Source organism: Rutidosis leptorrhynchoides, chromosome 4, assembly GCF_046630445.1.
Source record: "Rutidosis leptorrhynchoides isolate AG116_Rl617_1_P2 chromosome 4, CSIRO_AGI_Rlap_v1, whole genome shotgun sequence".
NCBI classification, from domain to species: domain Eukaryota; kingdom Viridiplantae; phylum Streptophyta; class Magnoliopsida; order Asterales; family Asteraceae; genus Rutidosis; species Rutidosis leptorrhynchoides.
In genome coordinates this window covers 567,997,399-568,069,487 of record NC_092336.1, presented here as the reverse complement: position 1 = coordinate 568,069,487, position 72,089 = coordinate 567,997,399, and the positions used below count along the sequence as shown (strand labels likewise).

Below are 72,089 nucleotides of genomic sequence, written 5' to 3'. Positions count from 1 at the left end.
TTTTTTTTTATCTATTATTGTTTAAACATATAATATTTTGATATTTTTATGAAATTTTCAACATTTTTTATTATTATGTTACTAATATTTCATTTTTATAAATTGAAAGTGGGATATTAAGTCTCATTTCAAATTACCATGCATGTGTATATTTGTATTGTATGTATATTGTCAATTGTACAAAACAGGGTAAAACAACGCATTTTTAAAGACTGCCATTAAGTTCAGCAAAAGCTATTAATTTTGACGACAAGATGCAAAATATATGTGAAATAACAACTGCAGGTATGAACAAATGATGTGCACCATTTATCATTCAGACAAACAACAATATGTTAGAAACTTTGGTAAAACTTAATCATTTTTCTACGCTAATCACCCTCAATAATTTAAATTGTTACTGATTTCTTGCAAATGAGGGCATTGCAAGATCTTAAGTGTGGGAAGGGATTAAATTCTTTCGGATTTAAACATTTGACTTATACACTTGGTTTAATAGCCACCGTTAAAATACTAGTGAAGTAGTAGTTGTATTAGAATATAGTGCTCTCTGATAATAAAGAACAGCCCTAGTCTTATATACCGACTACCCACTTCTAGTAAAAAATTTAAATTTTTTTAACTAAATGAACTCAAAATCATGTTTATACATATTTATGAACGATAAAACTAGGTGTTAATACCGAAATTATTGTTACCTCGAAAAGGACATAAATGGAGAAACAACCCAAAACGCTTGAATTCATTTAAAATGGAATAGAAGAGAATAAAAAGGCAAAGAAAGAAAAATAAAAGCCAAGTGTGGGAAAAATTTACCAAGTTATTTAGAACATGTATCACATAATTTTGTACAAATAATTGAAGATACTTTTATTTTGGACGATATTAATCAGTTTTACCCAGTTTATTGTAATATAAATGGAATTTAAAAGGAAGTAAAGTCTTCCGAGAAAGACACGCGCTTCTTGATTTAGGTCAGGAAGTTGTCGTCCAGACCAGTTGTAGAGTCTACGAAAATCCTTGAAAAGTTTTCTTGAAAATCAGCTGGAAATCCACGGACCTCAGCATCAAACAGGATCGCCAAATGGTCAGACCTATCCTAACCATAAGAGGGTCTATCTCGTACAATAGGGGGCACTGTGAAAATTAGCTTATAATACTAATGAATCAGATCCCCATAAAGGATAATTTCCTTAAAAGATCAAAAATCAACATTTAAGCCTGATATTACTCAATCCTTGAGATTGACTTTACAGATTGAGAATTACAAACTCATGGAATTCAATGATATCTAAACTCGAGCTTGAACGAGAAAATATTTTGATAAAAATTACAAACCGATTTGTTTTCTGAATACCCATTTTCAATGCGTTCATTACCATTGAATGTAAAATCCTAGGAATTCACTTGGAATTCATTAGGTCACCTGAACCAAATCGGGTGTCAACCGTAAGAACGGTGGTTTCATAGCATGGTCGAAGACAGGACCTTGTGCCAGACCTAAAAACTATAGGGTGATCTTTACTATTGCTCCTACAAAGGATAGTAATTGCATCCGACACGTTTTTGGACCATAATCAAAAGCATGTCATTAGACAGTGCCTTAACAGTTGCTTGTTCAACGCTTTTCTTTACAACCGGACGGTAGTTTACCGAAAGGTAATATACGGAGCAAGTAAACAGGACGTGTTGCTTTCCTAATACAAGGTTAGCAAGTGGGTGACACAAAACCATAAGTTTTGAGCTAAAATTTTAAAATTTGAAACCCACAAAACCCACAAAAACATTTTGCAAACACCGGTGAAGGATTATTCCGGAAAACTTGTCTAGGGTAAAATCTAGCTTGAATTTTCAAAAGATCAAATGTTTTCATAAAGATCCAATTTTCTTAAAGGATCTAAATTTTCATAGTCATGTGGGACTGTAAACCACAACGTTACTATCATCTTTCATACCGCTGTATCAAAATCACTGATGTACAAAATGTGAAGAATAAAGAAGTGATTCTAGTAAAGTTATATTCAAGTTCTATATTGTTTGAGGACAAGCAACGCTCAAGTGTGGGAATATTTGATAATGCTAAAAACGAACATATATTTCATAGCATTATCCTTTCAGAAAGACAAGCTTTTAGTTACAATTGTTCTATTTACAAGTGATATTCGTTTAAATAATAAAAGGTGAAGACAAAAGACAGATTTGACGATTTGAAGACACAAATGACCAAAAAGCTAAAAAGTACAAAGTACAATCAAGTGGTTCAATTTATTGATAAGAAACGTCTAAAAATTACAAGAGTACAAGCCGCGAAACGCAAAGTACAAGATATTAAATCGTACGAAAGGACGTTCGAAAATCCAGAACCGGGACATGAACCAACTATCAACGCGTGACTCAACGGAACTGAAAGTACAAGTCAACTATGCACATGAATATAATATAATATATATAATTATATAAAATTATATATATTATATTATATTATTAAAAACCGTCGGCAAACTAGAAAACAAAGTGAAATGAGCTGTCCCAGGTGGCCATGCGATCGCATGGCCTGGAGGAGTAAAATCCATGCGATCGCATGGGATGAAAATGTTGGCCAGGTCCTATAAATAGCCAGCTTATTCGACGAGTTGTAGACACCATATCAACTGATCTCTTACTCTCTCTAAATATATTTATATTTATATTTTAATTATAATTTTAATATTAAGTTAATAATAATAATAAGGTTATAGTAGCGAATGTTTTAAGTATGTAAGTCGAAATTTTGTCCGCGTAACACTACGCGATTAATACTCATTGTAAGTTATGTTCAACCTTTTTAAATTAATGTCTCGTAGCTAAGTTATTATTATGTTTATTTAATCTGAAGTAATCGTGATGTTAGAGTAAATATTAAAGACGGGGTTATTGGGCTTTGGACCATAATTGGAGTTTGGACAAAAGACCGACACTTGTGGAAATTGGACTATGGGCTATTAATGGGCTTTATATTAATTAAATGATATCTCGTTGATTTAATATAGAGATTTATAATTTGACATATTTATATATAACCATGTATGCTTGACTGGGTACGGTGGACGGGATATTTATAAATACTAATAATTATTCATTTGACCGGACATGGGATGGATTAATAGTCACTGGACTCATTAAAACATGGGTAGATTACATTCAAGGGTAATTGGTGTAATTGTTAACAAAGTATTAAAACCTTGGATTACACGCAGTCGATAACCTGGTGCAAAGTATTAAGACCTTGTTACAGTTTAAGTCCCCAATTAGTTGGAATATTTGACTTCGGGTATAAGGTTAATTTGGCGAAGACTCTCGCACTTTATAATTATGATCGATGGACTATTATGGACAAAACCAGATGGACATATCGAATAATCCAGGACAAAGGACAGTTAACCCATAGTAATAAATTAAAATCAAAACGTCAAACATCATGATTACGGAAGTTTAAATAAGCATAATTCCTTTATTTTATATCCCATCGTACTTTTATTTATTGTCATTTTATTTATCGTATTTTAAATTATCGTACTTTTATTTTTACGCTTTACTTGTATTTTTAATTATCACATTTTTATTTATCGCCATTTACTTCACGCTTTAAATTAAGTTGTATTTATATTTAATCTTTTACATTAGGTTTTAATTGTGACTTAAGACGTAAAATTAACAAACCGGTCATTAAACGGTAAAACCCCCCTTTTATAATAATAATAATACTACTATATTACTTATATATATATATATATATATATATATATATATATATATATATATATATATATATATATATATATATATATATATTTACACAAATATAGTTTAAAATAAATATAGCGTTTAACTTAGCTGTATCCCTGTGGAACGAACCAGACTTGTTAAAAACTACACTACTCTATGATTAGGTACACTGCCTATAAGTGTTGTAGCAAGGTTTAGGTATATCCCATTCAATAAAATAAATAACTTGTGTAAAATTGTATCGTATTTAATAGTATTTCGTAATAAAATATAATCTATTTCGTACTACACCTCGCACACATCACATATATTATGTATATTAATGTTTCTTATGTATATTTAATAAATAATAATAACTAAAATAATGTAAAAAAAAAGCGATGTAACCCGTTTGACCCATTTGACCCAATTAAATTGTGACCCGTTTTTACCCCTTACTCAAACCGACCCAACCTGACCCATTTTGGACCGTTTAAAAAATTGACCTGTTTGACCTATGACCCATTTCAACCCAAAACCATTTTGACCTGTTACCCAACCTGGCCCGTTTGTCAGGTATAGTTTTTTTTCATCATCTTTTTCAATTTTTAGATCTAACTAGTGGAGGAGCCCTCGCTTAGCGTCAGGACTCCGGGGCTCCGTTTTCGGATATAATTTGATGTGTTTTGTTCGTAATTTTTTTTTGTTTAACGGGTTATGTCAGTTAAACCTATACCGAGTCATACGAAAATTTAAAGGCGGTTAAAAATTTAGGTAGATTTGTTGGGGGGTTTTATGGAAAATAAAGAGGTTATGATTTGCGTTTAGTTCGTAAAATTATTTAGTATTTAACGGTTTTAATGGTTAAGTTATAAAATGCGAAAAGTTTGTGGTAAGTTTATAAAAGGTATAAAGTTAACTATTGTGAAGAGTGTGTTTGAGTTATTAAAAAATAAAAACTTTGGGGTGAGTTTGTGAAGCTTAGAAACTTCACTATTTAAGCGACCCGTCCTAATCCATAAGGACAAATACAATAACATATGATTACATCGCGAGGTACTTGACCTCTATATGATACATTTTACAAATATTGCATTCGTTTTTAAAAGACAAACTTTCATTACATTGAAAGTTGACGACATGCATACCATTTCATAATACATCCAACTATAATTGACTTAATAATAATCTTCATGAACTCAACGACTCGAATGCAACGTCTTTTGAAATATGTCATGAATGACTTCAAATAATATCTCTAGAATGAGCGAATGCACAGCCAAAGGTTTCTTTATTACCTGAGAATAAACATGCTTTCAAGTGTCAACCAAAAGGTTGATGAGTTCATTAGTTTATCGTAAACATTCATTTCCATCATTTTAATAGACCACAAGATTTCATATATTGTCACGCGTAACTCGCGAATTAAAATTTATTCATATGGTGAATATCACACTCCCAGTTAGGGCCTGGGCGAAATGTGACTTAATATAAAAATATACCAACATATTATAATAACGAGAACAATACTAAATGAGAAAGTTAAACTTTATGGAGTACGCAGAGGAAAATGAAATGTCGTTACAAAGGAGTAAAGTAAAGTTTTAAATGCAATAGTAATAAATGCGATAATCTCTTGATCATATGTCCAAGTAGCATCACATAAGCAGTAGATAAGTAAGCTTGAATCAAACAGCACCTGAGACAAAATATGCTAAAGTGTCAACCAAAAGGTTGAGTGAAGTTCATAGGTTTAACAAAAGTTTGACCGTTGTTTTAGACCACAAGATTTAGTTTGTAAAGTTGATCTCCCGCAGGATCAAAAAGTTATGTCAAAGCGTGATATTTAGACTAAACGTTCAAGTTTGCCCCATGACAAGTTGTGTCTGTCCTTATCGGTTTAATTTCATTATCAAGTAATACAAAGACTTAGTCAAATGTATCGGGGACGTTACTCCCGATAGGCCTACCCCCAATAATTAAGCATGCAGCAGCAATTAAAAATATCACTGTAGGGACTTAGTCGGACATAGCCGGGTATAGCATAGTTTAACAGTTTGGTACTTGTGTCTAAATTGTAAAAAGTAAAAACAGCATGTGTCTCACCCCAAGTAAAGTAAGTTTGCTAGCAATAAAGAGGGGCTATGAATTCACCTTAAATAGCAGTTGAAGTATTCCACGCAAGAAGGAAAGTAAATCAAGTAAGTGATCTGGATATCAACCTAGAGGTATAACGTTTGATTAGTTAATGTCTAACTGACATAAAGTATGTTTATTAATATAGCAACTATATTGACAGTGACTTTTTTCGAGAAAAGTTCCTATTTCTCAAAAGTTTCTATTTTTGGAAACTTACTATTTATGGAAAGCTTCCACTTATAGTAAGCTTCTAGTTTAAGAATGTTCGGGTTATAATTCTTAACAAAGATGTTGTACAATCTTGCCCAAACTTCGTTGCTAACATGCAAGTTACTCGAATGATCTATTGTTACCGAGTGGCCCAGGATCTCTTGACCAGAATCTAAGTCTTGGCATTCGAGATCCACAAGCGTCCCATAATGGTAACAAGGATCACCCTAGGCCATAAGTAGCGGTGATGTTTGTAGTCTTTGTACGCTATCTTTAAAAATAACCTTCACGTTAGGTGCGTATATACATATATATTCATTAATTCGATTTTAATTATAATTTTTAGTAATATATATTACTAATTATAACATGTTATTTATTTTATTTTTAATTGTATATAATTTATAACATTATTTACATGTTTTGGTAAAAAAAATAATAATAAACTGAAGTAAAAAGTAAAAAGTAAAAAAAAAGAATACTTACTAGTAGTAATTCTTCAAAGAGAGAATGAGAGAAATTTTGGTGTGAGTTTGAGTGAGAAATGAGGGGTATTTATACTTGAAAAAATTAGGTAAAAAGAATAAAATAATTAAAAGAAAAAGAAATATTTTAATTTTTAATGGGATTTTAAAATTCAAAAGTATTAAATGTTAGGTCATGGGATAATGCACAAAATAAAATAATAAAAGTAGTTTTTCCATTATAATTTTTAACTAAAAAGTATTTTATTTATTTATTTATTTATTTATTTTTTTAAATTCATTTATTTTAAGAATTTTTTTTATATAAATAAACAAATTGATTTAGTGCTTTTCCAAGAATATTTGTCAATATTTTTTTTATTTAATTAATAAATACAAATTTTGCATAAAAATAATAAATAATTCGATAATTTGTATTTTTAATAATAATTATGATTTTAATTATTAAACTATAGTTTTAGTAAGTTTGTAAATATTATTACATTTATATATAATTGGATTTATTATATAGTTAAATATATAATACATTAACTAAATAATAAAAGTGATACAAAGTTTATATACTTAGTTAAATTATGTCAAATTATATAAATTAATAATATATTATTTATTTAAGCGTACATTGTTGACTAAAAATTACTATTCGGTCAATATTTAATTGTATATAACAACCCTTAATACATATAGTCAGGCAGATAACCCTAGGGTTAATTCAGTAAATTTAGAAGTTGAAAAGTGAGGGTTGTTAAAGTACCTCCCCGTTAATAAAAACTTCGTACCGAAGTTTTAGGTAGACTTCTCGGATGCATCAGCGGTTGAGATGAGATGGGGATATTTCTGTTTCATTTGGTCTTCACGTTCCCAGGTATACTCGGGGTCACATCGTGAATTCCAACGGATCTTAACAATAGGTATGGTGCTTTGTTTTAAGCGTTTACCAGATCGGTCCATGACTTCTACGGGTTCCTTTATGAAGTGCATTTTATCATCAATGCGAATGTCATCCAAAGGAATAACGAGAGTGTCATCAGCAATACACCGTTTAAGATTTGAGACATGAAACACATCATGTACTTGACTGAGTTCGGTTGGTAGTTCTAATCGATATGCCATGGGACCAATTCTTTCAGTGATTGTGAAAGGTCCAACATATCGTGGACTGAGTTTACTTCGTTTACCGAAACGGACAACACCTTTCCAAGGGGATACTTTCAACATGACTTTATCTCCAACTTGGTATTCGATGTCCTTTCGTTTCTTATCGGCATAACTCTTCTGTCGGCTACAGGCAGTTTCTAAATGTTGCTTGATTTGAACGATCTTTTCGGTAGTTTCGTGAATAATTTCAGGACCAGTTAAATGTTTGTTCTCAAGTTCATCCCAACACAGAGGGGATCTACACTTCTGTTCATATAGAGCTTCAAAAGGTGCAGCTTTAATGCTAGAGTGATAACTGTTGTTATAAGAAAATTCAACCAAAGGCGGATGTCTATCCCAGCCTTTGCCGAAGTCGATAACACAAGCGCGAAGCATATCTTCTAATGTTTGAATGGTTCGTTCACTTTGACCATCGGTTTGCGGATGATAAGCAGTACTCATGTCGAGTTGAGTTCCAAGAGCAGTTTGTAAGGATTTCCAGAATCTGGAAGTGAATCTACTGTCGCGATCGGATATGATTGATATAGGAACACCATGACGAGAGACAATTTCTTTGATATACCGTTGTGACAATCTCTCCATCTTGTCGGTCTCCTTGATCGGTAAGAAATGAGCAGATTTAGTAAGACGATCTACTATGACCCATATAGTATCATTTCCACTAGAAGTCTTGAGCAATTTAGTAATAAAGTCTATAGCGATGCATTCCCACTTCCACTGCGGAATATCGGGTTGTGTCAACAGACCAGAAGGCTTTTGATGTTCAGCCTTGACTTTCAAACAAGTGAGACACTTACTAACATAAGTAGCAATGTCAGTTTTCATGTTAGGCCACCAGTAGAATTCCTTCACATCGTGGTACATCTTACTGGAACCCGGATGAATAGAATACCTAGTCTTATGCGCTTCATCCAAGACTAATTCACGGAGATTACCGAAGCGAGGAACCCAAATTCTGTTACCAAAGTACTGTGTACCATTAGCTTTCACTTGGAGTTGGTTCTCGAAACCGATAGGTCCTTCACCTTCGATAAGTGTTGGTTTAATAGCTTCTAGTTGAGCTTCGTAAATTCGTGATATAAGATTCGATTTGATTTTTAGGTTTAAGGCACGAACACGTTTAACATCGTCTTTTCGACTAAGGGCATCGGCAACTACATTCGCCTTGCCAGGATGATATTTCAGTTCACATTGATAATCGTTCAATAACTCGAACCATTGGCTTTGCCTCATATTCAGCTGTTTTTGATCAAAGATGTGTCGAAGACTTTTATGGTCAGTGTACACCGTAAACTGGGTACCATATAGATAATGTCTCCATATCTTTAATGCAAATACCACTGCACCTAACTCAAGGTCGTGTGTGGTATAGTTCTCCTCGTGTTTCTTCAACTATCTAGATGCGTAGGCAATAACCTTTTCACGTTGCATTAAAACGCAACCAAAGCCTTGCTTTGAGGCATCGCAGTAAACAACAAAATCGTCAGTACCTTCAGGTAAAGATAGAATCGGGGCTGTGGTCAACTTCTCCTTTAGAATCTTGAAAGCAGATTCCTGTTCTTCGGACCACTCGAATTTCTTCCCTTTTTGTGTTAGCTTCGTAAGAGGTTTAGCAAGAAGTGAAAAATCCTTCATAAATCTTCGATAGTAACCGACAAGTCTCAAAAATTGGCGAATATGCTTCGCAGTCTTTGGTATCTCCCAGTTCTGAATAGCAGTGATTTTAGCAGGATCAACATGTATTCCTCTTCTATCAACAACATGTCCAAGGAATTATACAGTTTTGAGCCAAAACTTGCACTTAGAGAATTTAGCATAAAGTTGTTCCTTTCGTAAGAGTTCAAGAATCATACGCAAATGTTGCTCATGTTCTTTCTCACTCTTGGAATAGATCAAGATGTCATCAATGAATACAATGATGAATTTATCGAGATAGGGTTTGCAAACACGGTTCATAAGATCCATGAACATAGCAGAAGCATTGGTCAAACCAAAAGGCATGACACAGAATTCATAGTGCCCATAACAAGTGCGAAAAGCAGTCTTAGGAATATCGGATTCCTTGACTCTAAGTTGGTGATATCCGGACCTCAAATCAATCATTGAATAAACACTTGACCCTTGAAGCTGGTCGAATAGATCATTAATACGTGGCAATGGATAACGGTTCTTGAGAGTAAGCTTGTTAAGTTCGCGGTAATCAATGCACATCCTTAACGTACCATCCTTCTTTTTAACAAATAGAATAGGAGCTCCCCATGGGGACGAGCTTGGACGAATGAAACCTTTATCCAATAGTTCTTGGAGCTGGTTGGAAAGTTTCTTCATTTCGGAAGGTGCTAAACGATATGGCGCTTTAGCAATGGGAGCAGCACTGGGAGTTAAATCAATTTGAAATTTAACTTGTCGAGGAGGTGGAAGACCAGGAAGATCTTCGGGAAACACATCGGGAAAGTCTTTAACCACTAGTACATCTTCAATACGCTTCTCTTTTGATTCAATCATCTTAACGTGAGCTAGAATATCTGGATAACCTTTCTTAAGGTAATTGCGAGTTTTAATACAGGAGATGATGTTGAGATTGGAACCACTCTTTTCACCTTGGATGATGAAAGTCTCTCCATTTTCCAATGGAACATTAACAGTTTTATTGTAACACATGATATATATAAAACACTTTATATTATTAAGGAACGAGGCATTAAATAAGCCTTTTAGTACATGATTCGGAAATAGAAATAGTTTTAAGGCATAGCCTTTACATAGATAGAAAATGGAAAAATAACTAAAGAATATTAAGATTGAAGTAGTCTTCATGTCTCTTCTTCTCTTCCTCAAACTGCTTCATCACTTTTTCCATGTTATCCTTCACAAGTTTCTCTAGCCTTTCGGTTTGAGATTCGAGAGATTCTTTGATAAACTTATCATATCGCTCGTTCTTTCCTTTTTTCTTTTCGTAGAGGTACTCGAGATTTTCGTAAAGGTTGGTAACACGACTGTTAACGGCATTGATGTCGTATTCCCTTAAGGCAAGTTGTTTGTCGACTCGGCTTCTCTCCATTTTCATTCGGAAGTTAACATCCTCCTGGAGATGAGCAAGTGATTGCTTTCCCCAATGAGTGTTGCGTTCTTCCTCGTACTTTAGGAGCCTTAATTCTTTTCTTAGTTCAACATTTTCCTCCACCAACTTCTTAATTTCGCGGTCCTTCTCATCCATAAGGACCTCCACTATTGCCATGTGGCGAAGCAAACCCTCATACTTAGCAGCATCATTATAAGAAGGAGTCCGGGCTCTCTTCCTTGATGGACCGGCTTCTTTATGACGTTTTCCTTTATCTTCGATTCTCGGAGTTGGATAATATTTAGGAGACCTTTGTGAATTTCATAGAGTATTTGGACTATAGTTTGGTGAAGCAGGACTGTAAGAAGGACTTTGAACAGGTCTTAATGTTTCAGAGTGTCCAACACCTACTTCGGTAGTAGCGTTGTGAGTTGCCTTGTTAGGCTTGTTAACGCTTGGGCTTGACATCCTATCATTAGGAAAGAGACTTTGATTAGAATCTTTTAGTCAAGTTTTGGAAAGCATAAATGTTAAGATTATAGGGCAATCCTAAGTGCATTAAAGTCTATGGCCTGAAAGTTATAGTTTCCTAGATTGCTAAGGCACCCTAGCTAACACATAAGGCACACACAAAAATGCAATCCTGGTTCTCTATAACAGCCTGGTTATGCTCTGATACCAATCTATCACACCCCCAGTTAGGGTCTGGGCGAAATGTGACTTAATATAAAAATATACCAACATATTATAATAACGAGAATAATACTAAATGAGAAAGTTAAACTTTATGGAGTACGCAGCGGAAAATGAAATGTCGTTACAAAGGAGTAAAGTAAAGGTTTAAATGCAATAGTAATAAATGCGATAATCTCTTGATCCTATGTCCAAGTAGCATCACATAAGTAGTAGATAAGTAAGCTTGAATCAAACAGCACCTGAGACAAAACATGCTAAAGTGTCAACCAAAAGGTTGAGTGAAGTTCATAGGTTTAACAAAAGTTTGACCATTGTTTTAGACCACAAGATTTAATTTGTAAAGTTGATCTCCCGCAGGATCAAAAAGTTATGTCAAAGCGTGATATTTAGACTAGCCGTTCAAGTTTGCCCCATGACAAGTTGTGTCTGTCCTTGTCGATTTAATTTCATTATCAAGTAATACAAAGACTTAGTCAAATATATCGGGGACATTACTCCCGATAGGCCTACCCCCAATAATTAAGCATGCAGCAGCAATTAAAAATATCACTGTAGGGACTTAGTCGGACATAGCCAGGTATAACATAGTTTAACAGTTTGGTACTTGTGTCTAAATTGTAAAAAGTAAAAACAGCATGTGTCTTACCCCAAGTAGAGTAAGTAAGTTTGCTAGCAATAAAGAGGGGCTATGAATTCACCTTAAATAGCAGTTGAAGTATTCCACGCAAGAAGGAAAGTAAAGCAAGTAAGTGATCTGGATATCAACCTAGAGGTATAACGTTTGATTAGTTAATGTCTAACTGACATAAAGTATGTTTATTAATATAGCAACTATATTGACAGTGACGGTTTTCGAGAAAAGTTCCTATTTCTCAAAAGTTTCTATTTTTGGAAACTTACTATTTATGAAAAGCTTCCACTTATAGTAAGCTTCTAGTTTAAGAATGTTTGGTTTATAATTCTTAACAAATATGTTGTACAATCTCGCCCAAACTTCGTTGCTAACATGCAAGTTACTCGAATGATCTATTGTTACCGAGTGGCCCATGATCTCTTGACCAGAATCTAAGTCTTGGCATTCGAGATCCACAAGCGTCCCATAATGGTAACATGGATCACCCTAGGCCACAAGTAGCGGTGATGTTTGTAGTCTTTGTACGCTATCTTTAATTATAACCTTCACGTTAGGTGCGTATATACATATATATTCATTAATTCGATTTTAATTATAATTCCTATATATTAATTCATAAAAATACTTTTATAATTTTTAGTAACATATATTACTAATTATAACATGTTATTTATTTTATTTTTAATTGCATATAATTTATAACATTATTTACATGTTTTGGTAAAAATAATAATAAAGTGAAGTAAAAAGTAAAAAGTAAAAAGTAAAAAGTAAAAAAAAGAATACTTACTAGTAGTAATTCTTCAAAGAGAGAATGAGAGAAATTTTGGTTTGAGTTTGAATGAGAAATGAGGGGTATTTATACTTGAAAAAATTAGGTAAAAAGAATAAAATAATTAAAAGAAAAAGAAATATTTTAATTTTTAATGGGATTTTAAAATTCAAAAGTATTAAATGTTAGGTCATGGGATAATGCACAAAATAAAATAATAAAAGTAGTTTTTCCATTATAATTTTTAATTAAAAAGTATTTTATTTATTTATTTATTTATTTATTTTAAATTCATTTATTTTAAGGATTTTTTTATATAAATAAACAAATTGATTTAGTGCTTTTCCAAGAATATTTGTCAATATTTTTTTATTTAATTAATAAATACAAATTTGGCATAAAAATAATAAATAATTCGGTATTTTGTATTTTTAATAATAATTATGATTTTAATTATTAAACTATAGTTTTAGTAAGTTTGTAAATATTATTACATTTATATATAATTGGATTTATTACATAGTTAAATATATAATACATTAACTAAATAATAAAAGTGATACAAAGTTTATATACTTAGTTAAATTATGTCAAATTATTTAAATTAATAATATATTATTTATTTAAACGTACATTGTTGACTAAAAATTACTATTCGGTCAATATTTAATTGTATATAACAACTCTTAATACATATAGTCAGGCAGATAACCCTAGGGTTAATTCAGTAAATTTAGAAGTCGAAAAGTGAGGGTTGTTAAAGTGAACACCTGGTAACCGACCTTAACAGGATGCATATAGAATATCCCCATCATTCCGGGACTCACATCGGACATGATAAATCGAAGTACTAAAGAAGTTCAAATTCTCTGATTGGGGCTTGTTAGTGCCCATAGATCTATCTTTAGGATTCGCGTCAATTGGTGGCAATTATCATAAACACCAATTCTTAGGCTACCAAGCTAAAAAGGGGCATATTCGGTTCGATAATCCAACCATAGAATGTAGTTTCGATCACTTGTGTCTATTTCGTAAAGCATTTATAAAAGCAGCGCATGTATTCTCAGTCCCAAAAATATATATTGCAAAAGTATTTAAAAAGGGAGCAAATGAAACTCACGATACGATATTTTGTAGTAAAAATATGCATACGACGATACTGAACAATGCAGGGTTGGCTTCGGATTCACGAACCTATATAAATTGTATATCTATTAAAACATATAATGGAAATCACATAATTTTCTTTATTAATTATATATTATTTATGTGTTTGTAGTTTATATAATTTATATTAAATTCCATTTAAAAATATATACTTATATTATATCTTAAAGTATATGTTATATATATTTATTTTATATATATTTAAAATGATTAGAATCTATACATTTAGTTATATTAATATATCCATGTATATATTTAGTATTATATTAAAAATATCAAATTTGTTGTATGTCGGTATTTATATAAGAAATGTTAATATGTCTTGTATATAGTTATATAGATTATTAATATAGTTGTAGTATATATAATAAGTAGATTTTATGTACCAAATATCTATTTGTTAAAAATGATAGTTTTGATATTAATGATTTTACTAATAATATTCTACTAATAATAACTTTATTAATGATGATAATACTAATAATAAAAATGATAATGATAATAATGATAATACATATGTTAATAATGATTCTAATAATACTAATAAGTACCTAATGATACTAATACTAATAATAATAATAATAATAATAATAATAATAATAATAATAATAATAATAATAATAGTTTGTGTTATTTTGATAATAATTGTGACACCCCGTACAAAACCATCGTGTACGATTCGTCAACAACATGATCTTTACACGGTCAAATATTATATGCTGTTTGAAAACCAGTTTGCATTCATAAAAAGATAGCGTTTTACAAAAGATAACGTGACACAGAGGTCATTACAAAGCCATTATTCAAATAACATAAGTTGCGAATGCAAAATAAAAGTTTCATGATTGAGACATCTCTAAGTAATGCAGCAAAAATCTAACACAGCAGGTCCTTAACAGCAAATCAATAACACCAAGACATCAAGTCTAACAGCGGAAGCAACAACCTCTAAGCACCTGAGAAAATATGCTTAAAAACGTCAACAATAATGTTGGTGAGCTATTGTAACGACCCGGATTTTTCTGCTAATATATACAAGATTAATATTTACATAATTAATGTTTCCAACATGTTAAGCAATAAAACTCATTAAGACTTGGTTATTTGGAATGAATTTTATACAAACGTTTGGACACCCAGTCTGTCTGACGATTCACGAACGTCATATATCGTAATAATTAATTAAAGGAATATATATTTGGATATATATATTTATGATTTGATTAAATGATATTTAAGTATCTCATTAAGTATAATAACAATGAGTTATATATATAAGATGAGACTACTAACTTAAAGACTTCGAAACAATATACATATATGTAACGATTATCGTTGTAATAGTATTTCACACATATATATATGATATTAGATATGATAATACACCATGTTAACATATTAACATAACAATTTAACATATCATTTAAGTGTAATAACAATGGGTCAATTATATTTAATAAGATCGTTAACTTAAAGGTCTCAAAACAACACTTACATGTAACGACTAACGATGACTTAACGACTCCGTTAAAATGTATATACATGTAGTGTTTTAAGATGTATTAGCACACTTTTGAAAGACTTCAAGACATATATCAAAGTACTTCTACTTGACAAAAATGCTTACAATTACACCCTCGTTCAGTTTTATCAACAATTCTACTCGTATGCACCCGTATTCGTACTCGTACAATACACAGCTTCTAGATGTATTTACTATTGGTATATACACCTCAATAATCAGCTCCTTAGCAGTCCTAAATGATTAAGAAACATGTGGGAACCATTATTTGTAATCTAGTATCAATTATTTAGCAAGATTACAAAAGAACTTATTAATCATCCATTTTATCATGAATTATTACATAACATTACAAAAAATCATTAATCATCCTTTAGCCATAAAAGACCACGACTACTAGCATCATTTTTACTCATTTTCATTCAATCTTACTTACAATTCACTATCATAATTCACACACACAAGAGCTATAAGCAATCTCTCCATTTCTTACTCTTTAAACTCTTTTAAACACACATATTTCAAGTACTAGCAAGTCTTCATCAATTTGATCATAAACTAGCTTCAAGAATACCTTGTTAACTCATTAACTCTACTCCTTTTTATCAAGGTAATAATCATATTCAAACTTTGGTTCAATTTCTATAAATATAACTATCTTAAATCAAGTAGCAATCTTACTTGAACTTGTTTTCGTGTCATGATTCTGCTTCAAGAAATTCCAAGCCATCAAGGGTATCTTTGAACTCAAGATATTCTCCTTATTTCTCCAGAAACTTTATTCATTTGATTTGAGGTAGTAACCTTATTCATAATCTTATCCGATTCACATTCATATAGCTATCTTATTTTGAGTTTATAACTAATAACAACAAAAACATAGTTTAGATTATTTCTAAACTTGTTTGCAAATAAACTTAATCCTTCTAAATTGACTTTTTAAAATACTTCAACACATGTATCATGATTGTATGTCAAGCTAACATAATGATATAAAACTTGTAAACATGAAGAACACCTTAAAATCGAATATACGCCGTCTTAGTCGAACGGGGGCTGTTTTGGGTTTAATTTTAAAAACCTATCTTAAACTTTGAATTAAAATATTTCCTTTGGTGAAAAATCTTATTTTATATGGATATGAAATATATCCAAAATCCATGGTTAAACTCTAAGTGAAAGTATGTTTTTCAAAAGGGTCATCAAGATGTCGTTCTTACGTCGGATATGACTATCTTCTATTATTTGACACCTAACCTGTATTTTCGACTATAAACCTATACTTTTCTGTTAATATTAATAATGTTGAGTTCGATACGAAACCATGGCAACTCGAATCACTCAAAACGGATTTGTAACGAAGAAATTATGGGTAAAACAAAATTGGATATTTTTCTTAATTTTTAGCTACGGACTTGATTTATAAAAATGGATGCTAACCTTATCCTAGCTAACTTACCTTGTATCCTACATGTATTTATACATGTCTTATTCCCGAACTTATGGAAATACAATTTATAATAGTCGTGATTAAGTTCTACGACAATATATTATAGTCTTAATAAAGATCGTAAGGCACCATATATATATACATATGACTTGATCACCGTGGATTCGTATACAAAGTTTTGACATATCATTTTCACTTTTTCTATATATATTACTGGAACGAACTATTAGACACCATTGGCAGTAATCTCGAGTTAGTTGTGGGTCGAAGTGGATTCCAAAATATTATATACTTTGAGTTGTGATCCAGCTTGAGACATGTATACAATGGGTCGCGGACTGCTTCAGACAATATATATATTATGTGTCTTATTATATTAAGACAATATATTATAGTGTTAGTGAATTCTAACACAATATACGCATTTATATTTATATATATTTATACTGTTGGACTATTGGACTATTGGACTACGAACGTTGGACTACTAACAATGGACAATTAAAATTATCACAAGTATCATAAGTATGGAATATTTATTATATATATATATATATATATATATATCTTGACACAAGAATATTATTATTAGGTTCGTGAATTTGTCAAAAGGCCAAGTCTTATCACCATCTATTCGGAAATCATCACAAGTGAGTTATAGTCCCATTTTTACTATCTAAATTATTTTGGGATGAGAATACATGCAAATTTATAAATGTTATACAAAATAAGCACAAGTTCATGAAACTACATTCTACGATTGTTTTGTTATACCGGATATCTGTACTTATTATTATTATCATGCTTGGTAACCTAAGAATTAGTGAAAAACACTAATTGAAGCGAATCCTAAAGGTAGATCTACGGGCACCAACCACCCCCATTTTCGAATAGTGGAAATGCTTTAGTACTTCGAAGGGTTCTTGTCATACATTTGAATAGTGGAATGTATGATGCCAGATATCTTAAGCGCTCTATGTTAAGGTTGGTTACCAGGCAACTCATCGTATGAATGTTTTTTGCAGTTGTAATGATCCTGCGCATTTAATTAAATGCAATCTTGTGGCTTATTAAATGTTATGATTATTATATAGAAATTAAACCTATGACTCACCAACATTTTTGTTGATATTTTAAGCATGTTTATTCTCCGGTGAATATTAAAAACACTTCCGCTGTCGTATGCCAACCCAAGGTCAAGATTTGGAGTCGGCATAATTGTTTATATTGTTTAAACTTGCATTCAGAGTATTTGTTGTAATATATTTGATCATATTGTAATGGATTGTGTAAAAACTTATTTATTTGAGGAGATTATCTTTGATAGACAATCTAAATTATGTCATTAAGACTTTATTCAATAATAAAGGTTATGGTTGTTTTTAAAAACGAATGCAAGATTTGAAAAACGTCTCATATAGAGGTCAAAACCTCGCAAAGAAACCAATTAATATGAAACGTTTATAATTAATATGAACGGGGCATTTCAGTTATAGTTTAAGTTGTAACAGTAATGTAAGATTGACCACGAGATTTCAATGTTTCAAAGTAGTAAGAAAAGTATATGTTTAACCGTGGGCACATGGTAACTAGACTTAACGTAAATATAAATATCACCCCCTAAAAGTACACCTGGAGAGTGCGTATGTCCTCGAAGTATTAAACACCCGTTAAATCCTAGCGCGACTAGCCAGAGTGGGGATGTCAAACCCTATGGATCTATATCTAAGATTCGCGTCTACCGGTTCAAAAACCAATAGTTAAACGTTACCGTGCTAAGGGGAAAGTTTATGCCGTTATATAACCCACACATATGTAAAGTTTAAGTACTCGTGTCAAATAAGTAAAACATAAAAAGCGCATGTATTCTCAGTCCCAAAATAGTATAAGTAAAAAGGGAAGCTATAATTCACAGTGAATAAGCAATACAAGTTGATACGAAAGTGTGCAAGTAGTAAGTCGGTCCGAAAGGTCGTCAACCTAAATCAAAGGTTACTAGGTCTATAGGTTGTCTTTATAAGTTCTAATAGTGCATAAAATAAGTTTAAGTGTCATCATCATCATCATTCATCATCATAAAAACTAAGTAAGTTTGACAAGAATAGAGATCAAAACAACAGGCTGACTTCGGTCAGCTGTTACGACCTCTACGTAAATCGAAAAGACACGTAGTCAGTGGCTATGGCTCCGTATATGAGTCTCCTAACCTCTGACCAATTTTCAAAACCTAACAAATCTTCGTTTGACCATGGCGATGGTTTAAGTGCGAGTAGGTCAGAAATTTCAGCACAACGTTACAACGGCGTAGTGACTTTCGGAGGGCCATAAATCCTAAACCGTAGCTTGGATTAAGACGAGGCCTAAACGGAAAATCATATAATCGAACCGAAATATCTGAAAATTAAATTTCTAGTAGACCAGGTAGTCTGATCAGATACGAAAAACAGTACGTAAGGGGCTCCGGTGGGGTTCTTAGTACTTGATGCTCATCACGGTTCTCATCCTTGATGCTTGTAGCTTCAAGTGTACAACTCGTTGATGGGTTAGCATCACCTTGACCAAGATTCCACCATCAACACACAATAAGTTAAGACCAAGTAAGAACACAACTCATTTAAGAGTCTTAGATGGATGATGAACCAAGGTTACATCATATCCTTAGTCTTAACACAAATACAAGTCCTATTTACAAACAAAGTTACAAACTTTACTTCAATCAAACAAGCATTAACACAATCTAAATCAAATGAAGTGATGGGACCCTAAGCTAGAGAGCTTGGATCCCTTTCACACAAGTTATAAGGTCACAAAGCTAGAAAGCTTGAACCTTTAGTGTTCTTGAAGAACTTGAAGCATAAAGCTTAGATCTTTAAGTTATATGAAGACCATAAACACAAGTTTTGATCTTTATAACAAAATAATGAGATCATAAGTTAGAAAACTTAGATCCAACAAAAGATATGAAGATCCAAGCTAGAAAGCTTGCATCTTGGTTGTTCTTGAAGATCTTGAAGCATAAAGCTTGGATCTTTAAGTTACATGAAGATTACAAACAAAAGTTTGAATCTTTACAACAAAATAACAAGATTAAAGCTAAAAAGATGTAGATCTATAAAGTAGGTGAAGATTCAAAGCTAGAAAGCTTGAATCTTCCATGTTCTTGAAGGATTCATGCTTGAATCTACAAGATGTAATCAAGATCAAAGCGAAAAAGCTTGATCTTTTAAAGAATGATGATGATCACGAAAAGGAAAGGAGAAGAAGAAGAAGAAAAATCAAAAACTTACAAGTTTTAGAGTGAGAAAGACTAGAAAGGAAATAAGAGAGTAAGTGTGTGTGAAATACAAATGAGAGCAAGTGTAAAATGGATGGAATGAGGGTGGTATTTATAGGTGAATGAGGGGTGAGGGTGGTGGTGATGGCCGTGAATTAGGAGGGGGGGACAAGGGGGACAAAAATTTGCTTTTTGGTTAATGGTTGTCTAAAGTTGGTGCTTATGTTAGGATCCCATGCAACATTAAGGATAATACTTGACACAAATGCTAGTATGTTCCCTCTAATAAATGGGCATTTATCTTACTTATTATTGGGTCACTAGTAATTAATAAGTGGTCTAAATAAATGGGCTACTAGCTAGAGTAGGGTGGGCTTAAGTCCAACAAGGTAGAAAGTCCAACAAGACTAACTAGTAAGCATAATTAAATTACTACGCATAATTAAGCATCCATAAATCCAAGTAATTATTATTATAAAATAATAATTAAGATTTCGTAGTCATAATATTCCGATTACGACAAAAGTTAAACGTGTGCACAGTTCGCGGTTTATTCGAAACGTTAAGTGACACTAACGGTCATAAAGGTATCCGGTGGTCAAGTTAAGTATCCTACGTACTCTAAGGCACGTTTTAACATATAAATGAAAGTAAGCCATGTATATAAAGGTTCCAGAGTATAAATTAGCATATACGCACAAATACGCAGTTTCGTGAAAACACAAAGCACAAAAGCAAGTCGAAAAAGCCGGGTCGTTACAATAATAATAATCTTAATCATAATAATAGTATTAATACATATATTAGTAATAATAATGATAAAAATTATAATTTTAGTAACAATAACATTAATAATAATAATAATAATTTTGGTAATGAAATCTACCTTCCAAAGCTTTTCAAAAAAAAAAAATATGTCCCGAACAGGGTTCGAACCCGAGACCTCTCGCTCACCCGCAAACACACTTAACCATTCTGCCATTCTTGTTTTTCTGATTTAACTCCCAACATTAAACATATAAACCTTCTATCTGTTTTCTTCTTTCTTCTTCAAGTTCAATCAACGAGATAATCACCATCTTTATTCTTAGACTTCTAAGCCCAACAATTATATGACCCAACAGAAATAAAAAAAACTGAATCATAGCAGCCCAAATTAGGTAGTATATGTTGGATCTCGACCCAACTTATCTAAGCCTGTATAACTTTAAAGGCTTGCGGTTTTTAAAAAAAATTCAATAGCAGCCTCGACAGGAAAATCACGGTGGGGTCTTCAGCTCACTTATAATTGACTTTAATCATTTGCAGGTGGGTTTTGAAATCGAACATAATAGGGGTTGAAGGTGAGGGTTTGCAGTTAAAACCATGAACCGAATGATGGTGATTTGGGTGACGTTTAAATTACAAAACAGATAGCAAAACTGAACCATTATTATGTTCATAACACCGTTATCATTATCATCCTATAATTATCATCGACATCCATCACTGTCATTAACAAAATCATATCGTCATCATCCTTAACCTCTTCATAACATTTTCAATTCACGATCATCATTGGTTTTAACATCCTCCACCAAAAATTATTTGTTACCACAATCACCTAATTGCTTGTTCACCATTAACCCGTAATATCAGCAACTACAGTATGAGCCCATGAGTAATTAAGTTCTCAATTGGATTTTGAAGCCCACTTAACTAAATATAAGTTTTACTTGAAGCCCAACAACATAATTAAAGAGGGTTGTTGGTTTATAAAATAAAACGTAATATAAAGTATCAAGTTGCAGCAGCCTCAATTTGACCACCTAAAGCAACATTATCGACACAAAAGTATTTTTGTGGGGCTGTCCAGGTAACTAGTTGTATGCACACAACAATAACATAAAGGGTGTGTGGGTGCTTCGGTCATAGCAGAGAAGAAAAAAAACCGCAAAGCAACAAATATTTTCTACGATGATGTTGAGTTGTTGATCGTATAAGAACATGAATGGAGTTTACAAGCGAGTACAGTTCATCTTCATTATCATAGTTATGACAGAAGTAGTTTACAGGTTTGGATGATGGCAGTTATGGTTGATCACGTACGACAGAAAATGAAACGGTTCAAAGGTTGTGGTGTGATGGTGAGATGGTGGTGGAAGGTCGTGATAGGAGAAGAAGGGTGGTTGTTATGGGTGTGGTCCAAACTGAGCAGAACAATTCGGTCGAGTGGTGAAGGTGTTAGTGATGGTGAATCACGATGAAGTGGTGATATGTTTTATGGATCAAACTGAGACAAAATGGGAAACTGCATTAGTAATGGTAACGATTGTGGGTTTGGTTTTGTTTTAAGGTGATGATGGTTCAAGAGTTTGATGAAGGTTTTCGGTTGAGGTGATTCCGAGTAACAAAGATAAAAGATGGCAATGATGATCGGTGATATGTTGATAATGGCTAAATGGGTGATTTGGTTTCGATAGTAAGTAGTAGCATTTTATTCGATGTGGTTGTTCTGGTTGGTTTAATAGCAAAAGAAAATAAGAAAGATGGTTGGGTTCGTTATTAACGATTGTAGCAGTGGTTCTTTAAACAAAGAAAGGTATACCATGGTGGTGGTTTCATGAAAGAACATGAAAAGGTTTCGATCAGCAGAAGTGAAATAGAATTATAGCAGTAGCACGATAGTATCACAACAATGGTGTTTAGTTTGTTTCCAGTTGTTGGAGGTTTAAGAGAAAAGAATGAAGAAAGAAGTTTTACAGATGTATACTCCATATTCATAAGTATATAAATATAAATCAGTTTGATGGTGGACACAAAACAAGACACAATATCATTTCTTTAATAATTTAATAATAAAATATTTACTAAAAGAATCAAAACGTGTGATCATAATAGTAAATTAAACCAATCATTTCATCCGTGAAAAATATCCTACCGACAGTTTTCACGGACTATTATTTCGTACCCCGTTGTTAAATCATTGGCGGATAAAAAGTGTTCAGAAAAATCCCATATTTTTAAATTAACTATATTTATTTATTTTGGTCATTATGGTATAAAATTCAGTCATTAATTTAATAAATAAAAATTACATCAATTGTCCCTCTCATTAATGGGTAAAATATAAAAAGTGTTAAAATTAAATAACTAGATCCTAAATATACTTTTAATAAGCCTATAACTTATATAACTCATTTTCGGATCACCTTTTATTCTACAATCATATAAGTTCGTTTTTAACTTGATTAATTACCATCAATATGATAAACGAGTGCTACGAGCGTTTATTAAATAAATTTCTAAATTAGATATATTCAATGTACTTTTCATATATAGATAGATTTATAGTAATGTCATGTATTATTTTATTTACACAAATAAACTAATTCATATAAGTTTCTATTTCAAATTAATATATATATATATATATATATATATATATATATATATATATATATATATATTTACAGATAGTGGTTCGTGAATCGTCAGAAATAGTCGAAGGTCAAATAGATATATGAAACAGTTCAAAATTTTTAAGATTTAGTTTAACAGACTTTGCTTATCGTGTCGAAACCATATAAAGATTAAGTTTAAATTTGATCGAAAATTTTTGGGTCGTCACAGTACCTACCCGTTAAAGAAATTTCGTCCCGAAATTTGATTGGGATGGTCATGGCTAACAATAAGAATGTTTTCATGACGAATATGAGTTGATAAATAGGGTTTTATCATCATTGAGTAATATAGATAAAACGATTCAATTATGTGAGGCGTACGAGTGAAGCTATCATAAAAGATTGAGATAGAGATTTAACTTTTGACATAGTCACGGTGGATTTCTAGAATTCAAGGGATTTAGAGAAAATCTTCGTAATAAGATTTGATTCTTAAAGAAATTAGAATCCTCCTTGGTTAAATGCGATGACCTGTTTCGATTGCTCTTTCGGATATTTCACTATAAATCCATTCTCTTCGTTTCCTTATTTCCACACCTCTCATCTTTCATACTTCAATTCATATTTCCTCAACATTTGTCAAATTATCGAAAGTCACTGGAAAATATAGAACTATTAATAACAATATGTTTTTGATTTGTTTAGATATTAGGTAGAATTTAAGAGTCGTGTAATATGGCACATGATGACGTTATAATCTGTGAATCATCATGTTTCATTAGAAACTCAGCATGTTACTGTAATATAATCATGTTGATCAAGTGTCATTATATTATACTAATTCATGCATCAATTTCCAACACTACTTCAAAAACATTCATAGTTTAAACTCGAAAGTTTACAGAATATAGAAACTAGCAGTTTCTTATATGATGTAATACTGATAGCGCGAAGAGATAAATGATTTCAGATAAGATTAGTTATGAAAATATCTTCAGAAATATCGAGGATATTTATAATGAAAGATATGATAATATCCTATAATATCTAAGATCAGAGGATGATGAAGAATATTGTTCGTAAGGGTTTAGAGTAAGGAGCAAGATATTCGCTAAAGACTTCAGCAGGCATTGAATCATTTGGATTATTTGAAGGCAGATTTAGCCTTTGTGTTTTGTCCATGGCCTCCATCATGGTTTGCTCAATTCGTTTTCTAGTTCCAACTTTTCTGAGTTTTTCCAACATACTATTCTTTATCATCAAACTTCTGAGGGTTAAGGTCGTTTACAGTTTTTGCTGCTTCATCAGCAATTTCTAAATTTGGAGTATTGATTCGTAGACGGGGTGCTTTTCAGATTTTCAGAATGGAAGATCATAATTCTAATAGATAAAGGTTATATGTATACATATAACTGTTGATGTAGAAGTGTTGCGAGATTCAAAATACTGATTGCTAATTCTCAGTAATTAGTATGGCAATTCTTATTATAAGATGGGGATGAGTATATGATAGGGTTTTGATGAACATATATAATGGTTTTTCGGAGAGACCTAGGCCAATGAGTAATGAAGTTGCTGGTAAGTTTACTGCTAATAAGGTAGAACACAAAAGGTTCCCCGATAACGATGAATAAAAAGGCAATCATATATATCGAGGTTATAATAGAGTTATTCTGGAGGAAAAGTCGAAGTTGTCTTGCTGGAGCTGTGACAAAATTTACTAATTTGAAAAAGAATTGCAATGTTATTTTCGGTAATAACAACGCCAAATGAGCTAGCACAGATACGTGTTAAACGTTTACTCAGGTTCCGAGAGTTTTTCAGGTGCATAACTATATGTATCAATCTTTTCTTCCATATATGAAGCGCGGTTGGTTCATCCTCTCGATTGAGGTGTTTTCAAGAATCATGAAAGATTTGAACGCATATTGTAATCATCAAGATACAAATGAGGTTTAAGATGAGATGAAGTGGCAAACTTGAAGAATTGTTTAGTTTCATATGTTATAATCAATATTTTAATTCTTTTTAATTGTCCAATATTGGTAGTCCACAGTTAGCAATTCAATAATTCATATATATTTTAATATATAATATTCGAATTAATTAATACGTATCGTGACCTATTGTATACATGTCTCAGACTCGATCACAACTCAAAGTATATATATTATTTAGAATCAACCTCAACCCTGTATAGCTAACTCAAGCATTACTGCATATAGAGTGTCTATGGTTATTCCAAATAATATATATAGATGCGTCGATATGATATGTCAAAACCTTGTATACGTGTCCCGATATTTAAAATGCGTAAATAACAGTATTTGAATGACGATAAATAAAGTGCGTAAAATAAATAACAGAAATTAAATGACGATAAATAAAATTGAAAGAATTAAAATTGCGATAATTAAAATGCGATAAATAAATTGCGATAAATAAAATATAATAAGGAATTAGCAGTTAGCTAGGAACAGTTAGCTAGGATTTTGTTAGCGTGGATTCTTAACAAAATTTCTCATAATTAATTTGTTTGTTTCTAACAAATTTTATCTTGTCCAATGTTTTCTTCATTATGCCACTTGTTGAATTCTGATAGGTCAAAATCTAAATATGAAATTGAATGAAAATGATTATTCTGCGGTGAACGGATACATATATCTGTGGATGTAAATAGGATAGTAAATGACTGTTGAATCAGATCCGAAGAATGTACAGCGTAACTTCTTAATGTGAAATCTAAATATTCCTCGGGTATTACCTACCCATTAAAATATTTTCACCATTAACAGTTTGTACGAAAGAATTTTTAATTACAATCTTTATGAAAATATAAATACATATATATTTTCTTCAGATGTAATCATGGGTTTAATGAGTTAATATAATAATAATCTCATTTGTTTTTCGGTTTGAGCTAGAATAAATAATCTCTAAGACTTTAGAGATTACATAATTGCCATGTTCAGTGAAGATAAATGATATAGAACGATTCGTAGAACAAAAAATTAATCGATGTAGAACAAGATGTAGAACAAGATGTAGAACGAAGATTATACTCGAGGTACAGAATGAGATGTTGAGGCATGGATTGTTGATGGTACTGGGGCTGTTACTGATGGTACTGTTGGTGCCGGTGATGTTGCTGAAGCTGGTAAATTTTGCACCATATTCTCCAAATTGATTACTCGAGCGCGAAGTTCGTTGACTTCTTTTATTATTCCGGGATGATTGTCGATCGGAACGAGCGGATGAATAAGGTTTAGAACTTTAGATAGAATATAATTGTGGTGAGATACTCTAGCAATGAGTGTGAAAATGGTATTTCGAATGAGTTCGCCGGTAAGTGCTTCAGGTTCATTGCCAAGAGTGCAGGTTGGTGGAAGGGATCGCCTTCTTCGCGTCTCCATTGATTGAGTCAACTACGAACCCATCAGAAGAATTGGGGATGGTTGATTGGTTGATTCATTCTGGTGACACTGCCTCCGGAGCTTAGGTGAACATCCATGTCGGAATAGCTGTCGGGTTCCGAAGAACTTGAACTAGTGACGAGTCCCATTTCGTACTTTTGAAAAAAGGATTTTTCAATATGAAATGATTTTCGGCTATCGGATGGTATTCTAATTATATAGAATATCTATATATAGAACAAAAGATTTCGTAGATTACGGAGGAATTTACAGCATATGTCAGGCAAATCTACAGTAACAGATACGATATGAATTATCAGATACGCTAAGATATGAATTTTGTCTATACACTATTCATGCAATCAATGCAGTAAGATGTATCTAGACTAGGAATGATAAGCAGGTAATTTTCTAAGGATGATAAGTAGATGATTTTCGACACGAAATGATAAGCAAAACTTTTGACATGCAGACACGGTCGAAGTCCAGACTCACTAATGCATCTAAACAACTATCAGTTAGACACACTAATGCAAGACCTGGTTCGCTAAGACCACCGCTCTGATACCACATGAAGTAACTCATCCTAATCCATAAGGACGAATACAATAACATATGATTACATCGCGAGGTACTTGACCTCTATATGATACATTTTACAAATATTGCATTCGTTTTTAAAAGACAAACTTTCATTACATCGAAAGTTGACGGCATGCATACCATTTCATAATACATCCAACTATAATTGACTTAATAATAATCTTGATGAACTCAACGACTCGAATGCAACGTCTTTTGAAATATGTCATGAATGACTCCAAGTAATATCTCTAGAATGAGCAAATGCACAGCGGAAGGTTTCTTTTATACCTGAGAATAAACATGCTTTCAAGTGTCAACCAAAAGGTTGGTGAGTTCATAAGTTTATCGTAAACATTCATTTCCATCATTTTAATAGACCACAAGATTTCATATATTGTCACGCGTAACTCGCGAATTAAAATTCATTCACATGGTGAACACCTGGTAACCGACCTTAACAGGATGCATATAGAATATCCCCATCATTCCGGGACTCACATCGGACATGATAAATTGAAGTACTAAAGCAGTTCAAATTCTCTGACTGGGGCTAGTTAGTGCCCATAGATCTATCTTTAGGATTCGCGTCAATTGGTGGCAATTATCATAAACACCAATTCTTAGGCTACCAAGCTAAAAAGGGGCATATTCGGTTCGATAATCCAACCATAGAATGTAGTTTCGATCACTTGTATCTATTTCGTAAAGCATTTATAAAAGCAGCGCATGTATTCTCAGTCCCAAAAATATATATTGCAAAAGCATTTAAAAAGGGAGCAAATGAAACTCACGATACGATATTTTGTAGTAAAAATATGCATACGACGATACTGAAAAATGCAGGGTTGGCTTCGGATTCACGAACCTATATAAATTGTATATCTATTAAAACATATAATGGAAATCACATAATTTTCTTTATTAATTATATATTATTTATGTGTTTGTAGTTTATATAATTTATATTAAATTCCTTTTAAAAATATATACTTATATTATATCTTAAAGTATATGTTATATATATTTATTTTATATATATTTAAAATGATTAGAATCTATACATTTAGTTATATTAATATATCCATGTATATATTTAGTATTATATTAAAAATATCAAATTTGTTGTATGTCGGTATTTATATAAGAAATGTTAATATGTCTTGTATATAGTTATATAGATTATTAATATAGTTGTAGTATATATAATAAGTAGGTTTTATGTACCAAATATCTATTTGTTAAAAATGATAGTTTTGATATTAATGATTTTACTAATAATAGTCTACTAATAATAACTTTATTAATGATGATAATACTAATAATAAAAATGATAATGATAATAATAATAATACATATGTTAATAATGATTCTAATAATATTAATAAGTACCTAATGATACTAATACTAATAATAATAATAATAATAATAATAGTTTGTGTTATTTTGATAATAATAATAATCTTAATCGTAATAATAGTAATAATACATATATTAGTAATAATAATAATGATAAAAATTAGAATTTTAGTAACAATAACATTAATAATAATAATAATAATAATTTTGGTAACGAAATCTACCTTCCAAAGCTTTTCAAAAAAAAATGTCCCGAATAGGGTTCGAACCCGAGACCTCTCGCTCACCCGCAAACACACTTAACCATTCTACCATTCTTGTTTTTCTGATTTAACTCCCAGCATTAAACATATAAACCTTCTATCTGTTTTCTTCTTTCTACTTCAAGTTCAATCAACGAGATAATCACCATCTTTATTCATAGACTTCTCGGCCCAACAATTATATGACCCAACAGAAATAACCAAATTAGGTAGTATATGTTGGATCTCGACCCAACTTATCTAAGCCCGTATAACTTTAAAGGCTTGTGGTTTTTAAAAAAAATTCAATAGCAGCCTCGACAGGAAAATCACGGTGGGGTCTTCAGCTCACTTATAATCGACTTTAATCATTTACAGGTGGGTTTTGAAATCGAACATAATAGGGGTTGAAAGTGAGGGTTTGCAGTTAAAACCATGATCTGAATGATGGTGATTTGGGTGACGTTTAAATTACAAAACAGATAGCAAAACTGAACCATTATTATGTTCATAACACCGTTATCATTATCATCCTATAATTATCATCGACATCCATCACTGTCATTAACAAAATCATATCGTCATTATCCTTAACCTCTTCATAACATTTTCAATTCACGATCATCATTTATCTTAGAGTCCTCCACCAACAATTATTTGTTACCACAATCACCTAATGGCTTGTTCACCATTAACCCGTAATCTCAGCAACTACAATATGAGCCCACGAGTAATTAAGTTCTCAATTGGACCCACTTAACTAAATGTAAGTTTTACTTGAAGCCCAACAACATAATTAAAGAGGGTTGTTGGTTTATAAAATAAAACGTAATATAAAGTATCAAGTTGCAGCAGCCTCAATTTGACCACCTAAAGCAACATTATCGACACAAAAGTATTTTTGTGGGGCTATCCAGGTAACTAGCTGTATGCACACAACAATAATATAAAGGGTGTGTGGGTGCTTCGGTCATAGCAAAGAAGAAAAAAAAAAATAAACCGCAAAGCAACAAATATTTTCAGCGATGATGTTGAGTTGTTGATCGTATAAGAACATGAATGGAGTTTACAAGCGAGTACAATTCATCTTCATTATCATAGTTATGACAGAAGTAGTTTACAGGTTTGGATGATGGCAGTTATGGTTGATCACGTACGACATAAAATGAAACGGTTCAAAGGTTGTGGTGTGATGGTGAGATGGTGGTGGAAAGTCGTGATAGGAGAAGAAGGGTGGTTGTTATGGGTGTGGTCCAAACTGAGCAGAACAATTCGGTCGAGTGGTGAAGGTGTTAGTGATGGTGAATCACGATGAAGTGGTGATATGTTTTATGGATCAAACTGAGACAAAATGGGAAACTACATTAGTAATGGTAACGATTGTGGGTTTGGTTTTGTTTTAAGGTGATGATGGTTCAAGAGTTTGATGAAGGTTTTCGGTTGAGGTGATTCCGAGTAACAAAGGTAAAAGATGGTAATGATGATCTGTGATATGTTGATAATGGCTAAATGGGTGATTTGGTTTCGATAGTAAGTAGTAGCATTTTATTCGATGTGGTTGTTCTGGTTGGTTTAATAGCAAAAGAAAATAAGAAAAATGGTTGGGTTCGTTATTAACGATTGTAGCAGTGGTTCTTTAAACAAAGAAAGGTATACCATGGTGGTGGTTTCATGAAAGAACATGAAAAGGTTTCGATCAGCAGAAGTGAAATAGTATTATAGCAGTAGCACGATAGTATCACAACAATGGTGTTTAGTTTGTTTCCGGTTGTTGGAGGTTTAAGAGAAAAGAATGAAGAAAGAAGTTTTACAGATGTATACTCCATATTCATAAGTATATAAATATAAATCAGTTTGATAGTGGACACAAAACAAGACACAATATCTTTTCTTTAATAATTTAACAATAAAATATTTACTAAAAGAATCAAAACGTGTGATCATAATAGTAAATTAAATCATTCATTTCATCCGTGAAAAATATCCTACCGACAGTTTTCACGGACTATTATTTCGTACCCCGTTGTTAAATCATTGGCGGATAAAAAGTATTCAGAAAAATCCCATATTTTTAAATTAACTATATTTATTTATTTTGGTCATTATGGTATAAAATTCAGTCATTAATTTAATAAATAAAAATTACATCAACTGTCCCTCTCATTAATGGGTAAAATATAAAAAGTGTTAAAATTAAATAACTAGATCCTAAATATACTTTTAATAAGCCTATAACTTATATAACTCATTTTCGGATCACCTTTTATTCTACAATCATATAAGTTCGTTTTTAACTTGATTAATAACCATCAAGATGATAAACGAGTGCTACGAGCGTTTATTAAATAAATTTTTAAATTAGATATATTCAATGTACTTTTCATATATAGATAGATTTATAGTAATGTCATGTATTATTTTATTTATACAAATAAACTAATTCATATAAGCTTCTATTTCAAATTAATATATATATATATATATATATATATATATATATATATATATATATATATATATATATATATATATATATATATATATATATATATATATTTACAGATAGTGGTTTGTGAATCATCGGAAATAGTCGAAGGTCAAATAGATATCTGAAACAGTTCAAAATTTTTGAGATTTAGTTTAACAGACTTTGCTTATCGTGTCGAAACCATATAAAGATTAAGTTTAAATTTGATCGGAAATTTCCGGGTCGTCACAACTATTCATTTACCCAATATCTTTTACATATATAGATGATGTTTAACGGTTTTAATGGTTAAGTTATAAAATGCGAAAATTTTGTGGTAAGTTCATAAAAGGTACAAAGTTAACTACCGTAAAGAGTGTGTTTGAGTTGTAAAAAAATAAAAAGTTTAGGTGAATTTGTGAAGCGTAGAAGATTCACTGTGCATTTACCCAATGGCTTTTAGATATGTAGATGAATACAGATTCAAAAAGGTTGAATATAATCAAGATTTTCTTCAGATTCAACAGTTAATTTTTTTTTTTTTTTTTTTAACATTTTTGGTTTCTTTCTACACTTCTTCTTATTCTTCTTTTTTATAACAATAATGGATTTGGATATTTTTAGGTTTAAATCCGTGTGTTTGAGAACTAATATTGCTATTGATATTGCAATCTCCAGGTATAATCCTATATTTCTTATTTCGATTTATGCTTATGTTCGACGTTCACCTTCTTTTATCATTCTTAAATTTCAGATTTAATCTAAAGATAGGATCAGATCGGGACTATCTTAAGGTAATATTTCAATTTCGATTTTTAGTTTTTATATATTTATATATTGTTTCTTCCTTTTTTCTAACAATTACTTGCTTTAGAAAACTTTAGGATTTAAATCCGTGAGTTTGCGAGTAAAACTCTACATTTTAATCTTATCTTGGATTCTATATTTTGTGGTTTTAATCCCAGGTATCCTTTAGATTTGGTAATTATAGGGGGCTTTTTTTCTGCTCAATCCGATATCCAGCCCGTTTTGGCTCCTCTAACATCTGGTGGTATAACTATTGCAGCCAATGTCATGAACACAGGAAAGGTGCTTGAATTTCCTTTTATTTATGTGTTTGGATATCTTATTAATTCTAATAGTGATTAAGCATGCGGCTTTCTAGATTGTTTTATGTGAGTCATGTATCGAAAGTACCTGTAATGGTGAAAAACTTTGGAGATCCTTTTTCTAGCAATTCATGAAGATAACATTCAGTAAACAGAGATCCTTACAATATTATTGTTGTTATTAATATTATTATTAATTATTAATATTATTATTAATTATTAACGGAGAAAGAAAGAACTAATAGGCTGGGAAAATGAAATTTTTTATTTGATTGGTATTCTTTCTTATATAGGCTTTTTTGGAATTTGGATGTTCGGGGGTTGAAAGACGGGCAAATTTTAGCTTGCATATGCACGGTACAGGAATAATATGAGCCTAGTAATACTGGAGTTTTTACCGACAACCACAACGACAAGGCTGCTGCTCATTTGAAGGTAATATTTTTATCTTTGATTATGTGGTCTAATGATTTTGTATTTTTGTGTCTTTAACTTCTACCAAGAACTGAATGATGTTGAGTTGTGTGCTACAAGGTGTACGTTTACAATGGTTTATTTGATTCTTCATTAAGTGTATGTTATAATGGATAAAATGTATTGATTTTATATGCCTTTTTGGGGTTGTTTTTGCTAAAGTATTTATTTTGGTTGAAGTTTATGTATGATTTAATAGTCCTTTTTGGGGTTGTTCTTGCTAAAGAACCATAGATGCCCAACATATATGATTTCATCTTTGGTGTTAATAAGGTCATCTACACATACTATAAGAGTCCTTATTTGCATTTTGAGGTTTCGTTTTGTTGTAACTGATCTTAAGTTCAATTCGTAACATGTAGGTGTAGCAATGGTAAAATTCAATTTTTATTATCTTCTTCTTATTCTTACCCTGAAACCTTAACATCTCCTCGAATCACACGTGAGCTCTCTTCCTTACTCGGTATCTATTATAGCCTAATTTATGTTTTCGATACGAATACGCTATAACTGAATTTCAAGTTGTAAAATGTAGTTTATGATGTTGGTTCACCGGGAATTGAAGCCAACAGTGAGATGTTTACTAATTTAAACGTATAAGCTTTCAGCCATTATTTAAATCTCTTTTGACCGTATCGAGTATGGATCAAAATTTCTTTTTCTTATATACATGGAAAGATAAAGATGCAGAATTGAAGAACATAGATTTTGGTTTGTCATACTTAGCTGTACACATGTATGGTTTACTCCACCAATTATGCGGTTCCTTATAATTAATTGTATTGGTATGTATTGTGGTGTCAAAATTTGGGTTTTGAGCATTTCGAGTGCTTATCAATTTTGTTGGTGTTTGATGTTATTGTAATGCTGATGTACTCTTTTTTCATGTATAAGGAGGTTCAGTTACACCCTTTTTTTGCCTACTTTCTTTGTGATTTAGTCCATATACATGAATATAATTAATATGCTTAGTATTTGCTACAATGATTTTATGATTTTTACAGCACTGAGACAATGATGCTTATATACAATGGTCTTCGTAGCATGCTTATGAACCTACTGTTTATTATCATCACATTTGTACTAAACACATGTTTTAGTCCACTATAATAATAGGCTGTTGATCAAGTGATGTAGTTAGGTGAAGCCACTGAATAATTTTTTAGTTAGGTGCATGTCTCTAACTGGATTGCTATATCTGTTCAACTTCTGTTTATGTATATATTTGGTTACAAGAATGATATGTGTTACATAGTGATTGTTAATTCACATCTAAGTGTGTTCAATGGATTAGTGGTTTGTGGATTGCTATCTCTTTTCTCATAGTTGGTTGCTATCCTTTTTAAACTTCTTTTTAGGTTTAACTCCGATTTCAATGTGATAGTGATCCTCATTAGCTTAAAAATATAACATTATAAATATAGAAGAATATTACATACTCCACACTTGAATGTGTTTTGTGCTCATAATTTTGTATTTGTTAGATTTAGTTTGGTGATCGTATTCATTTAGGTGATTCTTTCGTATTTGGAATTTTGTTATTCGAGATAAGGTACGAATATTCTAGGTGGTACTAGGATCATTTCAGTATATTCTTTCCTCAAAACTTTATTTGAATTATGTATAAAAATTATTGGTATGACATGCTTATTTGAATATTCGTTATGTTTGTTAATTAATCTATAAATTGTGTTATTATTTTCCATATTTTTTTATGTGCTAACGAGTTTGCTAATTATGTTTGTTAGTTGATGAATCATAATATTTGGTGTTTATAAATTGTGTAAAACCGTGTCTTAAAACACCCAACGAAATCAACCCGAAACTGTTCAAAAAAATAACTTCGAAACTGTCAGGAAAATCAACTTCGAAACTGTTATGAAAACAGCCCGTAACAACGCCGAAAAATGTCGGAAACATCCTGGTAAAGAACATGTGTGAGTGAGGGGAGTGGTACGGTGATTCGTATCGAGTGTCCATCATTCCATGTGGCTTTACATGTCCCGTTAAGTCTTGTTTAAGTTATTAATTTGTAAAGGGCTCAAATATTATGTAGCGTGACCCGTGACAAAAGTTAGATCGAATGGTTGGGTTGACACGTGACTTTAATAATAAAACGAAATACCATACTATAAAACATTTTAAGTATATGTCAAACATAAAATATTTAATTTAATTATATTAATTCTTTTTAGACATAATTTAAAGTCCTTTAATCATTTATAGAAATACTTTGAAATTTGTAAACTTGTGTTGCTTAAAACGGTTTCCTAAAATGTGTCTAAGAGTAACCTATACATGGAGGTCCTGTGGGCGCATTATTACGACACCGATAATGTGGCATCGACTGTAGCGGTGTATTTTGTTATATCTATTGCGCCTCCTTTTGATTACTCGGTGGCTGTACGAGCTCTTTGTTATTATTTGTTGTAAGAGGCGTATGGATCGATCTCAGGCAGTTTGTTTGTTTGATGGTGGGCGTTTATCGTAGTGTATCGCGAAACGTTTGCATCGATTAAATGATTAGTGGAGTAACTACCCTATGATTTCATTTTAAAGCTTTGTTACATATTTGTTTTGACTCATTGCATTTTTTTTTAATAAATTTGTGTTTTGTACTATATTTGATATATTGACATCTTTTGTACCGTGGATTTATACATATTCGTACTTTCCTTTGAAAAAGGATTCGTTTTGAAAATAAGTTGTGTTAACATAAGTCTACTTTGAAAATAAGATTGTGTCAAAATAAGTCTTTGCATGTCATATTATTCTCTTGTCTTTGTTATATCTCTTCACTGGACTTTGGCTCAGCTGTATTTCATTTTTCTTTCTTATACGACAGGTGATCAAGTGAGCTTTGGGATCGAGGGCAGAGTGTAGAGTTGAAGTGGACTTAGCACCTTTGCCTTAGAGTTTTTCAAACTTCAGTATTTAGCGTTTTTTAGAAGTGTCCGTTTCGCGTGTAGTTAGTCCTGTTGTGTTCGCTAGATTTTTTTGAGTTGAACGGTGGGTTCGAAAAAATTTAACGTGAGGCGAGCGAAAAGATATGTCCCGTTGAAAATATGGGTGAAGTTTAATTAAGATTTTTAAATAAGATACTAAATTTACACATGTCGATTAATTTTAGTTTTGACTACACTTTGATTAAGTTTAACGCTCATTTGTCTTTTAAGTTCCTTTTTATAGGCTTTGTAAGTTAGGGGCGTTACACAAAGTGTGTGTGTGTCTATATATATATATATATATATATATATATATATATATATATATATATATATATATGTTTTGGTTATTTACTCATCAATAAAAAACATATTAGTAGTCATGACCCAGCAACCAACTTTGGGTAAGATTCCTTACGGTCGGATTGTATCCATGCACAATCCATGCAAGAGACTATATGAATTATTGGGGTCCGAAAGGTGGGTTTGGTCCATCCGTGTGTCGATTGAATTGTTCGTAGGGATTCGGATCTCGCTAGAACAGAGAATTGCTTCGAGTTTTGTTATATAGATGTTTGTTATGTTATTTGACGGGTATGAGGGTTATTTAAGAACCATGTACGAATATTGGGGTTAGTTGCAATTTGTTATATAATTGTTTGTCGTCGTCACAACTAATGTCATTGTTTTATTATTAGCCATGTATTCAATAGCATTATATCTTATTTGTTGTGTTTGTATTGTGGGTTTAGGTGCCGGTGGATCACATAACACTCGGGAGGGCAAGCAAGTGGCTAAGGATTAGCCGGGTGCTCTAAGTGTAAGCGAGTCCATCTAATTCATGTTTTGTGGAAGTGTCGCTTCCGAAATTTTTATGTCCTTTGGCGATATGTGTCGGGTGGGTATTGAAGTCTCTTGAAATTTGGGCTTGTGAAACTTGTAATCAAAGTGTAGAGTGTAGACCAAGCGTTGTCGTGCAAATGTTTGAGTATTGCTTAGTTTGTAATATTATAAACGTAAATTGGATCTTGATGGTTTCGTTCAAGGGTCGAAGAACTTACTGTATGTGTTGTTTTCTGCTGCTATGAAAATTGTTGTTTTGGATCCATTTAGTTCAAAATATGCAGATCTGGGTTACATATTATGTAAACGAGCTAGAACCTATAATATCGAACTCAAACACGATTGTGAACTTAAACGAACCCTTCCTTTATATGTATTAAAATTATTACTATTACTTAAACTAACGATTAACCAAATGCTTCAGAGAACGTGTGTAGGTAAAAAAAAATGTATTCTACATCACTAGAAAACACATATTCCCTTTTTTTTTTGCAAGAACTAGCAGGGTGATATGTTCTTAAATTAATTAATTCTTCACCCTGTATAATAAGATTGATTAATTAATGATTAATTCCATACACCAAGTACAACCAAATACGGAGTACTTATTACCGTTAAAAAAGTAATTTGTAAACGTGTAAGTGTGTATCACGTTACAACCGAACCCATTGACCGAGTTCAGACCAATTTAATGATACAAATAGGAAATTACTTTAAAAAATGAATCGACCTACCAAATTTATTGATTGCATATTTCCAAAATAGAAACAACATCATTATCCCATCCACCTAATTGCTGACCTATATCCATTTCTAAGGATGCATCATTAAATTTGATATAAAATTTGATTAATTTTTTTAATCATAATGTGGAGTTTAATTTGGACAAATGGTTTATTTCGTACCACTAGCTTATTTTATTTCGCATTTAGTATTTATTCTAACAAGTGTCATATCCTAAACCACTTAACCCCACATTCAACTCTGATAATTTCATCTACCTCAAAAAACATGACTACTGAAACAGACGAACCACTAACACCAGCCGGCCGGTTATTCGTACAACCTGCGACTCAACAAATCATCAACTGTGTCCTAGGACTCGACCGCCCAGTCAGCATCGATGCCGCACATTCAGTCATATCTAATTCTCTCCTCATCAAACACCCTAGGTTCACTAGCATATTAATCAAAGACAAAAATGGTGTTGAACGTTGGAAAAAAATCGAACTAGACATTACTCGTCATGTTATGTACATCCCCGATAGCATTGCTGATGCTACCGGGGATGTAAACGATCACGAAACTGCGGTCAACAATTATTTAGCTGACCTAACAGTTTCTTGTCCTTTAAGTAATGATAAACCGTTATGGGAAGTACATATTTTAGCAGCACATAAATGTGTTGTGCTGCGTTTGCATCACGCGCTTGGTGATGGTGTGTCTCTTTTGTCGTTGATGTTGACCATGTGCCGGAAAGTTGACGATGGTGACAAAGTGCCGGAGATTGAGTCGGTACGAGGTTCTAGAAGTAACGGTGGTGGCGAGGGTGTTGTTTTGAGGTTATGGATGGTGCTGAAAATGTTGTGGTTTACGATGGTTTATATGTTTGAGTTTGGTTTGAGGATTTTGTGGGTCCGGGATAAGGAGACGGCGGTTAGAGGCGGAGCTGGGGTGGAGATGTGGCCGAGGAAACTTGCGACAGCTAAGTTTAGCCTGGATGATATGAAAACGGTTAAGAGTGCTGTTGTTAACACGGTTAGTTTTTTACTTATGTTATCTTCCAGTTAATTCTGTTTTTTTTTTCAATACAGAAAGTTTCATTGAAAAAAAAATTAGGAGATACTAGAAATTTCAGTTAATTTGGTTAGTTTTTAACGTATTACAGTTATAAGTATTATTATTATTATGAACGAGTGTTTCAGGTACGTGCCAAAAGATAGTTGTTTATCAGCCCTTGCACGTTACTTTAGAAGACTATTTAAGAAATTGTTACTATGTATTTGAACTAGTAACATAGGCCCGCGCTATGCGCTGGGGTTTTTCGGGTTGCATATTCATATTTAATGTAGCGTTATGTATTTACAGAATTAAAAACGCGTTGATGTGGGTCTGTTTGGATGCAGATGGTTAGTACCTAATGTACCTAAAGGCCTATGCTTTTTTAACGCCAGTAAAACCAAGTATAAAAGGGGGAGGAAACATCGATATGATGTATTTAGTTTGAGTTGTTTATTATATGTGTATATATATGTATGAAAGATATCTCGAAATGTTTAGCATTTTTTTAAAAAAACGTCCGTTTCGCGTATAGTTAGTTGCGTTGTGTTCGTAAAATTATTTTGAGGTCGCGGAGAGCGGAAAGATACGGTCCGGTAAAAATTTGGGTGGATTTTGTTTAAATTATTTTAATGAAATAAAGATTTTACGTGTTATACTCCTGAAAAATTGCATATTAGACCATAATTTAGGGGGCTGTTTTGTAACTTTATGTTGGTTGTCGTTTGGTAACTTGAAAATGGTAAATACGACCAAAATTCCCACTACAGTTAGTAGATAGGATTAATAAAGATTTTACGTGTTATACTCCTGAAAAATTGCATATTAGACCATAATTTAGGGGGCTGTTTTGTAACTTTATGTTGGTTGTCGTTTGGTAACTTGAAAATGGTAAATACGACCAAAATTCCCACTACAGTTAGTAGATAGGATTAAAATTAATGATTAATAGTTAAAGTATTTTAATAAAATAAAGATTTTAAGTGTTATACCCCTGAGAAATTGCATATTGAACCGTAATTTAGGAGCTGTTTTGTAGCTTTATGGTGGTTGTCGTTTGATAAGTTGAAAACGGTAAAAACGACCGAAATTTCAACTACAAGTAGTAGGTAGGATTCAATGTATTTTAATAAAATAAAGATTTTACGTGTTATACCCCTGAGAAATTGCATATTGAACCGTAATTTAGGGGGTTGTTTTGTAGCTTTATGGTGGTTGTCGTTTGATAAATTGAAAACGGTAAAAACGACCGAAATTTCAACTACAATTAGTAGGTAGGATTCTGAATTAATTAATTAATAATTAATAATAATATTTTAGATGGTCATGAGCAAATTATTGAACTAGTGAATAATGATGTTAAATGGTCAAAATTGCAGTGTCTCTAAAAGTTAATATTCAAATTAGATTGGCATAAGGGTTGACCAATAAAAATTAACTTGATTTTAAAGGGAAAAGATTTTTTGTTAGATCCTTTATTAATCTATTTTTCTACTTTTTACTAATTAAAACAGCCATAATTATGCTACTCGAGTATAAACTTTCAGGTTAGTTAAATTAAATGCAGGACCGTCTCAAACAATCTTTTGACCTTAGACGAAAACAAAAATGGGTTCAAATACACGTTATATTTTTTACTACGCATAAGAAAATAATACTCCAATATATCTATTTATTTACTTACATTGTATTTAACTATCAAAAACAATGTATTTTAACTTTGATTGCCAATTTTTTATTTGATTTAATTAAATATATTGAGAAAAATATTTACATATTCAAAATTTTGGGTCTTTCTAAATTATGGGCCCTAAGCGGTTGCCTATTTTACCTATGCTCGAAGACACCTCTGATTAAATGAGGTGATATATTCATATAAATTTTATAAAAAAATATTCACAAAATGATGTGAGCCAATAAAAACATTAACGAATTTAGTTGATTAATAGACCTCGTGGACTTAAAAATGTGGGAGTCAAAATTAAAGCTCCAAGATTTATTTATCCTGTTTAATGTTTAACTCGGAATTTTAACATTAACGAATTATCCTGTTTAGAGACATTACTCTCTTGTCCTGAAGCAACGTACATGTAACGTACTAGCGGATCTAATGAATGGGCCTACATTTTATAAACTATTTGGGTTTAAATAACGAGGATATAATACAACCTTATATGGTTGTACCACCGTATAACAAATTTGAAAATGAATATTCAAAAGAAAAAATAAATAAATAAAAAAAGCGTCATCATGTAACAAAAGTAACTATAAATATAACTATGCATTTTCAAAAATAAACTCCAAATCTTCGTTGGTGAAAGGTGACCAATTAGTCTTTTTAGATCATTTCTATGATTAGGAGTGGTTTAAATGAATGCTACTATATATTTCTTTACAATCTCAAGTTACAAGTATTATTGGTAAATACTTATATAATTTTTTTTTTTAAATAAGATAGTGTTAATTGTTTATAAATAAAATTAGAATTTTTGAAGATATAGATTTCATTGATTGTGCGTGCTAATCTGTTTGGTTTTCAGTTTATTTAGTTTTGTAAAATTTTTGAAAGCAAAATTGAAAACTGAACTGAAAACAAAATTTCAATTCCAAACAGAAATCGAAAACCGAATTTGAATTCGGTATGGCTTCGGTTGAAACTAAAAAAATAATTAATTAACCAATATAATACTTCTCCCGTTCCAATATAACTCTCACATCTTTACTTTTGAAAGTCTTTATTTTAAATATTATTGTTTGCGTTGTATAATAGTTGATGAAATTTATGAAAATTGAGTAATTTTCAAATATGTTTTTATTTGTATAATGTCATCTAGTATTATATACCATACAAAAAAAAAAATATTTTAAATCAAGTTGAAAATAAATAATAGTTAACATATGATAGTTATTCTGGAACAGATAGAGTAATAAATAATAAATAATTAATTTTGAATTCTAACTTTTAATTTTGAAATGTATATGTAGCACAAGTAATAAATAATAAATAATTAATAATTAATTTTGAATTCAACTTTTAATTTTGAAATGTATATGTAGTGCTACAGAGTATATTATCAATTGACGTCGTTTAGAGCATAAATTGAATTCCAGACAGGATTTAAAATTTCATGAAAATTTGATTCTACCATTTTCATGGTGTCTCAATTTTATTTTACTATTTTTTTAAAAAAATTTCTACTTATTGGCCGGAGGTCTAATCGGAAGTAATCTCTTTATCCGTCGAATAGAGAGAGAGGTGACTTTCTCTACCTTTGAGAGTGTTTCACTCTAGATGGAGAAATGACTTTTTTTTATTCTCGGATAGGGGAAGAATTGTCTAAATCTCACCTCTCCCGTGCACCACTCATGTTCATGTGGTATTAAGTTTTGTTGTTGTTGTTGTTGTTGTTGTTGTTGTTGTTGTTGTATATTATCAATTGAATTCGGTTGAGGTATAAGATAATTCAAAAATTAAAACCAAAAATCAAACTGAAAATCAGATTCAAACCGAAACCAAATCAAAAATTTAATTTAAATTTACTTTGAGGTTGTCCTCTTGTATTTTTTCCCCTTTACCTCGAACAATGGTCTGTTGGTCCTTGTCTTCCTATTCAATGTGAACCAACCTACCAAGTTGCAGTCATAAAAGACTTGCACAAATTTGCTCAATGCCATAGATCATGCCATAGCAAACTACAAGCACCTTTTGGGATAAGCACTTAATTTTGATGTAGCAGATTGTTGCAGTAGCTCATCAACGAAAGATTTATCATTATCAATTAAAATTTGTTAGTCATTATTTTCTTGCATTACTATATATGCCTATTAGGTTGTGTAAAGCATTAGTATTTTTTTTCTTTTCTTCTCTGAGTGTACAAATTGCCAAAAAATAATACTCTATAAAATTGGCTCTTATTTGTTTCTATCTTCTTTCAGCTGGTTTGACTACTATTATATTAATATAAGCCAGATGAATAGACCATACAATGACTATCTAACATTCAACGTGACTAGTAATTTAAACATTATACAGTTACATACTTACATACTTACATGTATGCTTGTATAGGATTGTATCATTTTATTATCACCAAAAAACTAGAAGTATAAAATGTATATGCTGTCTAACTGTCTTATACATGTATGATTTATTCTATTAAAAAGTTATACCAATTTCCTTATAACTAGCTGTCTATTACAATCTATTACATTCACTATGATAACACAAAAAAATAATCGACACGTACAAAAATTGTCAATGCAGTCGACGTATTCTTTCGATTTATTCAATTTTCCTGTACATTAACCATTATCACATGATTTAATGTGCTAAAATGCAGACGATCAATGACGTTCTTTTTGGCGTGATTTCATTCGGGCTATCAAGATATCTGGAAACACATTCAACAAAACGTAAATGATCTCTAATGTTCTATTCGCGTCCTTCTATGACAAATTTTACAACTACGTTTTTACATAACAAAGTTTACTGTCTCTTGTAGCTCTTAAAGAAGGTCTTCGGATCACTGGTGCAGCCATTGTTAATCTTCGACCGTCATCAGGCCTCCAGGTTACGGTCCACTATTTTTATCCTCAATTCACTTTTTAACTGAGTTCTAAAATAAAATTACTGTTTGATCAGGAAATAACAGAATTAATGAAGAAAAATTCAGGATCAAGGTGGGGAAACAAATTTGGTATGATGCTGTTACCAATTTACTACAGTAAAAATGGCTCTGATCCTCTGCAGTATTTGAAGAGATCCAAAATGATGATTGATAAAAAGAAGCTTTCTTTAGAGGCTTTTTTATCGTATAAAATCGGATACTTTACTTTGAAATGTTTTGGAGCAAAGGTTAGTTTTGATTCATGTCAGTTACTCAAGTTGATGATTCGTATACGTGTTTTGTTTACGGGCTGCTAACGGGTTTCGGTTTTCAGTTTGCAAGCTTGCTTAATTACAGGATAATTTGCAACACTAGTTTCACTATATCGAATGTGATAGGCCCGAAAGAAGCGTTCATGATTGGTGGTGCCCGGGTTACTTACCTCAGAACAACATCTTCAAGCTTACCACATGTAAGATTTTATAACCTCGTACCCGACTCTAAGGGTAGCAATTCTGACCCGTTTGTAAGAATAGTCCCATTTGGGTTGTTTTTTCTTGTGTCTCAAAAGGGGGAATGGGTCAAATGGTCAAAATTTGCCCAAATTCTCTTTTTAAAGGGTAGAAAAATCTAAATTGTGTTGTTTTAATAATTAGGTTTTTTGTAATAACATTGTTACTGTTATTGTAATTGTAATCATGATTAAATATGGGTGGTGTCCTTACACCACTATTTTTAGCCATACACCATTTGACGTGCATTAACGTGTTATAGTACAATACTTTAAAACATATTTAGTGGTTTATGGCTAAAATACGTTGGTGTAAGAATCATCACCCTTTAATTATAGGAGGTTTTGAGAAATTGAAAGAAAAGTGTTTACAACCCAACCTAATAAGCAGGTTTGGGTCGGGGTTTACGACCCACGACCACGAATTTGTCAACCCGGAACCACCCAAAGCGAGGTTTTGGGTAGACTCGATAACCCGAATTAATGTTAAAAGTAGTTAAACATTTAAATGTTTTATTTTAATTTAATACGGAGTAAACCATAGTATGTAATGATCTTTTAAACTTATATTTGGATGAACATACTTGGCAATATGATCATTTCAGAATTTCATAAACATTTTCATGTTCATTAATGATAAGTCATATTTAAAGTTTGACTGATGTCACCCACTTGACCCGAAAACTTGTTGACTTGATTAGATAAACGGTTACCTTGGTCAGCTTAGGGTTAACAGATTTGGGGTTTGTTGAAATCCTCAACCCGATTAGAAAATCATGTCCAGTTTGGGTCAACTAGTTCTGACCCGCCAATCTGATAACCTGAGCGGGTCAACTTGATCCAACCCAAATTGCCAGCCCACAGTTGACAGAACCACATAAGTTAATTAGTGATTAACTGTGCCACATATATGCAGGCAATTACAATGCACATGGTGAGTTATGCAGGAAAGGCTGACATGCAAATTCTCGTCGCTAAAGACCTCATTCCTCACCCAGAAAAACTAGCAAAATGTTTCGAAGATGCGTTACTCGAAATGAAAGAATCAGCCCTCAAGTTACAACGGGAAACGGCGTAGCAGTATTGAGATAACTCATCAACCTTGAGGGTTGAGGTTTTGAGTTCGAGTCATGTGATAGATTATTTATTATTGGGTGTGTGTTCCCCGTTCTAAAAAAAATGCCCACAAAATTCTGGGTAAAAGATGAATCTTTAATATCATTAGGTAGAAAATTCAGAATTTAGCAAGATTTGTTTCTGTTAATTCGCATGTTTGAATCTCATTTATCATTAATCCAACTAGTTTTAGATAATTATCACACAATATACATTACAAAATTAACTTCATAGCCCATATTTGTTTCTTATTAAATCTTGTATGCACTAAATTTACGCAGTTTTTTCCTGTTCCTGTTCTTTCTACGTCTAAGCAGAAGCTTCTTTAACAAACCTGTACCTTTATCGTATAAAATTACAATTGGCAAAGACCGATGTAAAACATGTTTTACCCTGTACGAGGTGTTGCAAGTGTTGTAACATGATCTGGATGGTTCTTTTATTTCTTCAGCATTTATAATTTCTTTTATTGTAGGGGAATTTAGAAGATTTCCTATGTATAAGCCATCTTCGGCTGCCATCTGATCACGTAAAGATGAACGTTGTTTCAGCTTCTTGTTATCCGTCAACTCTTCTGTAATCTCCAATTCCTGCAATATTAAGCATATGTTAATAGTTGTTTTCGATACTAATCCTGATATATGGAGAGCAAATGGCAATATAGGCGAGTAGGATAATAGGTTCGGCTAAATAGGTAATTCTTGAAATGCGTCAAGTAATGTTAGTTTGACAAATAACGCCTTTTGTTCGAATATAATACAAACGAAGGATTAAATAACTCAATGATAGTTCTATTCCTTTTACTGGAACAATGTTATATGCTGAAAATATGCAATGGGTAACTTTTGACCCGTTTCCTCTTTAAGGATTTAAAACGTATTTTTAATTTGACATGTTTGACCTATGTGACCCATTACAGATACAAAGTAACCAGAATCGCCCAATCTTCAAGTAAATGGAACAAAATTGCCACCTTTAGCCAATACGGGTCGAGTTGTTCAACTTACAGTATGAAGACACTTTTCTTCTTGCACGTGATCTTCGGCTACCGAATCTTTACACGAAACGCTACATAACATATTCCAACAATCAGACATATCTTTTATTACTTCAAACACTAAAAAAAGAGAAATGCAAGCAAACTTTTTTTTTTTTTTTTTTTTTTTTTTTTTTTTTTTTTTTTTTTGCTGTTAAAAAAAAGAAGCAAACCTGTTTAGTTGGAGTTGTAACTCGAGACATGTTGCTTCTAGTTCTTCATGATCATTATTAATTCGATCCTCCAACTCCATTTCAAGAAAACATACTTTTTGAAGAGCTTCTTTTATTTGAGCTTTGGCTGCACAGAGTTGATTATCAAGATCATAATTGATTAATTTCAAATTCTCTAAATAATCCTCGGTTGTTCCTTTTGTATCTTTCATGCTTTCGAGTTTCGTTTTTAGCGACACAATTTGCTTTTCCGATTCCAAAATCTTTGCCTCCATATCAACATTATCAGAAACTATTGCTCGTTTCTTTACACCCAAATTACCATTATCATCTTCATTAATTCGAGCAAGTTCTGCATTTAAACGACGGATTTCATTCTCTCGCCTTAATACTCGTTCTTTGAGAATCTTGTTTTCTTCTTCAACCTCACATAACTGCTTTATCGTTAAACTCATTTGTCTATCCACTACTTTAGTATAGTTGTCCGGCTTCATTTTGTATTGCCCTGGGACCCGCTTTTTCACTAATAACCGCAGCTTCTGTCGCTCAGCTTCTATCTGTTGCCTGTTTGCCATGTCAGCATACCGGCTTCTCTTCTTTAGCTCTTTTTCGAGAAAACAATACTCATATTTCAAAACACTGTTTTCTCTTTCAGAGCAATCAAGTCTTGTAACGTGCTCAGTAAAATTTTCTTTTGCTTCAGACATTTGATTACTTACTTTTTTTATTATTTCCTCTTTTGTAAACAAGGATTTAGTAAGACGAGCATTCTCAACCGTTAGATTCGCAAGTTTCTTTCTTGCTTCTGAGTATTTCGACTCTAATTTTTTATATGCTTTCTCCACGCTTACTCTTCGATCTTGCTCTACTCTTAAACAACTCGATTGTTGCCTGCAATTCTTTAATGCAGAATTTAAGTGAACCAGTCGCTCGTTTGCAGCTGTTTTCTTATGCACAGCGTCTTCTAGTTCTTGCTTATGCATAGCCAGTAAAGCTTCAGCCCTTTCCTTCGCTAAATTGCCAATAATATCATGTTTTCTTGATTTCGTTGGTAACTTAAGAATACTAAGGTGTAAAAAGCAAGAATACTAGTAGATACATCACCAACTACATGAAGTTCAATAAAAGGTAATCGAATGAGGTTTTCCCAATTCAGGCTACCAGGGAGGGGAGTATTTTTACGTACGCGGCCTAACTGGTTATCCGGTGACTGTTTCCGACCGTTTCCCTGGTCACCTAACCAGCATGCCATCTTGTGAGGATATTATGACCTCAACCACTAGGGTATCTTGGAATGGTTTACAGTTTACAAAAAGTTGAATACATCAATTTTAATTCAATGATAACAAGTCAAACATGTGGGGAAAAAATGAAATTATCTAATTAGTATAGTTGTCGTATAATCATATTAATACTATAACTTTTTATAAAAAAAATGACAGCTTTAAGGGTTGTCGTTACGCCGTCAGCGTCAGATATGCATCAATACTGGCACTCATACTTGGCACTCATACCAAAATAAATTCATTAAATACCCATTTTGACCTAAACACTAAAATATTCATCGTCCAACCGGCTCATTTTGCCACCTCTACAGTTGAATCACATAATTAGTACAGTAAGAAACACTATGTTTACCTGTGTTAGCTTCTTGTGCTGCTTTTGTGTGTTCATCCAATAGTCTATCTTTCAAATTACATTCACACAGAAGAAAAGCAACTTGTTCATGAAGGTTTTTTACGGTTTCCATTAAAGCTACCTCTTTTTCATAAGTAAGCATCTGTGTATGTAATCCATGTACAAATAATAACCATTACACACATCATGAACATAAGTTATCCATGCTATATTTGTCCAATTGGAACCAAGTATAACAATTTCTAATACCTGTTCTTCATGTAGTTTTGCATAAGTTTCGGCTTCAGCGTTCACTGCAATCGATTTCTGCGAAGATTTTTCTCCTCGAACACTTGTATTTTGCTCCATCTTTTACTCTGCCTCAGCAGTCAGCACACACATACAATATACTCAAGTATACAAGAATATTGACCATGAAGTAGTAATTATATCAAGAATCAGTTGAATTTATAAGTAATAAAAGTTACACCTAAATGTGTAAAATAAGTGGTTGAGACTTATTTATGATAGTTCCATTTTATAATTATGAGACAATGAAAGATTGGTTAGAAACAGTGGTTCAACCTTAAATTCATTATGATCACTACATTTTTTAAAACTACACAGAGATTTTGATAATGTATATATCATTCACATGAAACATCACATCGCATTACTTGAGTAATAAATGGGGTGGATTTTGTGCGTTTTTTATAATAGTTCAATGGTTGACGTAAAACAATTGTCGTTAGGACTTTATTGATGATGTGGCAAGATAGTAATAACGAAGGCTAGGGGTTTTAATTTAGTCATACATATACAAAACTCAAACCATGAAAGCCTTTTATCCCATAAAAAAACGTCTCACAGTTTGATATTCACAACGCTAGGGAGTTGAGAAAATGCTTACAACGCCCCATAACGAAGGGAGACATATATGTAAAAAGTAGAAAGATAAACCTGTAATAAAATAAGGAATCCAACTGAAATTACAAAAAGTCATGATGAATGTTGTCGCTACAAAAAAGTCATATTTCCTCACGATTGAGAATAGTGCTAAAATATGAGAGTGTGGAAGGAAAGTGGGGATGATGTGAGAACGAAAATAGGAGTGTACAAATGGAATTAAACATAGGGAATTGAAAGATGGAAAATTGAACGGTGGTGAGGAAACAAAGAAAGATAGAATTTGGTAAACAAACATGTCAGTCAGTAAATTAATAATGATTCTTGGTGCAAGATACAGACAAACACAACCGACTGAGATATATATAGAGAGCATCAAATGACTTGGTGTCCTGTGCTCAATAATTTTAGTTTTATTTCGATATTTTTAATTTAGTACTGTACATCGATGTTTAATAAACAATTACAAATGATTAGTTTTCATTAGATCATGTAATTAGTGTTTTCTAATCAAAAGTTACTTCTTTGGTACTATCACTCATTAGTGACCACCCACTATGATAATTTTATAAACAATATACTCCAATTAATCACTTGATACTCATTCAAGGATGCGTGTTTCAAAGAGATTTAATGTCAAAACTATATGAATATGAATCAATCAGTAATCAAATTTAAACAAAACCCAATTGCATTAAAATCTATTTGTACATATGATCCTCACAAAATATTCACTCAACAAATGTTCACTCAGTTTTCAGCACAATTCAATATATGATATATTTTCTGGACATGGGCTGAGAAGAATGGGCTTCACATGTATCTTGGACTAGTCCACAAGCAGTTGAACCCACCAGTTTCACTCTATCACTTCTTGTCACAAACAATCCCTCCAGAATGTATTTAAGCTCCAATGCACCTCCAACTTATCTAGAATCTACACAGGATCAGCTCAGCTTACTAAATCAACATCAGCTTACCTACAAACAAACTTACACAATAAATAACAAGAACGTTCACATGATTCATGCTAGATTACATTAATTTTACCAGTTCATATCATAAAAAACTATAGTTGAAGATAAATGTCAAAAATCGTACTTAAACACACATAAATATAACCCGTCTACAAATGTTTGAAGTCGAGAACAAACTTTTACTTGCTTTAATCCGTTGACCAGCTCTATCGATACTATCCGTAGTGATATATACTACAAAAATTAATACTTCCATTTCAATCTAACATGTAGACAATTAACAACGAATTAAATTGAAATCAACTCGATCAGTTTTGGTTTTAGAGTCATAATGCTATTAGTTGGGTTCATGAACACAATAATTTTCAATTGCCTTATCAGCTGTTTCAAATGGTAATGAGAGCCTCTAATTCCTTCATTGTTGCAAATTGATACAGTAAAATAATCGTTACTGCCAAACCTCCTTTATTTATATCATGGATGATTTTCATATGGGCTGATACTTAGAAGCCGTATGCACTTTAAATACACCTGTTTCAAGAAAGATGAATTGCAGTTTCGATGATACAAAGAGAAAATGCTATGTAAAATAGCAACCATATCGGTTAAAGCCATCCATGAATAAAGGCTTTGCACTTGCAGCTTGCTAAGTACATTTACTTAGAGGGGAGAAATGGACGGCTTGGCTAACATGTTAAACATGGTACATTTACTTGTAGGATTTTCAGTTTCCTCCATCTTCTACCCTAATCATGTAATTGGATGGTGATGAATATAGGTGATTACCTGTCATGAATGGATGTTCATTACCGAATGATAATGGATTGTTGCCAAAAAAAAGTTCAAAGTTGTAGTTGAGTACTTGAGTGGGTTTATTTATTTAGTTTAACGGCGGTTCGGAGTCGCTGATTGACGAGGGCTCGAATGCGATATTGAAACCCACTCACTCAGAGGTGGAACTTGAACCCGACCACAGATCAGACGGGTGCAAAAACTTATTAAGTTTTTCAGTGATAGCTGAGGCAAACACTAATAAAAACATTATTTTTTAGTAAAAAAAAAAATTGTCCTAACAATGTTCAGCCCCTGCACTCCCTCGATCATTTCCTTGGTCAAACTATTATAGTCTTACCGCCCGTCGGGAGAAACCCCACGACGAATCCATACGTGCATCGCGTGTGGTAAAACCCCCTCCGGTTACGTTCGAACACAAGACGTCCGCAATCTCTAAGGCCCATGAAATGGGCGAGTAACAACAAGGAAAATTTTGCAGCGAGTGGGAGTCGAACACCCGACCTCCCGTATGAAAAGTCATATCACCACCACCACTACGTCAACTCCTTTTTGTTTTAAGTGGGTTTGTTGAACCGTTGAATTGAAACCTGATAGGGGATTATTTCAAACTTGCAGAATTTATATATTCATTCAAGCATTTAACCGAACATTGTAAGTGCATAACAATGAAAATTCAAACATTTCATCAAAAACTTGAAGTGCAAAACAATACTCATCGTTCAATCATTACATATGTGTTCATCAAACAGAGCTCATTCAAAATTCAAATTACAAAAACCATTTAAAGTCAGTAATTGGATTCCGTCAAAAATCATAATCGTAGGGTAAAAATCAATTGATAATCTAAGTACAAAACTGTGTAATCAATGTATCCTGACAATTATTGATGAACATTACGATAATAATAAAAAAAAAAATAATAAACCATGATCGTACCTGAATACAGCGAATTCAAAGCATTTTGAAACGGGAACGATAATTCTGGTGCATTGATCAAAAAATAAATCTGATAATAAAAAGACAGATAAAAAATTCTATATTGAAAGACGATATGGTGACAATTAGATTGCAAACATAAAAAATTCTATTAGTGTCCCAAATATGCATAACAAAGCAAAAGGTATTAGATTGCAAACATATCCATTTGAAGATAACATCTGATACTTGGATTGGTTGCCTAATATTGTTTCCCAAATAATATCAATTTGATAATGTAGCAGCAGAATGAGGTTTAGAATTAACAGGCCATTGTTGACACGTGAACCACCCATCGAGTTGCGAGCACTCTTTATTTTCAACCATCCCTATATATCAAATTATCATAAACCCCATAAATAAAAGAAAATATATGTAAGCAAAATGGATACAAATGCAATAAAAACAACTTGCATTCAAGTCACAAGCGGTATAATTAGTACATAAACTCACAATACCTTCAAAGAGTAACAAACCTTGAATGATTAATTCAATCACATTATATAAATACATAAACATGTACCTACCAAATAAGTACCAAGTTCAAATGACTATTGCTACAACATACAAACCAAATAACTACTAATCCAAATCCAAGTCTAAATAGAAAAGCATGACATTTTAAATATATGTTTTGTCAACTCATATTGAATTTTAACCTTTATTTTCAAACTCTGGGACAAATTATTAATCTTAAATAACACTAAAATGTCAATCCCTTAATACATAAAATCAGAAATAAAATCAGTAATTACCTTCAAACAACAACAAACAATAAACAGTAATAAAATTAGTAATTGCCTTCAAACAATAATAAATAATAAGAAAATTAGTAATTGGCTTCAAACAACTAAAAATAGTAATAAAATAGTAAGAAATCGCTGATTTTTCAAAAAATTATGAAACATGATTATATGTTGTCTATGAATTTTGTATGATCGACCAACAACCCAGATTTTTTGATTAATTCATGTCAATGTATTAAAAGAATGAAAACCTAAAGCGAATTTCAACGCGGAATTGCCGTAATACTTAGGCAGAACCAACTTGAAGATGCACCTAAAAATAATAGAATCAAACAACTGAACTATTAATAATCAATTTCAACTAATGAGTAATACTAAGTGATAAGCAAGTAACAATTGAACCCTTGGTAATCAAACAATTAAAACATTGATAAACGATTGGAACTAACAGTAGCATATTATGTTTCTATAGACTGGAAATTGCGTTTCTGATTTTAAAGAGTATAGATCGTTCGTCACGGAGTTGTAGAAGAAATCATCTTTGGAGGAATTGAATTGACGATCGGTAGAACCCTAATTTTGAACGAATGAAAGAGGAGATGAACCTAAGATTTGGTTCGTATACACTATTAGCCGAATGATGGATGGATACCATACGATGAATGATAACTGCTCCGTGAAATATTGAGGAGAATGAAACCGTCGATGCTGTTAGCCCTAATTCAGGGGATTATTGTCGCTAATATGATTGAGGGACACGTGTTTTTTATGTAATTTTCAGCATGTATAGTTTCTATTAAAATCCTATAATTGTTATAATTCAGTAGGCTTATAACTACCTTTAATGGTTATAAGAACAAAGAGAGAAAAAGAGAGAAGAAGGAGAGAAGAAATATTGATATTGATATTTCAAGAGAAATGGTGCACCTTAAATGGCTACCATACATGTCTATTTATAGCATAAAATATTACTATGCAAGAAATATAATAATAATAAAATTAACATCCAATCTAGATATTTTATAACACTCCCCCTTGGATGACAATTTTATTAGAGAATAACTAGTACTGCCTCGTTAAAAACCTTGCTAAAGAAAACCCATTGGGATAAAACTTTAGCTAAAGAAAAAAGAGTGCAGCATAGAGTTGACTCCCCCTCAAGTAGGCAACGTCTGAGTTGTTACATCTTCTGAACATGCCTCATGTCAATATTATGAACGTGTGTTCTGAAAATAGCAGTTGGCAGTGCTTTGGTATAAAGATCAGCAGAGTTGTTGATTGAACGTATCTCATTTTAATCTGGTTGTCTTTTACGAGATCTTGAGTATATGAGAAGAATCTGAGGTTTTCATCTGAAACTGTATCATCTAAATCTTTTATGTACAAGTTTAGCCCCTGTAATTTGTCTACAGTCTCCTTCATGGTTTGCTCAAACCCTTGTTTCAATTCCTATTCCCTTGTAGTCTTTTCTGAGCCTTACCAACATACCATTCTTTTCCATCAAACTTATGACCGTTAAGACCGTCTATGGCTTTGGCGCCTCGTCAGTATTTATATTTTGTTCAGTCACTTTTGATACTCTTCTTTCATTTGTATTATGCAAGCTGCATTATCTTCATATATAGTTGTTGGTGAAGATAGTTGTTAGTCTTTTATAGCGTTCTAGTCCACAAGAATCAATAATGATTTGTGTCATTGATCTCAACCAAACACATTTTCGAGTAGTTTCATATAATGCAATCACTTCGTCATGATTTGATGATGTTGCAACAAGTGTTTGTTTTAAGAACACCATGATTTTGTGGTACCTCCATTTAGGAATACATATCGAGTTTGAGATTTATCTTTATGAGGATTTGATGAATGACCTGCATATACATAATCAACCAAATCTTGTTTTGAAACGTTAGAATAAAATAATTTTAAATCAGCAGTTTCTCAAGGGTATCAAAATATGTGTTTGTCCCATTCCAATGTCTTTTTGTAAAGGCTGAGTTGAACCTTATCAACAAAATAACTGCAAAAGAAATGTCAGGTCTTGTATAATTTGTAAGATACATAAGAACCTCAATTGCACTAAAATATAGAACTTCCGATCTGTTAAAATTTTCATGATCTTCGCAGGGATGAAATAGATCAGTGTCAATATTGAGTGATCCAACAACAATGAGTTTGTCTTTAAAAAAAATGTTTTAAAATCTTTTCGGTATAAGTTGTTTGATGTACAAGTAAACCATTAGGCATATGCTCAATTTGCAATCCAAGGTAATACTTGGTTTTTTCAAGATCTTTCATTTCAAAATAATTCTTTAGAAGTTGAATGATTTCATAGATCTCTTTATTTGTTCATATGATGTTAAGAACATTGACATAAACAACTACGATCTCATATCCGAACATTGTTTTTATAAAACATACGTGCAAAATAAGTTTATATTTATACCCTTTTTTTTATCAAGTAGTCATTTAATCGGTAATACCACATACGTCCCATTTGTATAAACCCATTTAGAAATCTTTGTGATTTAATGGAATATATTCCCTTGGGTTTTACATTAGATGCTTATGATACCTTAACCCTTTAGGTATATTCATATATATCACTATTAAGTGATCCATACAGATAAGTAGTAACAACATTCATGAGATGCATTTAAATAACTACCAGGTTGATTAAGTATCTAATAAGTAATTGTATCCATTACAGGAGGATAATTTTTCCTCCTAATTCATTTCTGGTCTTTGTGGGAAATATTGAGTTACAAGTCTAGTTTTGCCTTGTAACTTCATTTGCACATTTCTTTTCGGATAAAAATTCATTTGTATCCCATACGTTTCACATCTTTAAAAGTGATAACGATTGATCCGAAAACTTTTCTTTTATCGAGCGATTCTAATTCAGCTCTTATTGCTCCTTTCCATTGAGCTCAATCATGTCCATTTTGTATATTCAATGACAGATTTTAGTTCCAGATCATCATCTTTATTCATGATGTCATTGTAACATTATATGAAAATATCTCATAGAGATTTTAGTTTCATTTCGGTTCCATAATATTGCATAATTTATCGCAATTTTAGTATTTACATTTATCAATATCCTCTGCAGAAGGAATATTGATTTGTGGTTCTTCTTGAACACTTTCTCTTACCTCATTATCAGCTGATTTTCTTTTTCGAGGATTTTTATCTTCGGAACCAATTGATCTTCCACGTTTGATGCGTGGCAAAGACTCAACAGTGACATTATTGCCAGCTTTTGGAATTTCATTTCGAGCTGGAGCATTTATCGCTGGTATATATGATTTAGTCACTTTTTTATATCTGTAAATGCATAAAGTAATTAATTTGCAAGTTCTTGCATATGCATTATTTTTGAACTTTCGTTTCACATTCTTTTGTGCGAGTTCAATATACCTTAATTGATGTTCACATCATGAAGCATCATTTTATTTTTTATTTTTATTTCTCCCCCTAATCTAGGGAACAATGTTTTATTAAAATGACAATCAGCAAAACGTGCTGTAAAAACATCACCCATCATGGGTTCAATATATCTTATGATTGAAGATGTTTTATATCCAAAATATATTATCATCTTTCTTTGAAGAACCATTTTATTGTGTTGTGGTGATACAATTGGAACATACACTGCACAACCAATGTTTTAAGGTAGAAAATATTTGGCTCTTGGCCAAAATCAAGTATTAAGTGAAAATATTTACGACTTCCACATGGTATAATGCGAATTAATGTCGCAGCATGTAAATTTACATGTCCACATATAAATATTGAGAGATTTGTACTCATTATCAATTGTCTAGTTATTAGCTGTAAGCGTTTATCTATTGATTCAGCTAAACCAATTTTGTGTATGCACATGAGCAACTGGATGTTCAACAACAATCCCTGTAGATATATAATGATCATTAAATGCTTGAGATGTTAACTCACCAGCATTATCAAGTCTCATCCTTTTAATGGTGTAATCAGAATAATGTGTTCTCAATTTAATAATTTGTGCAAGAAACTTTGAAAATGCCATATTACGGCTTGATAACATACAAATATGAGACCATCCGCTAGATGCGTCTATTAGAACCATGAAATATCAAAATGGTTCACATGATGGATGAATTGGTTCATATATCTTACCTTGAATTCTTTCAAGAAACATTTGTGATTCTTTTTCACAATATACTTTTCATTAATCACCATATGTGCTTTCCATTAATCACCATATGTGTTTTTTTTTTTTTATTTTATAAATCACCATATGTGTTTTTTTTTTTATCATATATCCTTTTCACCATATACGCTTTTAATCATATGCGCTGTGTTTTTTACCATATGCGCTTTTAATCATATGCGATTTTCATCATATGCGTTGTGCTCTTCATCATATTCGCTTTTTATCATATGCGCTTATCATATGCGATGCGCTTTTTATCATATGCGCTTTTTTATGTGAATAGTAAATTAATTAATTTCGTTTTACTATTCATATGAATTAATTTAGATTTACTATTTTGTTAATTGAGTAATATATATATACATCATATACTTGTGACTCCGAAGGCTCAAATGAATTTGACCATATAGTTATACGTTGTACCTTGCACATTAATTTTCAGTAGAAGCTTTAGATGCATATTATTTTCAGTAGAAGCTTTAGATGCACTTTTTTTTTAATCACCAAATACCACAAACACTTTGTTTGCGTTTGTTCATAGTCATCAATGAAAACCATTTTCTTTAATTTTATTTTATACAATAAAATTAACGCATCATTATTCTTTTCAAAAACAATAATCTATTGTTATTATTCACTTGTGCCATGTTTAACAACAAAAGTCAACAACCTCTGTCTTGTTTGTTGTGGCAACCAAAAACAATCTTTGCTTTTGTTACCGAGAATCCAAGACCAAAAAACAATTAATTTTTAATTAATCTTTTATCAAAACCATAAATGATTTTATTGATCTACGTTGATATGGCCATAAAGAATTGACGGCTGACCTACTTTTGTAAGTGTATTTCGACTATCATCCCGAAAACGCACAACGACCTTTTTTTTTATGAACTATTTGTTTCATATCTAGCTTAGGCAATTATTGTGAACATTTGGTCCCTATAAGAGCATTTATTTTTTAAGTTTAAGCAAATAATGCACAATTAACAATTATCAGATTAATAACTAGATTGTAACTTGATTTATAAGTCAATCATATTTGAATTTTTAAGCTTGGATACAATTGAAATGTCACAATTTTTACATTATTGAACCTTTCTTATTTATAATTTAATAAATAAATTAGACAGTATTAAGTTTCAAGAAATAGTTCTGTTAATCAAGATGTTGATGTGTTGAATAATTAGCTTTGTCATTTGTTGATCATTTGCCTACCCTCTTGGTGTCTAATCCTAATTTTTTTAATTATTATATACGCGTGACACAAAAAGTAGGCTAAATGTATGCTAATAATTAGTCCGTGATAATATGAAAAAACATCTTTTTAGCTACTTAAAAAGCCAAATCAATGAGCATGTCTTATTTGACATGATCTCGTTTATTTTGATTTACAGTTGGTGTGAATTTTGAATTCGAATTAAGTTCGACATCATGTTTGATGATGCACAGGCATTCAACAATAATATAAGTACAACCTACTCTTGGATCTATATGTATGGTAATCTACTCATAAGTCATGGTAATGGAATCTTGTTTGTTAAGATGTGAGGTTACCTAACCTGAAACAACTTATATGTGTTTTATTTATGCTATAATAAAGAATATTATGTATATGTGTTAAACTCGGAATAATAATAACTTATTTTAGAAAATTAACATAAGACATGTTGAAACATTTTTTTCACATTTAGCTCATCAAGTCTAATACTTATCATTGATAGATTTTATCACGTCTAGGAGATGTTTACTTTTTTCTTGTATTAAGTCCTACTTTCATTTACCTTTGTTTGGAAAAAAGTTTTTTTTTTAGTTATAGAAGGAGACCACTTCATTTTCAATACTTCATTTTTGACAAAAAACTATTCCATTTTACCATCCCTTTTTTTCTTACTTTAACTTTTAAGATATACTTTTAATAAAAATACAAACTACTTTTTCTTATTTTAACTTTTAAGATTTACTTTTAATAAAAATACAAACTACTTTTTGTATTTTAACTTTTAAGATTTACTTTTAATAAAAGTACAAACTACTTTTTCTTATTTTAACTTTTAAGATTTACTTTTAATAAAAATACAAACTATTTTTTTATTTTAACTTTTAAAATTATAAATTTAAGAATAAACATTAGTATGCATGAAATAAATAATGATTAATTGCATAAGTAATCATAAATGTTAGATAACATATAAAGACCCCGTCGTATTCGTATTGATCGGAATTAATCTCGACCCATGGTACCGTGTTGTCAAATGACGTGTTGCGTACAATCATGAGGTCTTATTAACATAAATATAAATGTTAGTGAAGTTAGTAAAAGTTAGATTACAGAAATATAATTCAGGTGGTATAACCTACCATATATAACTTAAATAACATAAATATAAATGTTAGTGAAGTTAGTAAAAGTTAGATTACAGAAATATAATTCAGGTGGTATAACCGACCATATATAACTTAAATAACATAAATATAAATGTTAGTAGTCCAAAATTTGATATATTCGAGTCTGAAAATTATTAATAATTTCATACCTTGATTAGTGATTCGTGATCGTTTGAGATATCTTTTAATTACACTAAGCTTTTCGTGCTGATAACGTGTTATAATTCAGTAGGCTTATAACTACCTTTAATGGTTATAAGAACAAAGAGAGAAAAAGAGAGAAGAAGGAGAGAAGAAATATTGATATTGATATTTCAAGAGAAATGGTGCACCTTAAATGGCTACCATACATGTCTATTTATAGCATAAAATATTACTATGCAAGAAATATAATAATAATAAAATTAACATCCAATCTAGATATTTTATAACAATAATGATAATGTCATTATTAGGCTAATTCTTTTTTAAGAAAAAGTCAAAAAGAAAAAGATAAAAATTTAAGCTCTTAAGTTGATGTCATTAATCTAATCTATAATTAATATTAAATCTCTAATCTTATGATATCATAAAAAAGCAATTATCCTTTATAAAAATAAATCAAAAGAAAAAAAAAAAAATTAGAAGACATGTAGTCATAAATACTAATTAAAATAAATTAATAAATTAATAAGAAAAAGTAATTATTTATCTTCTACTTTTTAGTAAATTATTTTTTTCTTTTCATAATAATAACTAAATAATTATTCCGTATTATTTTATAACGAACGTGATTATCTTCTGCATCATATCTTATTCTTTTCTTTTCTTCAATCATAACAACTAAATAATTTGTGTGGCTAAAATGCCAAGTCAGAGTGTGGCTGATATTGTGTGATACTTAAAATAAAATTTCTTAAACACAACAAAATATCATTCATTAGTCAACTTTTTAAACACAAAATAGCAATTGTGGGTTGTTTTACGGGATTAATTACGTTACATATGAATACAAAATGCACGTCTCAATAAAATGTTGTAATGTAGACTTTTATGACAACGAAAATAGCAATTGTGATGAAAACTGAAAGAAGGTCGTGGGAGAATAAATGTTGTTCATTTATTCTGACCAAGTTAAGTGTATCAGTTTGTTTGTAAAAACAATGAAAGTTTCTTAGTCGGAATATGTGATTACAAGGGTCATTAAACTAAATGACTTTAACATTTACGTTCACTTAATACCTAAAATATATAATTAAACTATTTCATTAAAACAAACTCGTGATTTCACGGGTCATTTTACTAGTTAATAACTAATTAAATTAAATCTACTTATTTATTTCTTTAATGTCTTTGAGGAAAAAAAATCCCCCGTTATTAATTATTAATTGAAAAATGATGTTCTCACACAATTTCTTTACACAATTTATTTTACACAATTAGTGGGCATCCTATGTGTCCATAATGTGTATCAAGGTTATATTTGGATAATTAGCATTCACGTAAAATAACTGCCCACTTTTATTTTTGCATAATTATCTCTCATTTAAATTTAAACTCTTATTAATATTTATTTTCATATCATAACTAGCTTTAATAACCTGTGCGTTACACAGTGGCTTAAAAAGTTGGTATAGTAATACATTAATATTCGTACATATTGTATGTGTTGCACAGAAGGCTCATAAAACTATGAAAATATAGCGTTTCCAATTGTCTTGTTGTAATAATTATATAAGAGTAGTAAACTTGTTTGAGTTTCAATCCGACCATTATCTTAGACTTAAAAAGATTGTAAAATGAGAAAACGGTTAGCGTACCATATACCAAAGTTTTGACAAAGAAAATAATAACATATTGGTACATACATAAGAAACTAAAATCTTCATCAAACTTAAAGGGTTCATTTTTCACTTCTTCAATCTACACCATTAACCAACGTAATCCTTGGTCATCTCTGCATCCCTTAATGTCCTAGATAAAAGTAGGACCTAGACCACATCATGCATACATGGAATAGAATATAATATAGTTACAAAAGTATAAGAAAAAAAAAAAATATGCCAAGCCTGGTGTAGATGTACATGCCTATGGGAACTACTTGCTGAAATTTACATTGTGTGTTTTGTAGCCGAAGTCAAGTGTATTTGGAAACATGTAACATATGCTTCAGAGTTTCAGCCGATTCCATTCCTTTGATTAGATGCTAGTCATTTGATTAACATATATTATTATTAATTATATATGTTAATTGTCTTTATCTATAATCAATACTAAACTTTGGGCTCTTAACTTATTGAGCTTTTATTGTTAGAGACATAGTATTACAAGCATTCCACTTTCAGTATTCAGTACTACAAAATTAGGCCAACCTATATAAGAGTTAAAATTGCACATCTAGTTATCATACCAAAATTAGCTCAGCCCATTTTAAAATTATACAGTAACTCAGCATATTTTACAAAAGTGTTCTTACTAATATCATATTTCATATCATATTATGTCATAAAAGATGATTGATCTTTTCTTACTAACATCATATTCAGTCACCAACTCACCATATTTTCATAATAATATGGTTAATAGCAACAGTATTAATCTTACTTTATTTTATTAATATATTACTTAGAAAAAATTGAATGCATAAAATCAACGAAAATATTAGGGCAGAAAAGATGATTTGCTACTTGTAAATGATTTTGCACGTAGCAAAATTAAACATACCTGAACACCTGTACCAGTTTCACGACTCATCTTCATATTTTTACCACGCATTAAACACGGCCCAACCAACAGGAGCAAAATTTCATTTACGAATGTACACCAACAGTACATCACACAAAGTCAGTTAAAAACTATATGAACACAATTAAAGCGATCTTATACACAAGCATCTACTTCCTGCAAACACGTTATTACGGACTTCAAACAAATATATGATATATTAGCAAAATGCAACAACATAGGCTATACTGCCCAACATCGGTAAACCTTACGTTTAGTAGTATCCAGTCTCCTCTACGGAGTTAACAATCCCATTCATGATTGTTATATCTCTATACAGTCAAATGGGTCCATTTGAGTGGCTAAAAAGAAAAATGGGACATGCTGGTTAAAATTTCCCAATTGTGATAGTCATATATTAATGCAATCAACCCAACTTGATCTGGTTCAAATGAACGAAAAAAAATTCCCTATTTGTGGTCAAACTACCCATAACCTGAAGTGTAATAAAGCACGACACAGCGTTTCTTGCATATATACCTTACGATGTTCCCATTATACCCATTAATTAAAAATAACAAATAACATATAAAGTAGTACCTCAAAACCAAGTAGGAACCAATCTGTAGTAGTATAACATTAAATGACAATAAGTTTAGGATTTTAATTACCAAGTCAAGTGAAAATACTTCAAACTTCTTGTTTTCAATAATTGGTTTGAACCGAGTAATCCTGCAATCAAATTGTATGAGAGTGTGGCCTCTACCCAATTTGACCCATTCACTCTAACCCACTGCGTGTCATTTTACCACCTGCAAGTAACATTAAAAAAGTGTAAATAATAAAGTCACTATTAAATAGCTTACATATATGATACATAAGCACTGTTACAAACACAACCTAGTTGAATAGCTTTCATGAACATCCTAATTGAATAGCTTTCACCATATACATGAATAAACTGGCCTAATCTCCAAAATATTATTTTAAACAAAGTCACAAGACAAGACCCTTGGTTAATTATTGAAACACAATATTATATTCATATACTTACTTATATGATAGAACATCATGTATACTTAATATACAGGTGAACATACTAAACATTATGAATGCCTCTGATAGTGCGGATAATATAGATAATGTTCACTTAAAGCTAAATATGCGTGAACATGCATATTTCATACTATCACTTTTAGTTTAAAAAAAAAAAAAAAAAAAGTAGAATTACATATAGAAAATGGCTGTCAATCAAAATAAGTGTATACCTTGACTCTCATATAACTCTTCCAATTACAACACACTTTCAATTATACGATAGTCACCATCTTCCACGGTAATAGCCCTATCTGTGTATACAAACAACATATACCTAACCCTGCTTCTTCAACGATAAGCCCTATCTGTGTATAAAGATAATACTATCCACCATTATAATGATAGCTCTATCAAAGCATAGTAGCAACATACTAATTCTGTTATCCTAAAACTGTTAAGCGAAGTATATTGTTAGGGTTTTTAGATCGGGTAAAATTGTTAATAATCTAAACAAAGCATACAAGTAAACAATTACAAAATTAATAACTTGAAAGTTTAGAGTTTTTGATCGAATGAAATAAATCATAAACTTACGCGGTTAATCTATTAAATTGAATTGTTCATCGATCGTCACATACTTCGTGATGATTTCTCCATCGATTTGTTCGTGATGAATCTTTCGACTGCATATTTGTAACACATGGTGTCCTTTACGATCTAAATCAGATTGTGTATTTGTGGTTCAATTAGGTAACCCTAATTGATGAACACGTACCGATTGAGTGAATTGAAAGGGAAAAAGTTAGGGTTTGAGAGAAAGAGACTTTTTGGGTATTGGTTTCAAAAAGGGACGAATGGAATTGGGACAGATGGCACTCCTGAGGGTATTGCAAAACTAGAGGAGATTATAGGGTAACTAGATTTAAGAGCCCGTGCGTTGCACGGCAGCTCTAAATCTTCGTAATCGATTTCGTTTTAATTGATAGAAATGACCGTTTCTTAAAATTACACTCCAGAAAACATCATTTAATGTTAGTGTATATGTTGCATCCAAATTTACAAAAAATATTAGTCTTCTAACCACTATGTATATCATTTACATCCTAATATATTAACAGGGTTATGTAGGTACTTAGTAAATGGAATGATTAACCAGTAGTTTCTCAGTTTAATGTGAACAACCAAATTGAGGTTGGTTGTTCTCGACAGAAAACAATTAAGAAAACGATTAACTGAACTAACTTGGTATGATTGAAAAACTTTAAGCACTATTAATAGCAAAACCACACCTCAACTGATGTCTGCGTATTTTCTTAGGGTGTATGGCAAAATTTGGTGGTGTACGAATCAGCCCCATATTATTATTTTTGAATAACCAAAAGATTTTATTATCAAGTAGAAATTAAATACTAACAAATCAAGCTAGTATCTAAAAAGAAAACACTTAAAAAAAATTTCATTAGACCTGAGATCAGGGATAGAAGACGCATTGTTGTTGGAACTTCAAAGATTGTGTCTATGATGAATTCAGGGTATGGTTTCCTGAGTTGTTGCAGCTTTAAAGATAGCGTCTATGCCGGGGCAATGCTCATTTGAACTACAAAGTACTTTAAACAAATATAATGAATTAGACCACAAATTTTAGTATATAACAAAACATTTGATGTCACACACAAAGCAACACAAAAGTAAGACACATAATGTCAACGGCTGAAGCAATACATTAACCGAACTATAACAATCGACAGAAATATATCAAGAATAAAAAAAACAAAAAAAAAATGCCATCATTAATATTAATATGATACAACAATCAACAATGAACATAATTAAGGACATAATTCCACTACGCAATTTTAAACACTTACATTATAATTAAAGATATATATGCATACCTTCTACCCCTTGGGAATTACATAGACCAGAACTCGACGGACCACCTTTTTTAATGTTGGCACATGATCGCAACAATATCCGAGCACGAACAGCAGTCATGGACACACCTAAATTGTAGATATTACCACAAAACCAACGGAATCGGGCAAGACATGCCTGAGACCACACCAATTGACCTAATAGAAGAGGCCTCCATACAGTGGCGGAAATAGCATGGGCAGAGGGGGGGGGGGGGGGGGGGGGGGGGGGGGGCCAGATGCCCCCAGTCGATTTGCAATTTTTAGTGTAAAAATTTTGGGTTTTTCGATTTTGCCCCCGGTGGAAATTTTTTTTTGCCCCAAAACCACCATATTTTGCCCCAAAACCTCCGTATTTTGCCCCAAAACCTTCATATTTTGCCCAAAAACCTCCACATTTTGCTCAAAAATCACCATATTTTTCCCCAAAACCTCTATATTTTACCAAAAAAAAATTGATACGCTTTAAAAAAAATTTCGCCCCGGGTGAAAAAAATTCCTGTTTTCGCCACTGCCTCCATAATATAAACCAATAATATAAACCAATATACTGGTATATACCTTGTAACCCCGGTGATTGAGACAAATGCAAATCCGGCGACCGATGATTAGCCATCATGGGAAAGTGTTGATCACTTCAGCCTAGCTGCAGTGTTGTAAATTACTTAATAATTTTTAAATGTTTCGTCTACATGCTTTATATTCATCATGAGCAAAAGTAAAACAAACAATAGTGAGCTGCCTAACGTAAGTAATAACAAATTATGGTGAGCCCATATTTAAAAAGACCAAAACCAAACTCACCACCAAGCGAAGTTGAGTTTAACTTGTGGTACATTAGCGCTACATTAGAGCGCACGCGCGCGCACACGCACACACATATATCAGTTGTGACATATGTTTGATTATTGATGACCGTACATGACAATTTGGGCAGCTTGTAAAGAATGATAGGAGTCCTTTTCCCCAAAGCACAAAAATGCATAAATAAGAAATTTTAGGAAATCATTTAATGTGACACTGGAACAAATGGAGTCAATTACTTTAACTAACATTGGTTATATGATAAAAAAAAAGTGCTCCATCTCCACAGAACCCAAGCAATGCATGAGACACAGTGATACAAACAAACATATACTAAATTAAGCAAATATATCCTATTAAGAAAACTAACCAAAACCAGGAAGCATGATGCAAAGGCAACCGATGCATATAGTCCGTGCATTCTATTTGTATAGATATGGTATAATTAACTACACACAACATTAACAATAGCCAGAAAATATATATAAACAGGTAAATGTATATAATGTGACGAAATATTTATACGCGACGTGAAGACCCCGTAGATGCATCAAGTTGTCCATCCTGAGTGACCATAAGCATCAACTCATGGACCACAATTAACAATTACAGTCATATACGCCAACTTATGAAACATGGGCATTAAAAAAAAAAAAAAAAAAAAAAAAAAGATAAAACAACAACAGTTTATTTAAAGTGTCTGACCTCAAAAAGTTGAACCATAGGAATTGGATAGATTAAATTTATGAATCATACATTATCTTATATTTTAACAAAAAGTTATTATTAGATCAATACAACCCTATTTATTTGATCCTTTCGGTTCACATAAGAAATCCACTTTGCACACTATACAGTCAACATAGCACCAAAAGTAATTCATGGCTTTTGAATACCAAAATAGTATGAGAGGAATGCAGATAAAAAGAAATCTTTATATGTATATCACAGTGGTTTCAATTTCACAACAAAATATCAAACGTTCAGATAAAGAATGGATCATCATTCCTTCAATAAAAGCCACCATATCTATCATTTATACACTTCAAAATATATTTGATTTTAATCGTTCCGCATGAATTACAGTTATATATATTAAGACAAACCAGTGATTTTCATAATTAAATGTTAAAAGGATCAGTAACCACCTTCCTTGAATGATATTATGTAGAGTGAATCGCATCAAAACAGTTCCTGGTAGTCCTGAAGTTCAAAGTTTCGTTGAAAAGTAAACCAATTCGATGAATCACGAGATGAATCACCAGATAAACAATAATGATACCTAAAATCATTTAGAATTACTTAAAAACATGTATGATAACTCCATAACTTTGTGATTGGAAGTCGTTAATCACAAACCTGTAAGATAAAAAAAAAACGAAACGATTTGAACATGAAGTCAAGAAACATACCAAAAATCAATTCGATGTTAATGCGTAATTTAATGGAAACGATTTTTAGGGTCAGTGTTTTGACTGGAAGTCGTTAATCACAACATTTTTAGAAACCTTTGATCAATTTGATGACAAAACTGTGAATCATCCCTAAAAACATCGATGCGGTGCCAATTACGTCTTCTTAAACACTGTAGACGGCGATCATCAACTAAACTTCATGTATGTTTAAAAGATTATTGTTGAAAATTGTAGAAGAATCGCAGATGAAAAGTGTAGAAAATTGGAGAGGAAGAAGAGGCGTCTATTTTGTGGAATGTAAAAGAGAAATTGAAACCCTAGAATTGTGAACGACCCTTATTCATTTGCCTTATCAAACAAAAAAAAATACGTAATTAGTGGTGGATTAAACAGCTGACACGTAAGGAGTAATTAAGGATTGACAGGATTAATGTTCACGATTTATAAAATTAAATAAAAATAAAATAAAATAAAAATAAATAGATATATATATATATATATATATATATATTATAGGGTAATTAGTAACATGCCACGTGGAAACATCATATGCTTTATTTTATTATATTATATATATATATATATATATATATATATATATATATATATATATATATATATATATTATTATATATTATACTAGATAGACTAGACTAGATTTACGAGCCGTGCGTTGCACCGGAACTCATCCGCAAACATTATTGGTTTTGAAACTCATATATGAAATAACGATATTATAGGAATAATGTCAAAGTACTGCTGCGGGTGAATTAGTAAAGTTTGTTTTAGTACACAACACACACCACCCTAACTTGGATAAGTTTTGTTCATACATATATTCATTAAACAACCTAAAGTTATAAATTGTTCTAAACATGATTTGTTTTTAAAAATACAACTGTTAAAATTGCGAAAACACTACCAATTAATAAAGTAATAGCAGCACAATAAAGACAACTTATTAGAAGCAGTGTTATTACGTGTAGCAACAACAATGTCAACCTCACGCTTGACATTGTACTGTTCAAATGATGATACAGTGGTTGAAGCAGTTGATGACTTCGATTTCCTTGCATTTTGATGTGATAAGTGTGTTTCTATATAAAAATTTCACAATCAAGCAGGTTCACCCTTTGCACTTGTGCATTGATATGGGGGTGTGGAGGTCTCAAGTTCGAGTTTCTCCTCTTAAAAATATTCGTGGAATTTATTTTCTAAAAGCCGAATTGCCCCGGGGAATGTTTTTGTGACCCATATTCAGGACTCAGGTCCGATCGCCTGCCCCTCGGGATGGTATAAGGTTAGGATCACTGTAATGCGGTTCAGGTTTTCTGCCCGAAAGCGCGTGCGTGCGTGACAAATGAGAGTATTCGATGCCAACAACTTGTCTTTCAAAAAAATAAAAAATAATAATAATAATGTGTATAAGCATTATGAAAGAGAAATTATCCAATATGCTAAAACTCCAAGTTACTGTTTGAAGGTATTTTCGTCATTTTGTTACAGTTGTAACTGTTAGCAAGCTGGTCTAGAAACAGTGCACAAACAGTAAAATATTTGAAATTATCATACAATTAAGTTCTATGTATTCATTCCTAGAGGTAGAATCCTGATTTTTATTTGTTTGATGAATCACAAAGGGATACAATCTAAATAAAACTTAAGTATTCAACTGATGTGTAACATGCTCGATAATTAAATACTGTTTTGTTACAGTTGGTTAGTTACATTCATGCCTTTATGTTTGTATAGCTAGCGAGATGGGCGAGTCAGGAGGGCCATGAAACATATTGAAACGAAACGATCAAATTATTATAAACAAAACGATTAAACATCAAGTCATCAAACATCATTGATTCAAATCGAAATCAAATCGAAAAGAGATACCTCAAAACCTTTGTAAAAACGATGGATCACAATCTCTTAATATACGATATCCTAACATTTGTTTTCCAAAGCTCTTATCATCTCTTTGTTCTTGTGAGTTAACTGGACAGATAAAATAGGCTAAAGTTTCATGTCAAATTCGTATGAAATCTTACTCTCATTAGGAGACTTCACATGATAAATTAATTTTAATCAATATTTTGCTTGAACAAAAATATTAACGAAAATAGTACATCAAGTGAAAAACTAATATTGATATTAAACCTATAAATTAAATCACATCAAACACAAACATGTTTTATTCTCAATGCAGAACATATATACCTCATTTGCAGAACACTGATTCTAAATAAACCGTAACAATCGATAATTGTCTTTCAATCAAAACACAAAAACAAAGATATGATATTATTATTGGTTAATAAACTACAAAGATTCTGATTTATAATCAAAACGAATCAGAACACTGTTAGCAAAATGAATTAAAGACAACCATTATGCAATTTACAACCCATAAGCAAATGCACAGAGATGAACCTATGACCCATGGTCAAGCAATCTGACAATGATTTATGGAACGTAATTTTAAGGATAGTTATATTGTGCTGTGTTCAAGTTATATAATAATAATAAAATAAAATAAAAAAAAACATGATTCACTAAGATCCATAATTATGCCATGCATCGATGGCTATTAGGTTTCTATAATTAAAAAGGCCAGATTATCGGATCATCAAAAAGGGAAATAAGAACACATAGGTTGTAAATGATGCCTTAAACTACAATGTTGACTAATTTCAACCCGATCAACCCATTTTACCCAATTCATTCCACTATGTATATTAGAATTGATCCATTTGCGATAGAACATAATCTTTAAAAGATCGAGTCTACATTTTGGCTTGATTTATGTCAAAAGATCGAATCTACATTTTGGCTCGAATCTTTAAAAGATCGAATCTAAAAAAAGGGGTTAGAATGTACACCTCTAAGAGTTATACTTTAAAGGGTACCTCATTCAACATATTTAGAATTGAATCAAAATTGGTTCCTTTTGCCAGTGCTCGTGTGACCACTTAAGTGAAACAGAAAACAATAAGAACTTTACAAGAGAATAGTTAAAGACTAACCCGCTCGCTATAATTTCGGCTTGATACTGGTAACAGTAAATGGTTCAACTTCCACTTGGGGTGCTCCTTGTTAAAATAAAATGTCTGTACACCAAAATGGTAACTTTCACTCTATAGGCTAAAGGCATATACATGTAACAACCATTAAAATATCAAACCTATCATTTGAAGAAACAAAGAATTTTGCAACCAACATTCTTCCCGCTGGTTTCCATGGGAGACATTTCTTTTTAAAGATCCCACAATACATCATTGTACATGATTGAAAGAGAACGAAACTTTCAAAAAGAAAATCACCGTGATTATGCAAATGCAATATATGATTTTACCTGCTTCTAATTTGAAACAGAACCTTCCCATACTTGTCAATATCTTTTTGAAGCCATTCATCGCGTGCAGCTTTAGAGTGAAATTGAGTTGCACGAGCTTGTTTCTGATAGAGTTAGGTGATAGCGGCAACGGTGGTTGTAGAGGTCACCACATTGATGACGGCGGTTGTAGCTTTATCGCCAGAAACCCAACAACATGAATGTAACTCGTCAAAATAGCTCTTGAAAATTGGAGAAAATTGCATTACATGAAATCCCAATAGCTCTTGAAAATCCCTGAATTGGAACTTACTGGACAATTACAACCCGTCAACTGTAGAAATGGGTGGTTATAACTGCCATTCGACCCGGTGCTTGAAAATCCCTGAATTGGAAACTTACCTGACCATTTTGAGACTTCTAATCAAAACACATTAAAAAAAGTAAATATATGTAAATTAGGTAGCAAAACTGACCTAGTGCTTATAACCGCCATTCGACCATCAAACGACGTGTTCTCAGAGCTCGAGATCTGAGGTTCAACAGTTTGTAAGTCCAATCAGTTTGTAATCCACTTAATGCTTCTCGACTACATTGGGTAATTCATAAATAAGTTTAAATTTGACTTGCTACTCGATAACAACGACGACGATTTGTGTAACTGTACTTAATTCGAAAAATTGAAAAATATAAGCATAAATGAACAATTGAAAAATATTAACAATCAATTTTTGGAACAAATTTTGTAAATTTGTTTTATATAAATGGCATACCTTTTCTCAAACAGTTACACGATTTGCGATTGATGGGAACTGATTTGTGCATTATGAAACCCTAATAGAAATAACCATGATCGGTTGATGATAAACATTGATTTAAATCAGTCACATACATGAAAAAGAAGAAGCGTAATAAACAAATTAGAAATAATCAAATTACAACATCTGCTTGTTCATCAGTCTATGCAGATCATGAGCCATCTTCATGTGATCTAAGGATCAACCATCAATCTCTTTTTCAAGGTTAACCTAGTATTAGCATGTTAACCCAAACTAAGGTGGCACATTTTAGCCCAAACTAAGGTGGCACATTTTGAGCCACTGATAACTACCAACAATGACATATTGTGACAAAACTCATTTTGTCACCAACCACCCTACCCACCAATGTTGCCACTAAAGTTTTTTTCCAAACGATAAAATTTACAAATTAAAGAAGCAGCTACATGTAAATAGAATACATAGCCTACCTTATCATTGTACTATAAAGTTCAGAGTTTTCAGTTTATGTATTATCATATATATTATACTATTACAATCATTTATCAAGCAAACTGAGAAGCTATGTCAAGACACAGTTGGTTACCTCATATTTAACACAATATGTGATAAAGGTTGAAAAATTCTTGATCCATGAAATCATCACATTCATAAAGGAAATACAAAACTGAATCATTGATTGGAAATTTAAAAACTTTGTAACATATTGCAGGACAAATAAATATTTAATCAATAATTCAATAAATTTTTTACATTTCGAATTATATATATAAAAAAAAAAAAGTAATGATAAACAAAGAAGTTTACATAGAACAAAAACATGAACAATTATCATCAATTCATCATTTACATACAGCAAAAACATGAATTTTAAGATAATAATATAAAAAAACTTGTTATTCATAAAACCAATAATAATTAGATATATAATTGAAAATATATTAGAGAATTTGGATTACCTTTGAACGAATAGCATCCTGATTTTGTGAAATTAAAAACCCTAATTCGTTTTATCCATGGGCATAGTGAATTTTACGATGATGAAGATGCATCAGATGGTAATGTAGTCGACCGATTTGGTTTGATCCCGTTTGGTTTTTGTTGATGTGAACACCAGAAGAACACCATAAAATTGGTTAAACGGCATAAAAAAAATTGATTATCAAAT

At 31.7% G+C, this 72,089-nt stretch overlaps 2 protein-coding genes and 1 long non-coding RNA gene across 4 annotated transcripts; 2 read left to right on the top strand and 1 right to left on the bottom strand.

Moving 5' to 3' along the window:
* The first annotated feature begins 32,301 nt into the window (after positions 1 to 32,301).
* LOC139845374 (uncharacterized) lies at positions 32,302 to 37,384 on the top strand. Its single transcript, XR_011758294.1, has 5 exons — positions 32,302 to 32,436; positions 32,513 to 32,552; positions 33,161 to 33,302; positions 36,187 to 36,271; positions 37,039 to 37,384. It is a non-coding gene; the product is annotated as an uncharacterized lncRNA (long non-coding RNA).
* A 721-nt stretch (positions 37,385 to 38,105) lies between these two features.
* On the top strand, positions 38,106 to 45,108 carry LOC139845373 (wax ester synthase/diacylglycerol acyltransferase 11-like). The gene is made up of 6 exons (XM_071835634.1): positions 38,106 to 38,887; positions 43,249 to 43,321; positions 43,411 to 43,478; positions 43,551 to 43,763; positions 43,850 to 43,987; positions 44,943 to 45,108. Exons 1-6 carry the CDS (start codon positions 38,141 to 38,143, stop codon positions 45,102 to 45,104), a joined length of 1,401 nt encoding a protein of 466 aa, XP_071691735.1. The 5' UTR covers positions 38,106 to 38,140; the 3' UTR covers positions 45,105 to 45,108.
* A 181-nt stretch (positions 45,109 to 45,289) lies between these two features.
* Positions 45,290 to 49,005, bottom strand: LOC139845372 (uncharacterized). 2 transcript variants are annotated; one of them, XM_071835633.1, is made up of 6 exons: positions 48,929 to 49,005; positions 48,239 to 48,345; positions 47,990 to 48,131; positions 46,352 to 47,363; positions 46,150 to 46,210; positions 45,290 to 45,732 (listed from the first exon to the last, which is right to left on the bottom strand). In XM_071835633.1, the coding sequence occupies exons 2-6, from the start codon at positions 48,335 to 48,337 to the stop codon at positions 45,394 to 45,396; spliced, it is 1,653 nt and encodes a 550-aa protein (XP_071691734.1). In that variant the 5' UTR covers positions 48,338 to 48,345; positions 48,929 to 49,005; the 3' UTR covers positions 45,290 to 45,393. The 2 variants fall into 2 exon arrangements, with proteins under 2 accessions (XP_071691734.1, XP_071691733.1); XM_071835632.1 differs by lacking the exon at positions 48,929 to 49,005 and having other exon boundaries at positions 48,239 to 48,513.
* Between the last annotated feature and the right edge of the window lie 23,084 nt (positions 49,006 to 72,089).

Coding starts and splice junctions, on each gene's coding strand:
- LOC139845373 (XM_071835634.1), top strand. CDS start 38,141: ATGACTACTGAAACAGACGAACCACTAACACCAGCCGGCCGGTTATTC. Junction 38,888..43,248: donor AGAGTGCTGTTGTTAACACG/GTTAGTTTTTTA, acceptor GCTAAAATGCAG/ACGATCAATGACGTTCTTTT. Junction 43,764..43,849: donor TGAAATGTTTTGGAGCAAAG/GTTAGTTTTGAT, acceptor TTCGGTTTTCAG/TTTGCAAGCTTGCTTAATTA.
- LOC139845372 (XM_071835633.1), bottom strand. CDS start 48,337: ATGGAGCAAAATACAAGTGTTCGAGGAGAAAAATCTTCGCAGAAATCG. Junction 46,211..46,351: donor TTACAACTCCAACTAAACAG/GTTTGCTTCTTT, acceptor TATGTTATGTAG/CGTTTCGTGTAAAGATTCGG. Junction 45,733..46,149: donor AAGAAAAGTGTCTTCATACT/GTAAGTTGAACA, acceptor TTAATATTGCAG/GAATTGGAGATTACAGAAGA.